We start from the raw sequence: 72,089 nt of genomic DNA on the forward strand, positions 1-72,089 counted from the left end.
ACTCTAATTGCCTTCTGCACTGGGACTGAGGCTTGGTGTCCTTGAAGCACATTCTCTTTTTATTTGATCCCTCCCAGAATTTGATGACTGTTTGAATTCAGACACCCAGAAAGGTGTGAAAGTTAAAGCTGCTTGGGGCACACTGCCCTCCTGAAGGCCAGGCCAGTGTAAAACATTATTTTCCCTGGGTTTATTTTGGTTTTTGGATATTGATTTTTGTTTCTGTTTTTTGCTCTGTTCATCGGTGTGTCTGTCCCTGATGTCTGTGGGTCAGTGATACCAAAGGAAACCACACAGCCATTAAGGGTCATATTTCATTTTACTCAGGGATGCAGCCATTCTCTTTGGTATCCTCAAACTAAGCCTACAGTGTGTATTCTTTTGAGTAACTACTTTCAGTTATTTAGTCTTTTAAGCAAAATATTCTCATCATGCTGCTTCTACTGAAGGAAACTGTAGCAGTCATGAGCCCATCTCTTATTTCAGGCTCCATACCTTGACCAGCCTGCAGTGTCCCCATATTCTGAACTGCTCCCTGTAAATAACTGTCCTACTCCACATCTGTGGTGAGTCCACATGCAGCAGTTGAGATCTGCACCTGAGTGGAGGACATTCAGTCAAAGTGGGCTCTGTAACAGGATGACCTTCTTGAACAGAGGTCCCCTGAGGGAGATAAGGGGCCTCAGGCGTGTAGGGAGGAGCTCTGGCAGCAGGACCGTTCCAGCCATTTCCTGTCCACCCTGAAAGCTGTGCTGCTTTGCTGAGAAGCTGACTCATGGATCAGCAGGATTGAATCTGGGCCTTTCTTGCCATGGTTTCTGCTAGGTGGCATGGTGTCCAGCACCTCTGCCTGGTCCATCTTCCCCGCTTTCAGATCTCAACAGAGATCTGCACAGCTTTGGGCTTCCCCTTCCAGGCTGCAACTCTATGCATAAACGTCAAGTGTGAAATCTATGAGTATGAAACTCAACCTTTATACACTTAACCTGTAAATTCAACATCTAAGGCTTCATTATAAAAATGAGGTTGATGACACCCATATTCTCATCTTATTCAACTTGGCTGTGAATAGTTAGAAACCACTGAATGTACCACAGCAGAGCTGCTGCTTCAATTATAAAATTACAGTCACTGAAAATGCGGCAAGAAGGCCATATCTCAGGCCATGTCCCCGGTGTTACCTGAGATGACAGAGAGTTTATGGCCTGGCCCTCTCTCTACCAAGCAGTGAAGACACAGAGGCCCATGCAGCAGGTGAGGACAGGAGAGAGGGGCTCATCGATGGCAGACCATGATCCTGGGAGGATGCCTATGTCTTTTTTGTCCATTTTCTTATTCCGTTGTATTAATTATAGTGCTCTATTCAATATTACTTCTATTCAGTTTAGTTAACAACAAATAGTGGCTAATTTCTTGAATAGGTAAGTGAAAATGGATGATTTAATTACATTATATGTAATGAAATGCACAGTACATATTTTGAATATCATCTATCTATCTATCTATCTGTCTATCTATGTGTGTGTGTGTGTGTGTGTGTGTGTGTGTGTGTGTGTGTAAAGGAGTCTTGATATTCAGAAAGGCAACACTCTGTTTATCACTATCTCTAACATGTGAGGTCATGCAGAGCCCTTCCATGGTGCAGTGGTGCTAGAGGCGACCCTAGAAGCCACCATGCACATCTGTGCATGCTACTGCCAGAGGACAGCAAGAGATTTGGGTCAGTGTTTATTTTTCGGAAGTCCTGAATCTTCCTGCTGCCAGGCAGCTCAGGGAGTGAGCAGCATGCAGAGGAGCCCAGCACTGCCTGCCTTACACCCATTTCCCCCACCTCATCCATGCTGCAGCCCTGCCAAGGTGCAGCCAAGACTCTGCCTCCTCAGCCCCAGGGTCCTCAGTTCCTGGGTCCTGGCCTCAGCCTCCACCAGCCTTCAGGTGCTGCCATGTGTTCAGCTGGCATAGTGGGTGGGGCACACTCTCAGCCCCACATACACAAAGATCACTGACCACATTGACCTTTCCAGTCTGCAAATTTTACTCCTCTACTTTCTGACTGAGGCTTTGGCATTGGAACAATACACAAAATTGACATTACCTTTTCTTTTTGAGCTTTTTTGTGGTTTCTTTATTTATTTCAACATATATTTAGAATTGCATTTTGGAAAAAACATTTATTTGTCTTTTCATGCCCCAGTTAACTGAAGTTCTTACAAATTTTTACTGCAATTCAAACCCATGTGATTAAATGCTCAATCTGCAGCTTCATAGCATGGGAGAAACAAAGCAGAAACTGAATTTGGGGATATTTCTTTGCCTTATAGCACCTTGAAAAGAAAACCTTGATTCATGTGTTTTTACCTCCAAAATATAGGCTTCAGTACCAACTAAATCTGCCACTAACAAAATGAGTTTGCTGCATTTAGTTCAAACAATCTCATTTCCCCTCAACTGGATAAGCACATTGTCTAAGATTTCTAATGCCCAAACTTGAAAAATAAGTTCCAGTAGAAAAGAGGCTGCTACCCATCCTGAAATCATGATGGGATTTTTATGTAAACACATAGTCCAGCCCACACCCTGGCAGCCATGAGCTGAGAGAGGGGCAGATGGCTTGTGTAGATAGAAACACCTAGAAGTACTCAACCAGCAGCTGCAACAAGCAGGGAGCACAGCTGCTGAGCCTTCACTGTTGGGTAATGTTATGGTGTGGTAGGTTTTACCCTGGGTTTATTGATGTGGCTTGGTAAATCCAGGTTGTTGCAGGGATTATCCTTCCAAAGGAAAATCATGTACATGTATAATTTATTTGCCATTTTTATTTTGCATTTATGATTTTATGCCTCTGCCATTGCAGACCCATTCACGGACATTATTCCCATGTCTTGTCAAGGGTCAGTTTATTTACACAACATGCAGAACACTTTTCTCAGTCTTATTTCTCCAGACCTGTGCATTTTCAATCATTTCTTCAAAGGAAGCTAAACAATTTGTTTGAGAAAACTCAACTGTGTTGCTGTGCTTCTGTGTGACTTCCTGGCTGCCAGACCTGAAAAAGGCAGTGAGTTGGACCTGCTGGAGGGTTATCCCCAGAAGGACATGCTTTGCACAGCTGTGTCAGGAAGGGCTGCACACATTAGTTAACTGCCCACCCTGACATCCAAATGTCCTTGCCCCAAGCTGGTCTTGAATTTGGGAAGCACTGGATTGCAGTAGACACTCCCTGTGCACTGGCTGACCCTTGGAAAGCCTTGTGCTGCCATGAGATTGTTACCTCCAGACCTTCACCTCCTGTGTCCCTGGGACCAGGGCAGACTTTTTTCCAGCAGCCAGGCACAGCATCCTAAAGGTAGCTCTTCTGTGCATCCTCCACATGGAGGCTAGGGAGGGTCCAGTTCCTTCCTGCTTCAAACAGTACTGTGAATCAAACACTTGAACAGAAATCTTGGATCATTGAACACAGCTGTTTGCAGTCTCTCTGTTCGAATGTCCACTTTGTATTCTTTGATACTGTGATTTGAGCAACTATTTCCAAGATGATAATATGTAATCTATTAACCGGTGATTTCTTACTGTTATGTTTTTTTTTGTGGTTCTGTATTATGTGTACCCTTACACTCCTTTGTTTTGTTTTGTGTTTTTCTCTTTTTCCTCTTAAATAAAATTTAAAAAAAAAGAAAAGAAAAGTTGTGCAAGTTTCTCTCGGGGAGAAATCTCTGTTCTTAGCCATGCATGCTCCAGGGGCACCTGTGTGTAGCTGTGATGGGAGCTGAGGGTCAAGGCTCTGCTGGGCATCCCGTAATCTCCCCAATGCTGTTCAGCACCTGCCTTAAAACCAGCCATTGATTGGGGACACAGCACATCTCAGGGATGTGTCCCCTGCATGCATCAGCTTTGGGAGGCTAAGAATTTTCTGTACTTGATGGCCATGTGTGGTGATTGCCTTTGAGTTACAAGAATTTGTCACTTCTCTCACAAAGTGGACTCTTGAGATATCTTTCACACTTGTAATAACAATCATCTATCTGACTATTGGTTGTATGGAAAGATTTCCTGCTCTGGTCTCTACATTAGTCTTGTTTCTGTTTTTCAAATGCGATGTATCAGAACTTTCAATCTCCCTTCTGTCACTGAAATCATGGGAAAGCTTTTCCATCATGAAAAGGTAAGTATATACACAATGGTCTCTACATTTTCCCTGTAGATTTTGTCTGTCTAGGATTTTCTCTTATATCAAAGAGCAATAGCAGCCAGTCTCCTCCAATAATGTTTGGCCAAACCGAATCTGATGCACTGATATGAAAGATTCAGAGTAGCAAATCACATCAAGAGAAATGTTAGAAGCACATGGGAACTAGCAGGAGAGAACAGGGCTGTGGATGGGTCTAAAACTGAGCATAAAGCTGAAACTCGACATATGTGAATATTGTATAAATTGGCAATGTGCTCATGGGCTACTGAGTTTAACATGATGAAACTAATGAAATCTTAACTGTTAATTTAAATTAGCTTAGAATGTAATGTTTAGAAGATTACAGACATAAGAGTAGAAATGAAAACTGAAAGAAATACAAGGGGTACAAGGGAGGGAAGGGAAAGCAAGTACTTCGCAGGACTTGGCCCTAAGTAGAGCTCAGAACATCTACCATGGAGCCAGTAACAGCCCCAGCTCTGAAATTCATGAAGATCTGGTACTGAACTGGGCATAGCTTTCACACTGACCCCAGAGCTGGTGAGGTCACTGGAGGTGGAGCTGGCACATGCTCTTCAAGTAGGACTTGAGCTCAGTCAGGTACCAGCCCTGCCTCAGAGGAGGGAGAAAAATCACCAAATGACTTTGCTCCTTGCAGGACCCAAAGCCTCCAAGGGCTCCTCAGAGACAACTCTGTGCACAAATCATCCCCAGGAAAGTTTCCAGTTCTGCCTCACCCCACTCACTTATGCATGCCTCAGTGTTGCAGAAGGCCCCAAGTCTGAAAGCCTTTCTTTGTGTAATGTGCCATGTGCCCTTCCCAGACAGTGATAGACTGAGGCCAAACCTTGCTCACCATAGTTCTCAGCTTCAGTGAGCTCAGGTTGTTCCAAATATCCCAGGTTATTGTGGACTGGGTGTCCCTACTTGGTAAGCAGCACCTCCCAGGAGACAGTAAGAGAAGCGCTGGCCCTAGGGAGGACAGGTGGAAGCAGCAGTACAGGTCTGGCCTCCCTCCCAAACTGCCCTCCCCAGGCATCCTGTGGCATTTCACATCAGCCTCTTGCTCCAGCTACAGAGAGTCCAGCTCCAGCTACTGTGCCCTGAATGGGGCAGTGCTGATCCAGGCAGCCCTCATATTCTAATGAAGTCCCTGGACAGTGCTGTGACCACATGTCCTCCATACTTCAGGAATCCTGAAATGCATCTCCCTTTCCTGACCTCATGACATGTTGCCTCTGTGAGAAAGGGAGTGGTGTTACTCTTCAGTGTTACTCTACTCATGGGTACTCTAAAGGATGCTGCTCTATAACTATCTGATAAATGAGTGGACGGAGGGAGTGCTTCATGCTTGCCTTTCCATCATCTTCAGTTCATATACTGATGCAACATCCCATTCTGTGTGCCTTCTGGGGATTCCCCTTCCCCTATTTTTTCTCTACATGTACAGAGGCAAGGAACTTAGGCACATTCACCATAATGTGGATAGTACCTGGTCTGCTTTCCAGGGTGACTGTGTGGCCTGAATAACTTGAAGTCACAAGAGAGCTGTGGTTATCTCTGCACTGGTCATTGCATCATGGTCAGTGGCTGCTATACTGATGATTAAAGGCAACAATCAGCTCCTTTCATGATGTCTGTGTGGACCTGAGTCCTCTGGTATCCCCCAGAGATTCCTGCTCTGGGTACCATGGAAGCCCATGGAATGACTCTCCATTGTCTTCACAATAAACAGGACAGCTGCATCCAAGTGAAGGGTCCTTAGCAGGAGGCAAAACTTGCCCTTGGGGAAGGAAAAACAGCAGTTCAGCCAGGGTCCCCGCTCTGAGGAGAAAGACCTGGCTTTAGACCTCACTTTTCACTCTGATTTCCTCTATAATCCTAGACAAAATACCATTCCTCTCAGGGCATTCCAAGGCTCTTCCCTGCACTACAGAGGTCATCCTGGCATCTGCTTGCTAGGGACATTATCAGTGGTATTAGGTGACCTTCATAAAACCTGTGCACTGCTGTCACATAAAGTGTACAGAGTTAGAGGTGAAATGCAGGAAGGGCTGGGATGGAGCTGAGTAAAGTGCACACAGGCCTGGCTCCTGCTGTGTGGTGGTGGAAATGACACTCAACTCCTGGACATGTTTCCCTGGAGGCATCATGAAGGGGTGGAAGTTCTTCAGTTCAGCCATCCTTATGTTCCCTAAGCATCACAATTTCTTTTATGCATTATTGCTGTGGTCTTGACTCAGGACCTCACACAGGCTAAGGAAGCACTATGGATGGAGCTGCACCCCCAAATCTACTGGCATTGTTTCTAGATTCACACATGTGTGAGTCACCACAGCCATGACCTGGGCACCTGCTCAATAGCTGACAGCTCACCTTCTGATGGCCACATCCTGAGTAAAGCATTCCTTGTTCCTTTAAGTATGGATCTCAGTTTTTATTACTGTTGTTAATTAGCATTAGCAGTGCTGAAAGTGAGCCCAGGGACTCATGCATGGTAAGTACTCTACCCCACTCCAAGGTCTCTCCCCAACCCCTCACTCATGCTTCACCAACAGATATAGCAGATGTCATGTGATGTGACTTCTAAAGTCACCATATAAATAACTGTGGTATAGCATGCAAGCTTCTGGGGAGGGGATGGGCCTTGGAATTCAGCAATGTGCCCAGATGCCGGGTGAGCCAGGAGCAAGAGACCCTCAGCAGTCAGTATGGTATGAAGTCTGGGAGGCTTTTCTGGGCTGTGTTGGTGCACATGGCTGCCTCTGACAGACTGTGGTTGAGTTTTTCCCTGAGAAGTCCATGGACAGTTGGTGATCTTTCCTCCTCCAGAAACTACAGGTCCAGTCTCAGCTCATTCAGAAGTTGCACCTGCAGAGCTCCTGCCAGGTCCACCTGCAGCTACCTCACCAGCACTGAACCAGCACCTGGAAACCCTTGTCCACCAGCTGCAGAGCTGGACATCCTGGTGGCTCCCAAGCAGGGCTCATCTCATGAGCTCTACCTGCGGGCGACTCTTGACCCACACCTTCCATTCCCCTCTTCCAGATCTACTTATTATTATATTCACTGCTACCCTTATTTCCCAGAGATACATTAGTGATGGAAACAATATAAATAAAGTTTAAGATTTTGGTCTTGTTTATAAAAATCACCTTTGTTTCATTGTGTGCATTCTCAATGTTGTGCAAGTTTCACTAATGTCCGGTCCACCACAGTTTCCTCAATTTTGTACAAAAAGCAGTGTTATTTTCTTTCCCCTTCCCAGCCACCACTGATCTTATGTCCTCTGAATTTACCTCTGCTACATTTTCCACATCAATGTAATCAAGTTTCTCTTGGACCAGGTGATGCTGGAAGTGACTGTTTAATCTTACTTTATTTTAAAGAGGAAAGCATGTTACATAAATATCCTTGATTCATCTTTCAAATACTCAGTTAATTAACCATGTTTTTTTCTTGGATCAGAAATACATATTATAGTTAAATATGCAATAAAATATCACTGAATAATAAAAGAAATGACATTGTGGCTATTGTTCCATCTAGGAACTGTGACCTCCCTCCCAGGACTTTCTCCTATCTCACCTTAGGGTCAGCCTGAGTGTTTAAGCCTGTGGATGGGGAGTGTGTGCAGAGAACAGCTCATCAGGGATTGCATGTAGGACACAGGGACACAGTCTTGTCATCCTCTATGCCATAAGAAACAGTCACCTTTTTAAATGTCATTTTTTGAGTTAGCATCCTAGCAGTGGAGTTTCTAGGTCTCAGTCATAGGAGTTGGTATAGGACCTGTTCCTGTCCATGGTTCTGAATATACAAAGTGTCTGGGCACAGAGCTCCGTGGCAACCTTTGACTCAGCTGGACAAGCTCCTGTGTCCCCTTAGGCACAGTGCATCCCTATGACATTCCAGCAGACCACTGAAGAGCATGACACTTGCCCGGCTCTGCTTCTTACAGATGAAGGAACATTTTTTACATCTTAATTGAGTTTCTGTTACAAAATACTAGATCTCTGAACATACTAGACACTGGGGAAATTTGGTTCAATATTGCCTCATGGAAGTTGTAGAATCCTTTTGATTCAGCTTCTTTACAAGTGTGTAAATTTCCTATTTTTACAAGAGAGTGCACCTACGGTATTCTCACAGAGCTACATCCCCTGCCCTTTTTATTTTTTGATTTTTAAATTTGACACTGGGTCTCACTGTACAGCTAAATTGCTGAGTCTGAGCTTCAGTGTGTGATCCTCTTGCTCTAGTCCAGTAGAGTATGCAGATTACAGAGACTCTATACCTCAACTGATTTCACTAGGCATTTTTAATAAACTAACTCCAAATCTACTGATATGGTCTGGCTGACCACCTTTAGAACATGGATGGTTGGTGTTTCTCTCCAGGCTGTGCCTAGGGGTCATTTTATGAGATGTTAGTAACTTTCTGTGCTTGTGTCAGTTGAGTGACCTTCTTTCAGGACCACCTAACATGCATTTATGATGTAGGCTCTGCATTGATCTTCCTCACACACTGGACCCTGAGAGTCAGACACCCCACATGCTTTGCCACCTTTCATCAAGGTGAGCTGGGAAGGTGAGGCACAGTAAACCCATCACAGTGAGCCCTGCCCTGTTCCATTCCCAAAAAGCATGCATGAAGGGTAGTGGCTGCAGACTGCCCCTGTGCTGAGTCTGTGCCCATCAACACTGCAGAAACCATCTCATCAGTGTCCATGAGAGCCTGAACTCATGACCTCGACCAGGCTGTCCTAGGATCCTACATGACCCCACACAAACACTCACACCAGGCCAAATGTTGCTAAGCTCGCAAACTGTGCATCACTACCTAGTGCATTGGCCGTAAAGAAAGGACAACCCAGATGGACCAGGGGCTTTTGCTGGCAATGGCTGTGGCAGAAAATAGGTGGTCAGTGCAAGCAAATTTGATAATAGTCACTGGCTCATAGTTTGTACTATATTGCACCATTTAGGGCCTAATTTCTTTTCAGCACATTTAATGTACCATGTGCCCATTATCAATGTAGTCAGCATATAGTATAAACAGCAAAAAAATATATAATAAACTATGAACAAGTACACAGAAAGGAAATCTACATCTGAGATGTCAGGAGAAAAAGAGCAACTAATGAAAAATCTCACACAGGAAGCAGACCCTCTGCATGGCTGGCAAAAAGTCCTTCAAGCAGAAGCAAGCCTGAGAACAAAGTCCCAGCTTTCCTCGGGCTATATCCATGCTAATGGAATTTCTGGGACTAATCTTCCTATCATAGGAGCATGCACTTTTATACTTTGCTCTAGGCACAATCTAACAGAGACACATAGAGATCTCACTGTGTGCTGGCTACCCAAGATCCCCAGAAGCAGCTTACTCTTGGGGAGACAAGTGAAACCTCACTGCCAAAACACAGGCAAATTTTCTGGAGGAGCACTCAGTCTGGCTCCCAAGCCCTGCCTCTGTAGCTCTTCTCAGACCTCTGATTTCTAGCAAAGTGATCAAAACTGCTGTCTCTTCTCTGTAACTGCTGTCTCCAGGAGAAAGTCCCTGGTCCTCCTCCACCTCCCTCCCTAGTTCTCTACTAATGAGCTTCTATGGCTGAACTTTGCCATCTGTGAATTTAGCTCTTCTCCTTTCTGACTCAGACTGTGGCATAGGAACAAAACAGAGCACTATCATTAGTTTTGTTTTTCTTTCTTTTTTCTTTGTGTTTTGTTGTTTATATAAGCATATATTTAGAACTATGTCTTGAAAAACATATTTACTTCTCTTTTTACTCCCCAGATAACTGAGGTTTTACAGATTTCTGCTGCAATTCAAACCCTATGTGCTTGAATGCTGGGAATGCACTCCACAGCTTGGTAGAACGAGGGAAGCAAAGCGGGAACTGAACATGGGAACATTTCTGTGCCTTCCAGCATCTTGTACAGCAACCCCTGACTCATGTCTTTTTATGCCCAAAATACAGGCTCTAGTAGCAACTGAATCTGCCACTGACAAAATCAGTTTCCTGCATTTATTTCAAACAACCTCATTTCCCTTCAACAAACTAAGCACATTGTATAAGGTTTCTCATGCCCAAACTTGAAAAATAATTTCCACCAGACAAGAGGCTGCCACCCATCCTGAAATCATGATGTGATTCTAAGTAAATACATAGTCTGATCCATACTGTGAGAGCCACAAGCTGAGAGAGGCAGAGATGGCTTGTGCAGATAAAATCACCTCAAAATTGTCAAACAGCAGCAGCCACAAGCAGGGATGAGAGCCGCTGAACCCTCCCATTTGGGTGATGGAATCCTGTGGTGGGTTTTGTCCTGGGTTTACAGAGGCAGCTCCATAAATCTAGGTTGTTGCCTGGATATCCCTTCCTGCAGTATAATACAAACAGCAAGTTGTATACATGCAGCATTTATTTGGAATCTTTCTTTTGCAGGTATAAAACCTGCATGCGCATGATTTCATGCATTATAGACCCACCCACGGACACTGTTTCCATGTCCTGTAAAGGGTCAGTTTATTTATACAACATGCAGAGCACAGTTCTCAACCTTGTTTTTCCCAGACTTGGGCATTTTTGATCCTTTCTTCCAGGGAAGCTAAATTATTTATTTTGAGCAAAGCTTCAAGTGTGTTGCCATGCTCCTGTGTGACATCCTTGCTGCCAGACCTGAAGAAGGCAGTGAGTTGGACCCGCTGGAGGTTTAGCCCCAGAGGGACATGGTTTGCTCACCTGTGTCAGGTAGGGCTGCCCATCACCTAAGTGGTCACCCTGGCCTCCAGGTGTCCTTGCCTGATTCTGTCCCAAGTGTTGGGGAGCACTGAATTGAAGTGGAGACTCCCAGTGCCCCGCCTGTTCCTAGGAAAGACTTTCTATGGCACTAGTTTGCCCTTCCTGGGCCTGCACCTCTGTGGCCCTGAGGCCAGGGCAGGTTCCCTCCAGCAGCCATCCACAGCATCTCCAGACAGCTTTACTACTTCCACCTCACCCCATAATCTTTCTTCAGAGAAGGCTGGCACAGTTCTAGGTCACCCAGTACACTTCTTTGTACAGTTGCTAAGGATATGCCTAGAGCCACCAGGGCATGGCTCCACCAGTGATAGAAGCCTGGAGTTCTGTCTCTTTGCAGGAGGAGAAGAGAGATAATCTTTCTTCTTGTGTCAACTCCATTACCTCAGTGACTGTGTATTCAGCTTAAGTCCTAACTGTATCTATAGTGAAGGCTTTTTCATGAGGGGATACAACAGCATGAGCTTTCATATCTGTGCAGCAGCTGAGTGGTACAGGATGTCCTGCCTTTCCTACAGAACTAGCAAATGTATCCCCAGCTAATATGTAAATTCTTTTAATAAATTTTACATGGCTGTATTATATGTATCTATGGTGGATCCTTTTTTCAGAAACTCTTCTCACCTGATAGTTGTTTGATTGTCTGGGTTGTTTTTATCTGCAGATGAAAAGCAGAGACCTAGTGGCCCTGGTCCGGATCCTGTGACCCTCTCTCCCACAGCTGAGCCCTGGTCCTCTTCCAACCCAGCCTGGTACTCTGTGCTGCCTCCCTGCCCTCCCCCCACATCCTGGGAAGATGGATAAGAAAAGGGAAAACAGATAGAGGAGACATCAGGTTTTTGTCCTGAGTCCTGCCTTTAAGCAAGGGACAGAGCCTGAGAACAGATTCTGCCACAGTGGCATCTCCACTGAGTCTGCACATTCATTAACTGAGTTGTTACTGTAACAGTCACAGCAAAGCCTCTTGGATCCTGATACATAGCAATTCTGAGAGAACAGAGTTGATGACTTGTATCAGATAAGTAAGTACTGACCTGCCTTCTATCTCACATGTGTGTTGATGTATTTTGCAAATGTATGTAATGACTGGATACCATTTGGCCTCTCTGGCTTCTGTCACCAAGCATAATCATTCTTAGATTATTACACAGTATTTTCCTGTGCACAGGATTGTATGCACAGAATCCTAAGATAGTCAGATGTGTTACTCTTAAATTAACTACCAAAATTATTTGTGAAGTGAATGTACCCCTAGCAAGGTAGAAGGAGTCTCCTTCCTGCACTTCTTCACCAATACCAGTGTGTTATGACCTAAAAGATAAAGTCTGCTATTCAGTGCTCTTCAAAAGATAATCACTGATATCTCCTTGTGGGATGAACATTCACTCACCTGATTACTAATAATAATAAGAGACATGCGGAGACTGGAAGCATCCATCTGACTCACAAGGACATGTTGCAGGGAAAAAGAGGGAAGGGAGGCAGGACACATACACCAGCACCTCCCCTCACCAGGACAGATGATCTTCATGGGTGCATCATCAGTAGCCCATCAGCAGTAGCCAGGGAAACAGTCTTGAAAATAAAGAAAGATGGCCTGTATTAGTCAGGGTTCTCCTGAGAGACAGAGCCCATAGCTTCCAATAGACATAGACACAGAGAGATGTAGATAGAGACTTAGATGATATAGATAAATATAAATATAGACAAAAATGATATAGATGGTATTGGTGATGTAGATATAGATATGGGTGTAGATACAGATATAAACTGAGGCAGCAGGATCATAGCAAGTCTAAGGCCAGCCTCGGCTATATAGTGAGTTGAAAGGCAGCCTGAACCCTGTCCCAGAGAAAAGAAAAAAAAATGATTCCTGGGATGGCCTTTCCTGACCCCTTCCTCATGTTATAATCAAGTGTAAAATCTTGGCCTGTCAGCCTGACACAGTCTTGGCTTGACCTTGCCCGCTGCTCTCCTGCAGTGTGTCAGTACACTTAATTTTTCTGAGTGTTTTGACCATGGGTGGATTCTTTGCACCACCTGTGGCTTGTTACCTCCTATGCCTCACTCAGCACTTTGTGGCCTCAAAGGGAAGGACTTTGTTTTTAAAGGTGACCAATACTCACCTGCGTGCAGGGGCCATATATTCCCCTCCGTTCTTCCACTAATGGGCACTAAAGTGCCTCCCTGTCATGGCTGTGGAACTTGAAATCATTCTTGTCACACTTGTGTGTGCAGAATGCTCACCACAATTTTTTTTTGTGTCTTTTGGTTTTGCTGTGTGTTTTGTTTAGACTCTGTGGGCAAGTTCATTAACCACTTCCTTGAAGGTATCTCTGCTCCATGCCTTAGAAACCCTGTTTCCATGCTGAAAGGACAGAAAGAAAATTACCTGCAAGTGTTTTGTAGGTGTCTTTCACGATTCACAGTTGCATTCTTGGAACCTTTCAGAGTTTTTCAAGTCCCAAGGGCTTGTCGCTGCTCTGGAGGCTACACAGCAGCCAGCTTCTCCAGGCAGTTTCCTGAGTCCCTTTCCGAGCTTAATCCGCTTTCTTGCAGCTGTCCCTAGAAATGGTCACAGACACACCTGGGAAACTTGTCTAAATCCCCTTCTTCAGCTTGGTTGCACCATGCAGGCCCGTGTTGGTCAGGGGCTCTGACGCAGACACCTCTGGGTGGCATCCAAGGTGATCCACCGCTCAGGGATGAGAAACTCAAAGCAATCTGGCCAGAGAGACGAGCTGGAAGCCCAGACCCCTGCAGATCCCTAGACAGCAGGAAGAGGGGCTAGGTCCTCAGGTTCAAGCTGGTTGCTTAGCGCCGCCTGGCACGCGCCTTGGTGCTGTCCTGGAAGATTACCAGATTGGCTGGACAGGGAGCTGCATAATTTGGAGGTCAGAATTGAGGTTTAGCAGCAGGTTACAGTTCCTGAGAATTTCAGCAACCATATCGTTATGCAATCGTATAATTGGTGCTGTTCAACACTCTTAACATTGTCACCGTTATTTGGAGTGGGGACACATCCAGTTACCTGTGGCTTCTGTGAGGCCAAATCTCTGTTTCCTAGAGATGCGGTCTTGGGATGGGAGCTGGTGTCCACACAACAAGCACACTGACCTGGCCCCACGCAGGATATGAAAAAACCCAGGTAACTGAAAGTCTGACCGCAGGCCACACAAGGATCGCCTTCCTTTGACTCCTTGTTCTTGACTCCCACAAATCACTCTAGAAAATACTTCTGGCAGTTTCTAAAATACGAGCTGCATTTAGGCTGAGCCGGATCTAATGTGCCTCTATAAAATTTTTAAGTGCTACTGGAGATTGAACCTAAGGCTTTGCACTGGGGTCCACACCAGCCCTGTTTTAATTTTCAGAGTTCCAACAGGATCTTGCTGAGCCACTGTCTCCCCAGGCTGGGCTCGCACTTGAGATCCTTCAGCCTCAGCCTCCCAAAATTCTCAGATCACAGTGTATTTCACAGGAAATGGCTTAGGCCATTTTCCAAAAGTTTATAAAATTCATTTCAGAATTTATTTATTTGCAATGGTGGGAATAGGACCCAGGACCTCACACGTGTGAGGGACACTCTCTAGGTCTGAAATACATCCCCAGCTCTAGATCTAATCGTTGGTCTCATCTTTTCTTTTAACTCTGTGTGGTTTCTTCACATTTGGGCTCTTTTCTTTCTTAATATAGATATTCTTATGGCTCTGTTCCATTATCTATCAGTGCACAGAGGTTCAAAAATGTGTTATTTTCACTTTTCCTGTGTAACAAATGACCTCAAGTATGGCAGGAATCATTTAAGTTCCCTCTCTACTGGTAGCATGTCGATTTTGTTATGTTCTGAGGACTTTTAAAATTTTTTCTTCTTCCTTTCGTTCTTTGTCTATCTCCCAGTCACTCCATCTGTCTGTCTCTTTTTGTCTCGCTGTTTCTGTCTCTCTATCTCAGTCTTGCTGTCTCTGAATTTAGAGGTCAGAACATACGCCCCTCATTTAGGAATTTGTCTCTGAGTGCTGAATGTCACAGCTGTTGCCCCCAGATTTAGGTAATGTTATGATTTAAATAGGATGTGTCCCCAAAGTCTCATGTATTGGGAGATTTATCCCCACTGCAGCAGAGGGCAGAGGTGGGCCTAGAGAGCTGATAGAATCATGAGAGCGCTCATCTCCTGCAGGGGCTGATCCACAGAGGACATAGCAGAATGGGCTGTTGGGAAGGGAACCTGGCTGGAAGGAGGAAGTCACTGGGCTGTGAGTGTGAAGGTGCATCTCTGCTTGGACTTTTTCCCTTTCTATCTTCATCCATGCTGCGCTGGGTGAATAGTTTTTCCCCTACTACAGCCTTCTCTAAAGATGTTTCTACCCTGGAGCAAGATGGTCATGGTCTGAAATATGTGGAACCTTTTCTCCTTTAGTTGTGTGTGTCAGGTATTTTAACAGAGCAAGAGAAAAGTGACCAATTCATGCAACTTCAAAGAACCATAGCTGTTTATTTCTTCAGGATGTTAGCGCTCCAGTCATCTTTCTCCTGAAAATTCCCAGTGTACTGATCCTACAATAGCTCTAGGAAGTCTTGCAGGAGACATAGATACCATAACCAAAATTACAGATCAGTTTACTTTCAGAAAACAGAAGCAGCCCTTAAATGCAGGCATAAAGGCCTTCAATGAGAGTATCCCTGAAGAGGTGAGATCAACATTATAGAACACAAACTTCTACTCTTTTATCTGAATTCACTAAAGAGAAAAATTTATAATGGTATTGCTACAGGGAAAAGAAACTCCTCATCTACTATGTCTGGTATGAGTTTGTGCTCTCTAAAATTAAAGCATAACTTTAGGAACAACAGAATTTAAGAGTAGAACATATTTATTGGGAGAAAGAAAGCTATCTGAGTGAGAGAAAGCATCCTGAGTGGGTTGCCAAAGACTGTCTTTTCTAGGGACTTTTATAGAGTAAAATCATTTGGTGAGATGGATTTAAGGTGGGAATACTCAGAACTCACAATGCAGATGTGCACAATAAGTGTGTGGTCATAAGTTCGATCCCTGGTACCGAGAAAAATGAGAGGTTTGTCAAGGCACATGAGAAGACAACTCTGTGGAGGTATGTGTTCCTGATTATTACATTTGAATTTGCCTCAGGTTTTCTCACTGTTGTTTGTGGGAGGTGTACCAGATGACTACTTTAAGATATGGAGTTATAAAGCATTCTTTTTTTTTTTTGTACAGAGGATCAAACTCATGACCTTGATCTTGCTAAGCAGATGCGTATACCACTGAGATCAATCCTCGGCACTTACAAAGTCTGTTTTGGAATTTAAGTATCTGAAGAACTGCGTTGGTGGTGTGGCCCAATTAGTAATGTCAACTTGGATCACCCAGTGAACTGAGGCACCATTGTTTTGGGCATAGAGCATCCATTGAAGGATTGTTGCAAACACCATCAAAGGAGAAATGGAGGGGAAGGTGCTGGGCTGTTGATTCTCATGGAGAAGCTGGTATCACAGTTTTCCAGATATGAGCACAGACATCATCATCATCAGAGGAGGAGGAGTAGCTCAGGACCTCATTAGTACTGTGTATGGCTACTGTTTTCTTTTGCAGATCTCTGGCCCTCATCCTGAGCTTTTTGTCTTGGCTCCTGTATTGATCACTCAGCCTGGTGGCACACATGCTGTGCCCAAGTGCACTGACTTTGTAGGTTCCAACAATGAACTTTGACTCTTCCTCATACAAAACTTTGATAGAGACTTGTATGAGACACCGGGAGTGCCTCTAGGTCTCCAAGTAAACTTGTGTTGGTCCTTGCCATGGGATCTAAGTGTTCAGCAGGACTTAAGAAGTATATTGTCATAGGATTCAGATTGTCTGGAGGATTCTTTAGGATCTAGTATGTGGACAGATCTACACCTCTCTAAATATGACTTTTGGGGAGTGAATATTTTAATATAATCTTATCAATTAAATCTCTTTCCTTGCAAACCCTGACTACAATAGATGTGAAAGGGTAAGAGGTGCCATTTGTCAGACATGACAAAGTTCTTTAGTTAGCTAATGTTCCATGACACTTCTCTCATGTGGAGAAGCCCAGCTATATCAATAGCTTGGCTTTGAAGACTGTTGATAGATTGTCTACAGATATTAAGGCATTACATTCTGTGTTGCATGATCAAGAAGCACATGGGTTAGGAACCTCCATGGTGCTTCCTGTCACCTGAATCTAGCCTTGTAGCCTATGCTGTCTGGCCTCTGTGTACCTGAATTGCCAATAAAGGAGGCAATCACAGATGCAGTCATTTTATATTGACAAATAATTTGCAAGTCTATTGGCATGTTATTTCCTGCTGTTGCATCTTTCACTTTCATGACAAAGAACATCTAAAGAAATTTATGACCATCAAGCCAACCCTGCAAAGAATACTGAAAGATGGCATAGGTACTCATAGAATAAAACTACTAAGCAAGGCAGACATTTAACCAGAATGGAAAGATAACATGTCAACAGTAAACTAATATATAACAGTTATAAAAATTAATGTTAATGAGCTCAATTCACCAATTAAAAGAAACAGACTGGTAGAATGGATCAAGAAACAATGTCCAATCACATGCTGTCTACAAGGAACCCATCTAACCCAAGATAAAACTCACAGACTAAAAGTCGAAGGATGGAAAACAATACATCATGCAACATGAAGTAAAAAAAAAAAAAACAAAAACAAAAAAAACACAAAAAAACAAGGGTAGTTATTTTGTTTGCATACAATGTGAAATTCAAACCAGGAATGATTCTAAGAAATAAAGAATGTCACTACATACTGGTTAGAAGAAAACTTCAAGAGGAAGAGATAACTATCTCAAATATATATGCACCAAATTCCAGAACACAAAGTTATCCAAATCAAGTATATATTGAAATGAAAAATCAAATAAGCAATAACACAATTCTATCAGGAGAAATTAACACACCATGGACACCAAGAGACAGATCAACCAGACAAAAATCAGCAAAGAAATAACAGAACTGAATCACACTTGGAAACTAATGAACCTGATGGACATATACAGAGTGTTCCACACAACAAAATCAGAATATATATTCTTCTTAGCATTACGTGGGATATTCTCTAAAATAGCCCATATACTAGGCCACAGAACATTTTTAAATAAATGCAAAATGGTTTAAATTATCTCATGCATGTTATAGGATCATAGAACCATGAATCTAGTAACTAATGATAAAAGAAACTGCAAAAATCACACAAACATATGGAAATTAAATGACACACTCTTGAGCAATCTGAGGGTCACAGGGGAAATTAAAGAACAAATTAAATGATACCAAAAAGCAAACAAAAAAGCATACAATTTACTGGAATTTGTAGGATGCAATAAAGCAGCCCTCAGAGGAAAATTTATTGCACTGACTTCCCACATCAGGAAAATAGAATGAATACAAAGAAAGAACCTGATGCTACACCTCAATATCTAGAAAGACAAGAGCAAATGAAGCTCAAAGTCAAAAGAGGGGAGGGAATTATAAAAATCAGAGCAGAAATTAATGCAATAGAGACTAAGAACACAATCCAAAGTATCAATGAATGAAAGAGTTGGTTCTGTGAAAGAATAAATAAAATTGATAAGCACCTAACCTACCCTATTTTAAAAAGGGAAGAGAAAGCTCAAATTCATGAAATAAGGAATGCAAATGACAAAATCACGACAGATTTTTGGGAAATTCAGAAGATTATCAACACCTATTTTAAAATAATCTACTTTCTTTGGTTTAATAACACAGAAGAAATGGACAGATGGATAGAAACATATGAATTACCAAAGCTCAATAAAGAAGATGTAAAACTATTGAATAACTCAGTCTCTATTAATGAAATTGATAATATAATAATTCTCCTTACATACAAAGAAGAGCCCAGTCCCAGATGGATTCACTGTGGAATTCTTCAAGAAATACAAAGAAATTTAATGCCAGCACTCCTCAAACACTTCAGTGAAATCAAAAGGAAAGCAATGCTTCCTTAGTCATTCCTGGAAGAAATATTATTATAGTTGCAAAACCTGAGAAAACACAACTAAAAAAGAGAACTATAGGCCAATCTCCCTAATGAGCTCAGATACAAAAATCCTCAATAAAATATTGGCAAACAGGAAGCAGCAAATCATCAGGATGATACACCACAACCAAGTGTGATTCATCCCAGGCATGCAATGATGTTTCACCATATGTAAATCAATCAATGGAATCCACCATATCAATAAAACCAAAGGTAAGAATCACGTGAGCATTTCTATTGATGTAGAAGAAGCCTTTCATAAGGTACATCTTCCATTCATGAAAAGAACCTTACAGAAAATTGGAATAGATGATCTTTACCTCAATATGATAAAGGTCATCTATGACAAACCAATAGCCAGCATCATATTAAATGGTCAAAAGATTAAGGCCTTTACCTTAAAATAAGGCAAAAGACAAGGATGTCCCTCATCACTGTTCCTATTCAAAATAGTACTGGAAATACTAGCCAGAGCAATGAGATAACAGACAGAAATTAAAGGGGTAAAGATAGGAAGGGAGGAAGTTAAATTATTATTATTATTTGCAGATGACATGATACTCTATGTAGAAGACCCTCAAAATTTCATTGGAATTCTCCTAGATACAATAAATTCACCGAAGAAGCTGGATACAAAGTCAAAACTCAAAAATCAATAGCATTCCTATACGCTAACAACAAAATCATTGAGAGAGAAATAGAAGCCACACCCTTCACACTACCACCCCCAAAAATGAAATACTTCGGAATTAATCTCTCAAAAGAAGTAAAAAATATCTATATAAGGAAAATTATAATATCCTGAAAAAGAAATTGGAGAGAATCTCAGAAAATGTAAAGACATCACTTGTTCATGCATAGGAAGACTAAATATTGTGAAAATGCCCTTTCCCTCAAAACTGTTATACAGGTTCACTGCAATCCCAATGAATATAGCATCAACATACCTCATAGATCTAGAGAAATCACTCATAAAATTAATCTGCAACCAGAAGAGACCTAGAATAGCAAGACAATTCTAAGCAGCAAAGGAAAGGCAAGAGGCATCACAATCCCTGAGTCGAACTTATACTACTAAGCAATTATAATAAAATCAACATGGTATTGAAATAAAAACAGATCTAAAGATCAGTGGAATAAATTAGAAGATACGACCACAACTACAAACAAACTCAACCATCTTATCTTTGATAAAGTGGCCAAACATGTTCACTGGAAGAACCACAGTCTCTTTAATGAATTGTGCTTGAAAAACTGGCTCACTATAGGCCAAAAACTAAATCTAGATTGATGCCTATCAAGATGTACTAAACTAAAATGTAATTGAATTAAAGATATGAATATTATAACAGAAACACTAAATCTGTTGGAAGATAAATAGGGTACAATTCTTGAAGACATAGGAGTAGGTAGAGAATTCATGAACAGGAATCAAACCACATGGGAAATACTTCCCAGAATCAATAACTGGGATCACATCTTATTAAAAAGTTTGTGCATGTCAAAAGAAATCTCCAGCATAGTGAAAAAAAAACAGAAACTGGGAAAAAAATCTTAGTGAACCATTCCTAAGACAAAGGATTTCTGTCTAAAACATATAAAAAATTTAAAAAATATCAGACCCCCAAAATTCAAAATTCTAATCCAAAAATAGCATTTGAGATGAATGCGTAATTCTCAGATGAAGAAATACAAATGGCAAATAAGTATATGAAAAAAAATGTTCCTCATCATTACTCATTAGAGAAATTCAAATTAAAACCACACTGAGATTCCATCTCACTCCAGAAAGAATGGCCAGGATCCAGAAAACTACAAACAACAAATGCTGGAGAGGCTGTGGGGAAAATGGAACTCTCCTGCACTGTTCTTGGGAGTTTAGACTGGTGAAACCATTATGGAGGTCAGTATGGAGATTTCTCAAAGAGATGGGATAGGAAGTCCCACTTGATCCAGCTATTCCACTTCTAGGTATATTCCCAGAAGAAATGAAAGCATCATACCTCAGTGATATATGTGCATCCATTTTTATAGCAGCACAATTTGTAATAGCTGGATCTTGGAAACAGCCTAAGTGTCCGTAAACTGAGGAATGGATAAAAATCTGTGGTATTTTAATTCAATGAAGTACTACTCAGCTATAAAAAATGATCACATTGAGATATTTATAAATAAATGGATGCAACTTGAAACCTTACTCATACGTGAAATAAATCAAACTCACATGTATAAATACTGTATACTCTCCCTAGTGTAAGAGCCAGTTAAGAGTACACAAGAGTTTATGGTAATCATGATTCCCCATTACCTTGCTTTGGAGACTTATAATGTTCCCATTCATTAGTTGGAATGGTTTTATCCTGGGTTGTTTGATTTTATTATCTGTGATGGTATGAGCAGCTATTTTTAAGAAAATAAGACATAATAGCCACTGCTAATTTAATATCATCTTGCTTTGAAGTGCTGCCATGCTTTTGTTCTTCTGTTTCCATTGGTTACATCATGTTTTATCTTATTGGATTTTATTATGTGTGATAGTATAAACAAATCTTTTATGAATAATGAGATAATATGATAACAATTTTCCATTTTCTGTTATTTGGTTTTGAATGTCCTGTAATTATTTTATTCTCTCTAGTGGTTTTATAGTATTTTATTATGTTTGATACTATTGTATATGAAAGTATACTCAACTATTTCAAGGAAAGAGAAATTATCGCAGCTACTGATGTATTGGGTTGTCTTGTGGTGAAATACTGTGTTGCTTAAAATTGTTCTGTTCTGAAAAAATATAATTTGCAAGTCTCCCAATCTTTTACTGATTTTGCTGATGTGAAAAAAATGTAGGATGCACAATCTGAGTCCCCAATAATCAATTATTACAACTCTATAGACCTATCTGAACTCATTAAATTCAACTATAGGCTCCTACTATTCCATCCAGAATTGGCCTTGAACCTAAGTGGTTCTGCAACATTTTACTAGACTTCTACAAGCACAAGAGGGATAAGAGCCTCCCTTCTTTTTAGTTTACATTTACACAGTGTGTAACAATGCCATGTCTCTATGGTCAGCAGACCCTCATGTCTTTGCTTCAAATTACTGTTTCTGCCATCAATACTATATTAACATTGTCTCATTAACCTATTTGTGCTATTCAAACAACTCTAGGTAAAATGCAATTTTATTCTTCAGTTGAGCTAATGAGTTTCACACTGCCTTTTCTCATTTTCTTACAGCATCTTGCACTTTTAATTTTTCCTTATTATCACCACTATGAGTTTCATACTCACTTGGTCTAAAAATATTATGCATGCTGAGAAACAGTATTGATGAAAAAAAAGTGTTAGTCTGTCCTCAGCATCTCATGGCTCAGACTGACAAATTCTCTTCTGTTGAGCATGGTGACTAAGCATAAATGGGATGAGATAGGGCAAATGTCTATCAGTATTTAGTAAAATTGAAAGGCCATGTCTGGAGTGAGAGAAAGTGTCAGTGATGAATGAGACCTGAGTGATGTGCATTTGTGATTGATATAATTATATGCAAAAATGTTGGAGCCATTGAAACTGAATATACATGCAAGCCTATGGTATGGCCTGGGCATGATTGAACTGAGAATGAGGAGACATCACAGGGGGCAAGATAGGGCAAAATAGTTTTCCTAAATTAGAATCATTTGTTGCTCTGAGGGATCCTTGAACCCCTACCAATATCCTGTTCAGGTTTCCTCCATTGTCCAGTAAAATCTTTTCTGGTTCTGATTAAATACTTGCTACCCAGCATCATTCAGCCAGGTGGCTAGCAGACTTATGAGCTCTGCCAAGACTTTTACTTCTCCTGCAGTCCTAAAGATTGTGTCACTTGTTTCCTTGTATTGGGCCTCTCCCATGAATCTGTTTGAGGGGCTGTGGATCCAGGAATGGAACCCAAAATCTTGATGCCTGAACAGGGACTCTACAGTGGAGATGTCTGATGTAGAGTGTAACTTACTTTTGCTGAGTTCATGGGGTGGAATATAGCCAACAAAGCATGTCTATTCCACTATTTTTGGAAAATCCTTTCATTTTCTTTGAAAACAATCCCTTGACCCATTAAATCATGGAGAATTCTGTGTCTGAAGTGCAACAGAAATATAATGCAAAGTGCATTCCCTTAGGAAGGTGGGCCATGTTACTTCCAAGGATAGTTTGGTGCACCTCTTGTAGGAAATTCATGATCATTCTCCTTGTTATTCTGAGGTTGGTGTGGTCATTGTGGCAGATTGGGAAAAACATATGTAAACTGCAGCATTGAGGAACCTTGAGCTCTGATCTCTGTCTTGTAAAGTTGGTATCTTTGCGGGGATGCTGTGACATTTGGCAGGCAGACACATGGAACAACACATAGTTGGCTTCCCAGTTTTCCTGGATGCCTCACTTGTGCTGCTTCTCATGTCCTCTTGCTGCTGCCTCCAAAATATGCAAACCCCGTAAGACCTCTGGGCAACTCTTCACCTCTTGAACCTCCCAGGCAAAAGATGGCGCAAGTAGGTAAACACCATGGCAAATTAATTTCTTGACCTGTTTTGTATCAACAGGAAAAGAGCCCCACTTTGAAACTTTGCAGTACTCTATTTAAAGAGTTAAAAGGTGCACGGGGTAATCTCAGTGGCCTAAGTGGCTGCCTGACACCCACAAGGTTGTGAGTTCCATCCCATGTTCCAACAACAAAAACAAGAAAGATAGAGTTTAAAAAGGGCTGTCAAGGAATATGGATTTAAAAGTACTTTTGTAATTGGCATTGCTGAGGGTATCCTTCATGATTTTGAAATGATCCTTTTGGAGTGGAAAGTCTCAGTGTGTACTATTATCACTCCAGCCCAACATCAGGTGTGGCTTAAAAATGTACTGGTGCTGAGGACATGCAAGACATAAATAATACGGATTGCTATATTCCTATAGGAGCTGCTGAATTATGAGGGGCAAGAGATTTTTCACATATTTTTCAACATGTTCATTGCCACCCTCAGGCTATTATCCTCAAATTGCTTTAAAAGCTTGAAAAAGAATCCCTGAAGCAGTGGACACACAAGGTTTTTTAGTACTATTAAACAGGAGGATACTAAATCTTGCCTTGCTTTTATATAAGATTAAATAAAGCTATTGAATGCCAGGTGGAAAACAAGGCAGAAGCCTCTATCTTGTTAAAGCAATTAACATACAAAAATGCAAACCAAGGCTACAAAAATGCATTAAAAGGTGTTTCTTTGATACCTGACACTAGCTTGTAATTCCCTGGTATGTTTTAGAAGGTTCCTACTACTTTTCATGATCCTTTACCTCCTTGGAGAGTTGGCCAGTTCTTTCCTCTTCACCTGCATCAAAAAAGAGGCACTTTTGTTATCCTTGGCATCATTGATGCGGGCTATACAGGCATATTGTTGCTTCAATTGTGATCTCTCTTACCCATTCAACTAATTTTTTTAAATCTGTAGCCCAACTAATTGTCTTGCCTTGTCTCCTCTAAAACTTGTTATGTTACTCATGGAAATCAAGCATTTGGCTCTACTGGGGTGGCTACTGCTTTTCCCCTGGGAGATGAATGCTGAAGCCTCTCTGTAACTATTGATAACCTTTCCTTTTCAGGTTTGCTGCACACTGGAGCTGATGGTTTTGTTTTACTCCACTCACCTGGAGATACTTTATTTCCCAATGTCAATGCTATTCCCTCTTATCTCTTGAGGATGTACTGAAACACCTATAGTCCTTGGAATTATTTAATCAGTATTGTCTTACCACTTACCAAGGCTGACTTTTCCTTTTTGCTGTCCTCTGCTGTTCCCTCTGCAAGACTCAGGTCTGGGAATTTAGCTCAGTGGTATGAGTGCCTGCCTTACAAGTGCACAGTTATGAGTTTGATCCCTGAGACGAAAAAAAAAAATCAAGGCCTCTGCAAGTGGCTTTGGCTTTCTATGTTAGTTCCATTTTTTTGGATATGCTCCATGATCATTGTTTGTCTTTATTTACCCTACTTCCCTTTTCTCTTCAAACTTATTTGGTTAGTAGCCCTTTAAATAGTGCCCTCATTGTCTTCACTGATGGAACCCCCCTTCATGAAGCTGTAACATATGTTTTTATAATACTTGGAAATGCCTGTATTCACCATCACAAACCTCTTTTCAATGCAGTGAGAGCTCTGTATTATCCTTGCTTTGCAAAGTTTTTTCATCCCAAGTCCTTAACTTAGTTACTGCCTCTTTATCTGTACATAATGCTATCCCACACTTATCTTCTCTTGTTATCTCTCCTTTAGCAATGTCCCTGTTTTGCATCTACAGGCTCCTCTTTGACTTCACCATGCCCCTCTTTTTCTTTAACATAGGAGTAGTCATTAAGCCCTACCTGTTGTGTGATATGATAATTACTGATCAAGCACTGAATATTCTGTTCCCTCTTTTTTTGGGCAGGGTCTTTATTATTTATTTATTTATTTATTTATTTATTATTTAAGGAGAAAAGAAAAAAAACAGTGAAGGGGTACAAGTTATACAGATTTACAGAAGAAAAAAATGCGCAGTAGGAAATCACTAGTTAATTGATTACATATTGCCATCTTAGAAATAATTGTTCAAGTCACAAAATTAAAGCTTGTAGAGTGGACATTCCAACAATGATACTGCAAACAGTTCTGTTCAATGATCCAATAAAACTCTGTGATATCATTTTCTATCTTATACACTTAAATATACATGCAGTTATATAGTTTAGAGCACTTTCTTTTCCTCTCTTTTGTACAATGACTATTACACATTTTGGGTTTCATTGCTCCCACAGTTCTTATTGCTTTTTTGGAAGAGAGTAAAACCAAATGTGACATAACAGAACAGAATCGGTCAACTCAAAAGGGTGGACATAATAGATAATATAAAAACATAATACAAGGTGATCAACAATGGTTAGCATAATGCCTCCCGCTATGTCTAATAGAATTGCCTATATCATTAGTTGTAATACAATTGAACAAAACAGTAAAGAATAAAACCGACAAAACCAAAACATTGGAGACATTGTAGGTCTTCAAAAGTAGATAAAAGTCAACGAGAATGGGCGTTATAATGAATCTCATTATCTTCTCAGCTGATGCCTAAACTTTCGAACCTGATACTATCCAGCAAAACAGAATAGAGGAACCTTAGTCAAAAACAAGATGGTGAGAGTAATACAGGGCTTCAAATCGAGATAATAGAAAGTCAAAGTGGGTTACTATATTATATCCTGCTATTTTTCCCTTTAATTAAATGGATAAAAATAAAAAAGTAAATAATGGAGTGGAGATTGAGAAAAAAGAGGGCATAACAGTGAAACAGGGCAGATCAAAACATAACCATTTAAGCAGAATAATGTTTCACCACCAGATAAGTCCGACCCAAAAATAATTACCATATAGACTCTTTCCTTGAAGTCCTTGAGTACAACTTCGTATACTGTAGCATTAAGTATATCAAAACAATGTAAAACCATTTAAGAGAATGACAGCATTATAGAGTATTTAGAATCGACTAACAGAAAATGAACAATGGTTTCTGTATAATCTCCTTGTCTTTAAAAGGTTTTTGCTTATACTATCGTACATAACAAAATCCAATAAGATACAACCTGTTTAGACCATTGGAGACAGAAGAACAAAGGCTAGATGAGACTTCAAAACAAGATGGTACTAAATCAGCATTACCTATTAAGATGTCATTTTCTCCAAAATAGCTGTTCCTATCATCCAATCTTCTCTGTCTCATTTCTGTTGAGCTCTTTTTCTGTCAGTAGCTGTCAGTTTGTCTTCTTCATTTTGTTCTCTGCTCCATTCATTGTGGCCTCCCCACCACTATTTCTGGGTTCTTTGTATTTTTCTTTTTTTAGAATATCCTGCAATACTTTCTGTAGGGTTGAATTGGTGGTTGCAAATTCCCCCAGTTCCTCTTTATCCTGGAAGCACCTCGTTTTTCCATCAATTTCCAGGGACAGTTGTGCAGGATATCTCAATCTTGGCTGGAGATTATTATCTTTCAAAGCTTGAATTATTTCCCCCCATGCTCTTCCTGATTTGATGGTTTGTGCAGAGAAATCTGCTGTAATTCTGATGGGTGTTCCCTTGTAAGTGGTCTGTGTCTTGTCTCTTACAGCTTTTAATATTCTGTTCTTGTATTGAATTTCTGGAATTTTTATTATTATATGCCTGGGTGTTTCTCTGTTAGGGTTGTAGGTAGCTGGGGTCCTGTATGCCTCATACATCTGAGTATCTTTACCTTTTGCTAAATTAGGAAAATTCTCCTGGATTATTTCTGTGAGTAGCTTTTGTAATTCACTTGTTTGTGTCCCTACTTCTTCTTTTATGTTCTTAATCCTTAAGTTATGGCTCCTCTTATCAACTTCTTGTCTTTGTATTATTGCTGTTTGTTTCTTTGTTATTTTTAAGAAGTTTTTCATTTCATTCTCCCATATTACAAGTCTGCCCTCCAGTTCAGATAGTCTGTCCTTAGTTTCTTTCAAGCTGTTATGCCAGTCTTGGATAGACTTCTTAATTTCTTGATAGTCCCTTTGAACCGGCTTCACATACTCAATGCTTTCTCTGTTTTCTCCATCAAGCAATTCTCCCCTCTTTTTCTGTTCTTGCATTCCACCATCTGTTTTTTCCTGGGTGGTGCTTAGCATTTCTCTAACTATTCTGCATACTTCTAGCTTCAGGTCGTTGATAACTTCATTCCTGAATAGGTCTATGAGGCTTTCTATATGGTGCTTAATGTATATTGGTGCGGTGTCCGCTATTGCCTGTTTCTCAGAATTGGGGGCCGAGGAGCCTTTCTTGTTGCTTCCCTTCCCCATATTTTCTGTTCCTTATAAAATGCAAGCTTACATAGGAGGCCCGGCTTCCCTGCCTGTCAGCCACAGCCTGATCAAATTGCACTGGCTAGGCCTTCCCGCCCACCACTGCGCACCAGGGAGTTGCGGAGGAGGCAGCCTACGTGGGAGTCAGTCGCCCCTCCGGGCCACCGTCAGGCTCTGGGATCTGGGTTAGGCCAGCCTACTGAGTCTGCCCGCAACATCACGCAGGCCAGGCACTTTTCACCAATCCCGTCCAAGAGGGGAATGTGTGGCTGGAGTCGCCACCGCGCCCTGCTCTTACAGGACTGCACGAGCCCAGAAACTCCTCCGCTGGAGTCAAACTGTGGTAGGGGGTCAGTTTCTCTCACTCACCTCGCCACCAGTCAGTTTTCGTGTACGCCTCCTTGTCCGTCCTGTTTTCAACTCCGTTCACAGAATCCCATTCCCAGAGCTTCTGCGCATCTCTCCTTGCAGAGCCGCTGTGGAGGCATCCAGCCGCCGGGCGGCGGGAAACCCAAATCGCGGTTCCCAATGGTGCAGGGTCGAGCCTCCACACCGAGTCTTTTCTGTTCCTATTTTAGCTCCAGGACTGTATTCTAAGTTCGTTTCTCTCAGCGCAGTTCGTTCCTGAGTCAGCAGAGCATATCTCTACCGATTCATGTCTCCTTAGTCTGCATCATTCCTGGCCTCTGAGCCGAGCCTTTCATAGAGCCTCCGGTAGTTGCTGTTGTTTGTCCACCATGTTCTCCCTGCTACTTTGGGCTGGGTCTTTTCATCACAGTTTCTATATGCAGTTCAGGCTGCTCTGAAGAATAATTGTAGTCCACCCTCATTTGATAACACTAAAGAAAGCCGCGCCTTTTTTCAACAATCAGTGTGTTCCTTGCACAAATTGTTTAACATTCCAACTTCTGCAGCTAGAGCTTTCATTTACACTGATTTCCATTGCACTGCCATACCTCACCCTTTTCCCTGTGATGCTGTCAACTCTCATGGCCTCTGCTCCAAGGAACCTTGGTAAACATGCCACACACTGTTCCTTGATTCCTTTTTCACTTCTTCATGTTTCTGTTGATACATTTTCTAGTTTTATTTGTGCTTCACCACTGCATGCTGAATCTGCCCAACATGTAATTCAACATCTCTTGGCTGCATTTGCACTCATGGTTGTATCTTCCTTCCTTAAAACTCACAATGGTCCAGCCTATACCTCACTGGGTTTGCTTTCTTTTGTTCCACATGGAACGTTTCTCATGTAACTTGTACTCCCTATAATGCCACTGGCCAAGCAATCATTGAACAAGCTCATTATACCCTCAAATCTCTTCTCTTGAAACAATTAAAGAAGAATAATGCACTTCCTGCTCAGGTTCTTACTATTCTGTCAATGGTGCTATTTACTTTAAGTCACTTCTCTTTCCCAACAAAGCATTCATCTTTCCCAGTTCAAATATGTTTTTACCAGAATATACCTCTGACAAAGCCTTTTGTATTATACAAAACACCCCCAGACCCTTGTGGGCAGAGGCTCTTGCCCCTGCTGATCTGGGGAAGAGGGGATGTTTCTATGTTATTGCAAAGGTGTTGTGTGGATTTCTGCTTATTATGTTTGCCCTACATGAATGCATTGGCACCACAGACTCCACATCATAATTCCACCACTTTAGCTCTCCCTGATTGAAGCCTCAATTCCTTTTATACAGGATCTCAACTAGTTGGACAAAAAAAATTCAAATTACTGGTCAAGAAATTGGTCATTAATACATCAGTCAGTTGAATTCAAGTTGTAGACTCTAACTTTGTGAGAAGGTATTGTAATTTGGCTTCAGGATATGCTCAAGTTCACTCTGATATTATAAGATGTTTGTCAGTCTGTCCATATATCAGTTGTCTGTTTGTTCAGTCAGTTTGTAAGCAGTTTCTGGGAGTTGCTGAGCTAGTGGTTGTTCAAACCTGTAAAGCAGAAACCAATTATGCCCATACAGGAGCGCTCAAGTTTCCCAGAACATCTGGGAACACCCTGAGTGCTGGAGGTGTACAGGTTTTGCATCACTGGGAGCATGGGGTGTAAGAGATGAGCTAGTTTAACAAAAGGGTATGGTACAAGTACATAAATGGCCTCTGAAGAACTTAAAGTGTTCTCATGGACACCCACAAGCTCTGTGCTTGTTTCTGTGTTTGTTTGAATCCGCAGAGATTGTCTGTCTACCTTTATCCACTTGTCCACTCTGTGAACAACTGTTCCTTTCATTTTGAGCTCAGTAATCTTTCTCTTTTTCCATACCTGGATCACATAATCAAAGATATCTTTTGGCAGTGAATTTGTAAAGTATGTTTTTATCTTGGTTGCCAGCTGTTCCGAATGTCACAAAGACTGGGTATATTAATGGAATGTGTTGTTATTTATCCTTGACTTGATAGTCTCATTATTTAGAAATGATATTATTAGAATGAATAAACAAAGTCCCTTAGAACTGAGATTGCTGGACAAAGCTCTCTGATTGATAAATCATAAACTAGTTCCCGGGTAACATTTTTAACCAGTGCTTGTTTATTGATCAAAGACCTCAATGACCTCCATAGTCTTATAGGAAACACCTTAACTAAAGTTATGAAGTGTACTCCAAAATGTTCACATTGGTCACTATCAAAAGAATTAATACATTTTTTTGGATTGAAGATGCCTGTGTAAAGGTTTCACATGGTTATGACAGTTTATTGTTGTCAAATTGATGATGTATTTGATATATTCATATTTCTGGAGGCATAGGCCTCCAAGATTGTAAAATTGGGATTGCTTATGGTAGCAGATTTTTTTCCATGTTCATACCTCTCCTAATAACAAAGACTTGTGAGATTCACATTCCACTAATGGTCAATAAATTGGTCAATGATACATAAGAGACTTTATGGGTATTTGATAAGCGTGCTTGACTAAAATGGATATTTTATGTCACAACAGAAATTCAGACTATTGCAAGATGTCATATTACAATAATATGTACAGTTCTGATTTCTGATTTACCATGTAAAATATGTCACTGTTAACATGGTAGGTATTCAAATGTTAAAAATATCCATGGAGACTAGAAAACACATTTCACTTAATGTTCTAAGGTGTTTCATGTTTAGATAAAATAGTAATGTTACGCTTACTGCCTCTAATGTATTGTATTGTGATCATTCTTTTCTTCTGGATGTCCAACAGCTAAGGTTTAGGACCAAAAATGAGAGACACAGATGGGCTAAATGGATAGCCAATATTTTGTCCACAATACGTCAAGCTTGGAGGAGACTCAGGATGTAAAAGAAAACCTGCTTTCATCATCAGAAGATAACCAGTGAGTACCTAATATTCTGATCAGGAAGATGATGAGACCACAGAGGAAAGTGACCTTTGATGCAAGGTGTGCCTAAGGAGAGTCACAAGTCACCAGAAAAATCTCCTAAGTTTTCACAGAAATCAACATGGTCAAGCAATGGCCATGACTCTTCCAGGTGGCAGACACTGACAGAAGAGATATGAGGAGCTATGCATGGTTATAAGAACTGGGCTTGATAGGAAGTAACCAACCAATTGTCCTTAGTGTAATCCTTATGTTAGCTTGATCTTGAACCTTCTGCAGAAAAGTCTGGATTTGGGAGGTACTGCGCAATTATAAAATGTTGTCTGTGGTTGAATCTCATATCACTAACATCATCTGACAATTGCTATCTATGCTGGTAACTGACTACCATTATGGATGGATGGACTGTGCAGTGGTGGGAGCTCTAACACAACTTCTACATCTTCAGCTGGTCACCCATCTGTGTATCAACCAAACAAAAAGGAGGAATATATTGGAGCCATTGAAGCTGAATACTCATGCAGGGCTGTGATGTGGCACAGGCATTATTGAACTGAGAATCAAGAGATGCCTCAAGTGGCAAGATAGGCCCCAGCTGAGGCCACCTAGACACTTTCTGTGGGATAGTTCTCTGCAGTTACCATCATCTGTTGCTTGGAGTGGGTCTTGAACCTCTCCCAAGATCCTGTTCAGGTTTCCTCCATTGTGCACTTAACTCCTGCCTGAATGAGGTTGGCCAGCTGGCTAGCAGAGTGATGAGCTCTGCCAAGGATCTCTCTCCTCCTGCAGCCCTGAAGACCATGCTGTGTTTCTCATTTCTTAGAGCCTTTTTGATACACCTTTTTGGCATCTTGGTTTCTAGGAAAAGACCCCAACATGAAACATAAAATGTATCTGTTTTAAAGACTTAGCACTGAAATCTGGTATTGTTGGATGATGACAGGAACAAGTATCAAACCTGTTTAAGACAATTCACATATGCAAAGCTGTTATATTCCCCTGTATTTTTTTGGTTCACCAATACCAAATCCTCTTACATGACACAACTTTCCTCAAGACAATTATTTCCACTCCAATCAATGACCTACATATGAATTAATTTCTGTAGGACACAAACACAGATATGCAGGTTTTATTATATGTCTCCACTAAGACATCCTGAAGAAAAAATTATCTATCCAGAGCCATCCCAGGCTTGAGAGGAGAAATAGAAAGCTAATATGCCCTTGCTGTGAGCTGGTGGATGTCATATGGGGAATGCTAGGGGAAACTAGCCAATGTGCCCATGTTGTGATTCTATGGTTGGAAGCTATTCTGGTTCTCTGAAGAAAAACAAGAAAGTAACTTACACTTCCTGTGAGCTAGCCATTGCATTGGCTGGGAGATGAGCACCACAGTCACATCTTCCCACCAACATCAGTCTGAATGCTTTAGAGCACGTGCTGAGTTGATAGCAATGGAGGTATAGAAAACTTAATCCTTCTATTACTTGATTGGCTTTTCAGCCTAAGGCTAGTATTCTTAAGCATGTATTCAAATTGGGAAATAATGGTAAAAGAAGTTGCCAAAACTGAGTAACTATATGGAAATTAAATAACACTCTTCTAGACAACCAATGGGTGACAGATTAAATAAAGGAAGAAACTTAAATATACCTACAACCTAACAAGAACATAGATGCAAAGTCCTGTATCCTATGGGATTCAATGAAAGAAATCCAAACAGGGAAATTTATAGTAGTCAAATCTCACATCAGGGAATAGAAAGAACACAAACAAATAATGCAATGTTGCATCTCATTCTTCCAAAAGAAGAATGACAAGACAAACACAAATCCCATACAAGGGAGGAAATTATAAGACCAGGCAAGAAATTCATGCAATGCGGAACAAGAAAATGATACAAATAATTAATGAATCAAAGAGGTGGTTCACTGAAAGAATAAACAAAATTGATAAAACCTTGGACAACCATACCATAAAAGAAAAAAATAAAGACTGAAAACCATGCACTAAGGAATCAGAAGAATAAAATAATTACAGATCCTGTGAAAATTCAGAAGATCATAAATATCTACTTGAAAAGCTTATACTTTCATAAGTTAGAAAATATAGAAATGCACTGATTCCTAGAAACATATAAAATGCCAAATATGATCCAAGTAGATATAAAAATTCTAGAAAATACAGTATCAGTAAATGAGAATGAAGATCTAATTTAAAATGTATCAGCTGCTGGGCATGGTGTTGCATTCCTGTAATCCCAGTACTTGGGAGGCTGAGGTACAAGGATTGTTGTGAGTTCGAGAATAACAACACTACAAAGTGAGTTCAAGACCAACCTGAACTGAATAATGAAAACCTGTCTCATGTGCACATTAAACAAAAGATAAACAATGACAACAGAAGAGCAAATGACCAACATAAAAAAGTCTAGCTCCTGATGGATTTACTGCTGAATTCTACAATAAATGTAGAAAAAAATTTAAGGCCACTGCTGTTTAATGACATTGAAAGAGAAGCTGTTCTCCCTAACTCATTCCTGGAGGCAAGTATTACCATGATACTAACACCAGAAAAAGACCCAACCAGAAAAAGTAAACTACAGGACAGTTTTCCTAATGAACAAGAAGCAAAAATCCTTAACAATATACTGGCAAAGTGAATGTAGCAAATCACCAAGAAGATTTTAAACCCTGATCAACTTGGATTCATCCTAGGAAGTCAGGGATGTTTCAGTACATGCAAATCAACAAATTTAAATGTCATATCAACACAGTCAAAAACAAAAGGCACATGGTAATCATCTCAATAAATGCACAAGAAGCTTTTTATAAAATCAAGCACTGATTTGTGATTTTAAAAAACCCTACAGTAAATAACAACAGATGACCTTTACCTCAAGCTGATAAAATCAAACAATGACAGGGTTGGGGATTTACCCAGTGGCATAAGCATCTGCCTTGCATTTGTGTGGTCGTGAGTTCGATCACCAGTACTGATAAAAAAGAAAAAGACAAAACAATCAGACAATGATGAAGAAAATTCCAGCATCATACTAAATAGAGAATAACTGAAAACTTTCATTTTACAGTTATCAAAAGGACATGGATCACTACTATGACCACTCCCATTCATTATAGCTCTGGAAACATTAGGCAGACCAATTAGACAAAAGAGAGAAATAAGAATAAATATATAATAGTAATTAAACTATCATTATTCACAGACGATATGATATTCTAAATACAAGATACCAAAGACTCCACCAAAACAGTCCTAGAATTAATAACCAAATTCAATAATGTAGCAGGAGACATAGTTGACAACCAAAAATCAATAGCATTCCTGTACACAATCAACAAACTCACCAAGAGAGAAGTTACAGAAACCACAGCCTTTACAATAGCCTCCCAGAAAACAAAGTACTTGGAAAGAACCTAATGAAGTAAGTAAAGGACTTACATATTGAAAATTATAGTACTTTGTAAAAGGATATTGAAGATTATCATAAATAGAAAGATATTCCTTGCCCATTCTCTGCATTGTCTTTTCACTCTGTTAGTGATTTCTTTTGATGTAGAAAAAATTTTTAATAAGATGGGGTCCCAGTGGTTGATTCTTTAAAATTTGTATTTTGTTTATGAAGCCTCATTAGTGTTTCTGTTTTAATATTTAGATCTTTAATCTAGTTTGACTTTTGTTTGTTTCATAGTGATAGACATGTCTCCAGTTTAAGTCTTCAGTATGAGAAAAGTCATTTTCTTCAGCACCATTTATTGAAGAGGCTATCTCTCTTCCAGTGAACATGTTTGGCTCCTTTGTCAAACACAAAGTAGCAGAGTGTGTTTGTAGTACTATTTGCATCTTCTAGTCTTTTTGGTTGATTCTCATGTCTGTTTTTCTGCCAGATCTATGCTGATTTTCTAATCGTAGCTTTCTAGTATAATAGCAAGTCAGGAATTGTGATGCTTCCTGACTTACCTTTGTTGCCCAGCAATGTCTTTGGTGATCTAGAGCATTTCTGTTTCCAGATGAATTTTAGAAATGTTTCCTCTACATTATGAGCTATCCTAGTGATATTTTGTTGGGCAATGCATTACATCTATATGACAGTTTGCAATAAGATTTTTTGAGTTTTCTCCATATCCTTGAAGGTAGTTTTACTGGTCTCTTATACTCACCAGATGAAACATATAGGTATGATCTTAAGAGTTTCAAATTTTGAGTTCTTCTTCCCAAGGATGTCCACAATAATAGGATATTTTTTCTGTTTCTTTGACAAATGATTTCCCCATGCAGTTCAGGCTGAATGCGGACTCACGTCTTAGTCCAGTCAATTCACACTGATTTTCCTACTTCAGCCCCGCAGTTCTGGGATTACAGGTGTGCACATAAAACTTGAAAGAATTCCTGGTGTTATTTGAAACCTGAATAAACAGTCATGAGATACACATGTATTCATTAACTGCCATTCCCTTAAAGGAAAGTGTCCAATATAACACATAACATCATTGGAGTGTAGGGAATCAGAAGATGTGTTTCTTTTTCTTATGAGCCTGGGATGCCAGGATAGACTACTGCAGAAAAAGGAGATGTCACAGGTAGGAATATGAATCAAATGTGAGCATTAGTATTAAGAATTCAGAGAGTATTTTATTTAAGGATGATGAGAAAAAAAACAGTGGAAAGCAATGAGAGTCTCACTATCTTCACAGCTGTTGCCTAAACTTTCGAACCTGGTACTATCAAGCAAAACAGAATAGGGGGACATCAGTCAAAAACAAGATGGTGAGAGTAATACTGGACTTTAAATCAAGATAATGGAAAGTCAAAGTGGGTTACTATAATATATCCTGCTATTTTTTATTTATTTTTCCTTTAAATAAAATGATAAAAATAAAAAAGTAAATAATGAAGTGGAGATTGAGATAAAAGAGGGCATAACAGCAAAACAGCGCAGATCAAAACATAACCATTTAAGCAGAATAGTTTTCACCACAAGATTATCCTGACATAAAAGTAGTTATCATATTGTCTCTTTCCTTGAAATCTTTGAGTATAACTTCATATACTATAGCATCAAATATATCAAAACAATGTAAAACCATTTTAGAGAATGACAGCATTACAGGGTATTTAGAATCAACTAACAGAAAATGAACAATGGTTTCTGTATAATCTCCTTGTCTTTAAAAGTTTTTGCTTATACTACCGTACATAATAAAATCCAATAAGAGAGACTCCGGGAGAACATGGTGGACAGACAACAACAACTACCGGAGGCTCTCTGAAACGCTTGGCTCAGAGGCCAGGAATGATGCAGACTAAGGAGACACGAACCAGTAGAGATATGCTCTGCTTACTCAGGAACGAACTGGGCTGAGAGAAACCAACTTAGAATACAGTCCTGGAGCTAAAATAGGAACAGAAAAGACTCAGTGTGGAGGCTCGACCCTGCACCATTGGGAACCGCGATTTGGGTTTCCCGCCGCTCGGCAGCTGGCTGCCTCCACAGCAGCTCGGCAAGGAGAGATGCGCAGAAGCTCTGGGAATGGGATTCTGGGAACGGAGTTGAAAACAGGACGGACAAGGAGGCGTACACGAAAACTGACTGGTGGCGAGGTGAGTGAGAGAAACTGAGCCCCAACCACAGTTCGACTCCAGCAGAGGACTTTCTGGGCTCATGCAGTCCTGTAAGAGCAGGGCGCGGTGGCGACTCCAGCCACACATTCCCCTCTTGGACGGGATTGGTGAAAAGTGCCTGGCCTGCGTGATGCTGCGGGCGGACTCAGTAGGCTGGCCTAACCCAGAACCCAGAGCCTGATGGTGGCCCGGAGGGGCGACTGACTCCCACGTAGACTGCCTCCTCCGCAACTCCCTGGTGCGCAGTGGTGGGCGGGAAGACCTAGCCAGCGCAATTTGATCAGGCTGTGGCTGACAGGCAGGGAAGCCGGGCCTCCTATGTAAGCTTGCATTTTATAAGGAACAGAAAATATGGGGAAGGGAAGCAACAAGAAAGGCTCCTCGGCCCCCAATTCTGAGAAACAGGCAATAGCGGACACCGCACCAATATACATTAAGCGCCATATAGAGAGCCTCATAGACCAATTCAGGAATGAAGTTATCAACGACCTGAAGCTAGAAGTATGCAGAATAGTTAGAGAAATGCTAAGCACCACCCAGGAAAAAACAGATGGTGGAATGCAAGAACAGAAAAAGAGGGGAGCATTGCTTGATGGAGAAAACAGAGAAAGCATTGAGTATGTGAAGCAGGTTCAAAGGGACTATCAAGAAATTAAGAAGTCTATCCAAGACTGGCATAACAGCTTGAAAGAAACTAAGGACAGACTATCTGAACTGGAGGGCAGACTTGTAATATGGGAGAATGAAATGAATAACTTCTTAAAAATAACAAAGAAACAAACAGCAATAATACAAAGACAAGAAGATGATAAGAGGAGCCATAACTTAAGGATTAAGAACATAAAAGAAGAAGTAGGGACACAAACAAGTGAACTACAAAAGCTACTCACAGAAATAATCAAGGAGAATTTTCCTAATTTAGCAAAAGCTAAAGATACTCAGATGTATGAGGCATACAGGACCCCAGCTACCTACAACCCTAACAGAGAAACACCCAGGCATATAATAATAAAAATTCCAGAAATTCAATACAAGAACAGAATATTAAAAGCTGTAAGAGACAAGACACAGACCACTTACAAGGGAACACCCATCAGAATTACAGCAGATTTCTCTGCACAAACCATCAAATCAGGAAGAGCATGGGGGGAAATAATTCAAGCTTTGAAAGATAATAATCTCCAGCCAAGATTGAGATATCCTGCACAACTGTCCCTGGAAATTGATGGAAAAACGAGGTGCTTCCAGGATAAAGAGGAACTGGGGGAATTTGCAACCACCAATTCAACCCTACAGAAAGTATTGCAGGATATTCTAAAAAAAGAAAAATACAAAGAACCCAGAAATAGTGGCGGGGAGGCCACAATGAATGGAGCAGAGAATAAAATGAAGAAGACAAACTGACAGCTACTGACAGAAGAAGAGCTCAACAGAAATGAGACAGAGAAGATTGGATGATAGGAACAGCTATTTTGGAGAAAACAATCTTAATAGGTAATGCTGATTTAGTACCATCTTGTTTTGAAGTCTCATCTAGCTTTTGTTCTGTCTCCAATGGTCTAAACAGGTTGTATCTTATTGGATTTTGTTATGTACGATAGTATAAGCAAAAACCTTTTAAAGACAAGGAGATTATACAGAAACCATTGTTCATTTTCTGTTAGTCGATTCTAAATACTCTATAATGCTGTCATTCTCTTAAGTGGTTTACATTGTTTTGATATACTTACTGCTACAGTATATGAAGTCGTACTCAAGGACTTCAGGGAGGGAGTCAATATGGTAACTACTTTTGGGTCGGAAATATCTGGTGGTGAAACACTATTCTGCTTAAATGGTTATGTTTTGATCTGCCCTGTTTCACTGTTATGCCCTCTTTTTTCTCAATCTCCACTCCATTATTTACTTTTTTATTTTTATCCATTTAATTAAAGGGAAAAATAGCAGGATATAATATAGTAACCCACTTTGACTTTCTATTATCTCAATTTGAAGCCCTGTATTACTCTCACCATCTTGTTTTTTGACTGAGGTTCCTCTATTCTGTTTTGCTGGATAGTATCAGGTTCGAAAGTTTAGGCATCAGCTGAGAAGATAATGAGATTCATTATAACGCCCATTCTCGTTGACTTTTATCTACTTTTGAAGACCTACAATGTCTCCAATGTTTTGGTTTTGTCGGTTTTATTCTTTACTGTTTTGTTCAATTGTATTACAACTAATGATATAGGCAATTCTATTAGACATAGCGGGAGGCATTATGCTAACCATTGTTGATCACCTTGTATTATGTTTTTATATTATCTATTATATCCACCCTTTTGACTTGACCAATTCTGTTCTGTTATGTCACATTTGGTTTTATTCTTTTCCAAAAAAGCAATAAGAACCGTGGGAGCAATGAAACCCATAATGTGTAATAGTCACTGTACAAAAGAGAGGAAAAGAAAGTGCTCTAAACTATATAACTGCATGTATATTTAAATGTATAAGATAGAAAATGATATCACAGAGTTTTATTGGATCATTGAACAGAACTGTTTGCAGTATCATTGTTGGAATGTCCACTCTACAAGCTTTAATTTTGTGACTTGAACAATTATTTCTAAGATGGCAATATGTAATCTATTAACTAGTGATTTCCTACTGCGCATTTTTTTCTTCTGTAAATCTGTATAACTTGTACCCCTTCACTGTTTTTTTTTTCTTTCTTTTCTTTTCTCTTTAAATAAAAAAAAATCCAATAAGATACAACCTTTTTAGACCAATGGAGACAGAAGAACAAAAGCTTGGTGAGACTTCAAAACAAGATGATACTAAATCAGTATAAAATGGCAATTATTGAATGATGCTGCAGAGGAAAGAAATCCATGTATTGGCATCCAGGAGGTTGTGACAAACACAGACTTAGGAATGGCACCTATTGTGCTACAGTACAACAGTGATTCCTTCCTGCAATTCACTAGACTGAGGACTTGTAAAAGCTCATGGAAATGTTAAACCCATGGCAAACAAGTAGCTTGAAATCCAGGCTTTGGAACATGGCCTTTAGCAGACATTTCATATTCAAATTGAAGTAAGAGAAATATAATCCTGCCCTGTTTGATGTCAAATGCACCAAGTTTAATGGCTCATAACATTGAGAAAGAAAGTCACAAACCAAAAGAAGTTTAAAAATTTTCTTAGATAAAAAGAGAGAAGTATAGCCCTGAATTTTCAGGAGTAGTCTTCAGTGTTTTGACCACAGACCTATTGTCAGGGGTCATTTGTACAGGAAAGTCACAATGTGGGTACAGTGTGGGTCTCAAACTACAATCAAAATACAATCAAACTATAATCAAAATAGAAGCTTACAGCTACTTAACTAATATTATTCAGCAGGGGAACAAGTCATCCAGAAAATGTATGTGGAAAGAGCCAAGTCATTTTGTGGAAACAATAGTCCAGTTGTTCACGTCATTGAGTATGGTTATTGATGCCTATCAGGCCTTCCTGGAGGAGGTGGTGGTAACTGTAGTACATTTCAAGCTGTTGTTTTTCTCTTCAGGACCATGTAGATATGGTCACTGCATCTTCTTCTTCAGGTCTGGCTCTCTTCAGCTGTGCCTGTAGCAGTGATTGTTGTATTTAGTTTTTTGCATTGACTCTTTGAGGCTGCATTTCCTCTTTGATTGCATATCAATTTCTGTCTACATTAACATCCTTTGCTAAAATCACAATACTATTTGAATGAATAAAGTGATGTTTATACATTTAAAAATATTCATTAATACAACCCAGGGATTTAGCTCAGTAGGCAGAAACACCTGCCTGGAAAGTGCTAGGTTGTAACTTTGACCCCTGGTAACTAAAAAAAAGTAATTTAAACTACAAGGAAAGAGAATAATTTCATTTATGAAATGGTAGGTTTAAAACATTCATAACTAAATATGTAAATGGCAAATTAAGCATTGTTAACAGTCATATTTAGTATCTAAAGTACTTGGGGCTGGGTATTGAGCTCAGTGATATAATAAGCTGCCTGGAGAGCACAAGGTCATGAGTTCAATCCCTCACAGAAAAAGTAATTCACAGTTGTCAATGATGCAGTGCTATGAGCACATTTATTGAGACTGATACTTATTAATTAATAGGCTCAATGTTTCTTTTGTGGTCTACGAAATACCTGCAGATTACATGGCAATTACAGTGAATGATATACTGTCCCCTATAGGATTGCTATTTTCTGAGTTGTTTTTATTTTTTGTTTTCCCACATACTTGAAAGTTGAAAATGTTGGCTGGGGCTAGGCAGAAAAACTGTGATAATCATTTTTTCAATTTAATGATATATTTCCCTATATTCATTAAGAACATTTTATTTGCCACAATTATTCCAAGTGAAATGGATAAACAATTCTTAAAGTTACAGCCAGCTGGGTTAGTTAGAAATACAGGCAGCCATACCGTGTTATAGTAGAATGAAATTCCTGATCTTCTATGTCTGGTATTAGTTTGTGTTCTCTAAAATGGAAGAATGAATTTTAGGAACAACAAAGGCGAAAAGCAAAATATATATATTGAGAGAAAGAAGGTGAAAGTATTTTGCCCTAAATTGGATATTTTGGCAGTGGAATGAGGGGCCAGGAAACTTTTATCTTGAGATCACTTTCTCCTCCCCTTTGCAACTTACCTGTGTCCAGAAAAGAGTCTCAATCAGGCACATGCGTACAACAATGCCACCTTTAAGCACCACCCAAATCAAAAACTATATGTGTGCCCCACACATTTCCAGAAGAAAAAGCCAGAACCCCAGTGGTCATGGGGTTCTCTCCCTGATTTTAGAATAAAGGCCTTTTTGACTTTATATTCTCTTCTTTACTACACCAAAAATCCTATTGGAAAGCTTCTGTCTGAGAGAAAGAGGAGTGGTTCTGAGCAAGTAGGAAAGGGCTCTGTCTTTTCTAGGGACTTTATAGAATAAAATCATGTGGTGAGATAGGTATAAAGTGGGTTAGATTACTGAGGTTAGTGAGGAGGTAAATTAGCACAATAGAGAAGCAGAATATAAGAAATGGAAAAGTGACCTTTTATTTAAAGAATGTGGAGAGGTTCCCACAGCCACCAAGGGTTTGGCTTTTTTTTTTTCTGACTCACTATGGGGTTATGGGGTATATGTGACTTTTGACTGGATGTGGTGCTTGGAGGGGACATTGATGTCATGCAACGAACTGATAGAAATTTTCTTTAGGCCACTGGGAAAGAAAAAGGAAGTTTTAATCAAGGAGAAAAGAGGAAGTGGCCATATGACTAAGCATCCCTGATTTCACCTTGCACATTGGACTACAACCATGAGGTCCTGTAATTGTTTCTAGGGCAAAATTCTTTCAAGTATATCCTTCGGTTTGAATGAAGAAATCAAAACAAAGAATTTTTGCTATCTGTCTTCCTCCATGGCTGGTGGTAAACCATTCATAAGAAATATTTTGATTCATTTCCTTAATGCATTGTTGATGCCATAACCAAAATTACAGATCAGTTCACTTTCAGAAAACAGAAGCAGCACTTGAGGCAAGGCTAAAGCCCTTCAATGCAGGTATCACTGGAATGGTGACTTCAACATTGTAGAATACAAACTACGGCTGATTTCTCTGACTTTGAGAAAGAGAAAAAATTTATTCTGATATTGCTATAGGGGAATGAATCTCCCAGCCTACAATGTCTGATATGAGTTTGTGTTCTCCAAGGTCAAAGAATGAATTTTAGGAACAAAAGATATTAAGGGAAAAATACACTTATTGAGAGAAATAAAGCTGCTTGAGAGAGAGAAGGGTTTCTGAGCAGGTTGCCAAACACTGTTCTTTCTACAGACTTTATAGAGTAAAATCATGTGGGGAAATGAGTTTAAGGTGGGGAAAACTAAGAACTCACAGTGCAGATGGGCATAAGATGGGACAGAGTTATGGTAGCCAATAAGATTATAAGTTCAGGTAAAGTTGATTAAATTGGGAACAAAGGGTGAAGAGAGTCACATAGAAAGCAGGCATTCTTAACCAGCTGTGACTCTTCCCTTAGGGGTTTGGGAAGGTGACTACTGAGTTGATCAGGATGATAGGAACTATTTAGAATGTCAGTCTTTAAGATAAGCATACATTTCTTTGAATGATGACTCCTGACTTCCTCAGAGGGCTATGGAACTATTTAGAATATCAATCCTTAGGATAGGCATTAATTTGCTTATTATTTGTCTTGAAACAAAATTTATATTTCAAAATACTACTTAATTATATTAAGAACAAAGTACTCAAATGAGATTTGAAGAGACATCATCTGTAGTCTATCAAAGGGATTGATGAGATATTTTTATTTTTTTTTAATTTTTAAAGTGGTAAAATACAACAGAACAAGACAGAGTAAGGCCACCTAAGATTGTACAGTAAAATTGGTACGGAACTTCGCAGCAGGTTAGTGGGATAATAATAATAGGTATCACAGTATATTTCATTATCTTTATAATAGTTGTTCTTTCAATCACATATATACAACTGAGATGAAATACAGAGCATTATAGAACTTATCAAAACAAAATATTGAATAGAGCAGTACCATTAATCAGAATAGAGCAAAACCGTAATAAAAACATTTGCCTTCCAAGAGATAGAGGAAGGAAGTCCCCCTTGTTTGCTTTGGTTAACTTCCCAGGAGACGCTCAGTTTTCTGGTTCCCATTTGCTAACAGGAGGATGATAGGAGAAGAGGGGTAGGGGAAGTGGGATGTTTGATTCTATGCTGTGAATCAGTAGGTTCACTGTTGCTTAGCAGGGAGGTACCCTGGTTGTTTGGTTTCAAAGCATCCTAAGTTCCAAAATGGCGTGAATCTCAGGAGCTGCTGTTGGTTCTCCCCCTGAAGGGCCACAGTCTGCCAAACCACCACTGCTTACCAGGGATGGCAGGGGCTTGCTTGGCTTCCCAGTGTCCTAAGTTTCAATATGGCATGGATCTCAGGAGCTGCTGATGGTTCTCCCCCTGGAAGGGCTGCAGTCTGCCACACTGCCACCACATACCAGGGAGGGGATGTGCTTGCTTGGTTTCCCAGTTGATTGATGAGATATTTATCTGCCTCTGTACTTTGTGGATGCTGGCCTTCAGGTTTTTCACTGTGAGCTCTGCTTTAGAAACAGTACACAGGGAAGCTTGCAGTGACTGAGCACAAGAATCAGTGCTCCTATTTGGCTGTTAAATTAGCAGTGAGTTGCAATCTAGCATCAAACTTGCTGTCTCCAAAAGTGTGTATATACACACAATTAATGACCCAGACATGGAATTATGGTTTGAATGCATCAGTCTCCATTCAGCTGTTCTGTTTGGTGTTATTTGTTTAGGTTAGTTTTGTTTATAGAGACAAGCATTCTGTATGTATATCAGCTGGATTTTTATCCTGTATGGAGCCTGGAATTCTCCTGACCTCACCAAAGCCCTCCTGTCTCAGCCTTGTGAGTGCTGGGATTATAGATATACACCACCACACTTTGCTTTTGATTCAGATTTGTAGGAGAGAATCTAAGATATCCTAAACCTGGGGTCTCAACCTTCTTTGAGGAAGATATGTATGATCGTTTAGGAGGTGGTGCCCTTGGAGGATGTGGCTGTAAACTTCAGCAATGAGGAGTGGACTTTGTCTAAAGACTAAACAAAACAAAATAAGTAGAAATAATGCAGAGCACATCCCAAAAGAACAGAGATGTGATGGGTAAAATCTTTAGGAACTTGACTGCGATAGGTAAACATGACATCTTTTTGTCACTCAGGCTGTTAGAATGTTTGTTGCTCATCAGTGTTGTTCCATTAAAAAGAATGTGAAAATATTTTTAAAAATAACTCAGACCTGGACACATTATATCATAAATCTAAACAAAATCTATTAATTTGTGTGTATTACTCTAATGAGTCCTGGTATTTCTATGTCTACAATTCAGGACATTTGGGGATATCCAGGAAGCTGAAAACAAATGCAAAATTTACTGGAGATACTTTAAGTAATTCACACTCTCAAGGAGAAGGAATGTTCCTGAGTAATTAGTTTGTGAACAGAAAAATGACAACCGAAGAAATGAGGCACCATTCCATTTAATGTCAGTAATATTCTCCCAAGATGTATAAGCCAGGGTATGTATAATGAGGGAATTAAATCATAAAAATGTATGACATAGCATATAGATGTGTACAAAAGGCATACACTTTGATTTATGACATTCTGCCTCCAGTTTTTCTATCCATATATACTTACAAATACAACACATTCATTATCTAACAATTGCTAAGATTGCAATAGAATTTGAAATAAAACTGAATGCTCGTGTTTCCAAGCCATGCTATGGAGAATCAGCCATTCTGATTAAAATTCTTAGTAGGCTGGTGGAATGTTAAGTGCATTCATTCTGAATATCAGTATGCAGTTATCTCTAAAAGTTGATCCCCTCATACTTGTCCTGGATATATTTTTAAAAACTCAAAATCCACATAAAATACAGATACATGCATACTCATATACAAAGCATATCAAGTTATAAGAGATCAGGCCTTGAAGCAGCTTAGCAATCTATAACTGTATTTGTGGAGAAGGAAAATGTTAATAGTCCCTCTGTGATGGTACATTTTTATAAACCCAGCACCCTAGGAATCAGATTTTGCAGAATGGCAAATTCAAGTTCAAACTTCACAGCTTAATAATCAGTGAAAATCTCTTAAAATAAATATAAAAGCTAGAGATTTTATGTTAATACCTGTTATTCATTCCCAGCATGGAAAATAAAAACGTGTTATATAATGTCACAAAATAAATACTATAATGTCATTTATGATAAGAAATGCGCGAGTCTTTCTCCCATCAATTCAGTGAAATAGCTCAGATATAAAGCCTAAAAGGTCACAGGGTTTCTTTTAGATGAGAAACCAAACTATTAATTGTGGAATGAAATGAAAGAAGGTTGATAGAGAAAGGTAACACTGACTGAATGGAAACGGGAATTACAGGTTAAGGACAGAAGGGAGACTGGAATTGAGAAATGTATCAGAATGATTTGTCTGTGATACATATGTATACTCATGCCCAAAGTAAAGCTAAATATTCTGCATTTCAAAAGGTACCAACTTTTAAGATTTCCAAATGTGCACTAGTGTTTTGGGAATGGTTGTTTTCAACATATCTTACAAGGCCATTCTGTTGCTTCATTGTCACAATTTCTTAGCAGGCATTAAAAGCAGAACTTGATGTTAATGGAGTCATTAACACAGAGACCCATTTCACTGTGATTTTTAAAAAATTTTATGTAAGGAAACACTAAACAAAACAAAATAAGTAGAAATAATGCTATTTTCAAAGTGAAAATAAATGGTAAGAAATAACTACTCAATGATTTCATATGGTGCTCATAGAAATAGTTAATCAAGATACAAAAGTGAAACATATAAAGTGGGGATTCAAACAGAGACTACAAACAATTTTGATCAACTCTCCAACAAAAACTTAGTAATATGGTTATCAATCCTATATGTGATTTTTTTCTTTACAGAAATGACAAGCTAGGGAAATCCTATGGACATACATCTTGGAATCAGTGTAAAGAAGTGTTCTTTTGTACTGCAGAAGGTACTTTGAATGTGAAAGAAACACAAACACACCACAATGTTCAGATCCATAAAAAATATTGCAGTGGAGGGAAACCCTATGTATGCAAGCAATGCGGGAAAGGTTTTACCACACATGGAATTTGTAAGAAACATGAACGAATTCACAGAAGAGAGAGACCCTACATATGTAAACAGTGTGGGAAAGCTTTTACAACATGTACATATTGTTAAGTACATGAAAGTCTTCACTCTGGAGAAAAACGTTATAAAAGCAAGCACTGTGACAAAGCTTTCAGCACACGTACTTATTGTGTAATCCATGAAAAACTTCACATTAGGCAGAATTCTTATATATGGAAGAAATGTTGGAAAGCTTTTAGCAGTAACATTCATTGTCAAATACATGAAAGAATTCACACTGGAGAGAAACCTTATGTATGTAAGCAATGTGGAAGAGGTTTCACCCAACCTGCAAATTGTAAGCAACATGATAGAATTCACACGGGAGAGAAACCCTATGTATGTAAGCAATGTGGGAAACCTTTTACCAAACACGGACTTTGCAAGGAACATGAAAGAATTCACACTGGAGAGAAACCCTACATGTGTAAGCAATGTGGGAAAGTTTTTACCCAACATGGACATTGTAAGCAACATGAAAGTTCACACTCAAGATAAATCCAGTGTATATAAGCATCGTGAGAATGGTTTGAGCACATGTACATATTGCATAATGCATGAAATATTCACACTGGGCAGAAAAGTTGTATATGTAAGGAATGTGGGAAAGGTTTCAGCAGAAACACTCATTGTCCAATACATGAAAAAATTTACATTGTTGAGAACCCTATGCATGTAAAGAATGTGAGAAAGCTTTCACCACACATGGATATTTTAAAAGACATCAATGACTTCACACTGGTGAGAAACCCTATGTATACAACAATGTGGCAAGCTTTTAATGCATACAGTCATTGCAAAACGTGAAAGAATTCACACTGGGAAGAACCACTGGCTATGTAAGCAAGTGGAGCCACTTTCAGCAGCCAGAGCCATGTATTTCACTTACATGAAGAAACTCACACAAGAGATAAATCCTATGTGTTACGGGAATCCTCTCAGCATACATGATCATTGTTTCATATCTGAAAGAGCTCACTGGGCTGAGATCCTATGTGGATTAAAAATGTGTGATATATTAGCAATCCATATTTGTTGTTAAATACCTATTAAAAGCATCACTGGTCAGACAGTTTAGATCTAAGTTTACTTTATAAATCTCTAGGAGACCTGAAGAAATAATCACAAATTTTCCAGAAATGACAAATCTGAGGTGGAGCTCTGCTCAAGTGCACATGTTGTATGGTTTTCAGTTAATCACTTGTACCTCTCTAGATATTTTAAAGAGTCTTTGTGGTTCAACATGGCATCTTGTAATTAAACATGTTAAACTGAAATGTGCTTTTCACTTTCAAGTATGGATAGTGGCTGTTGTAGTCAGGGGTGTGTACAGAGAACAATTGGATCACGACAAATGTTTATAATATTATTTTTATAATAGTCACCGGGAGTTAACACAGTAAACTGCAGGAAGTCTATCCACAACACTAAAGACATAGATTATTTAGTCAAGAGCCTAAACCCACAGCAATGTCCCACATGAGTCCAGATAAAAATCCAGAGCTCAGGACAATGCCTACTATTAGTCCAACTGGAGGTCCAGAGCACACAAGAAGGACTCGTGGAGTCTCTTTTATGGATCCATGCTGGAAAGACTCAAGGGTCAGCGGTGGAAGCTAGAAAGTCTATGCCAGCTGGATGATGGAGCTGTGCTAGTGGGATGAGTGTTCTATGCTGGAGCTGAGAAGTCACAATCACAACAAAGAACAGGTCTATCCTGAAAGGCACCACAGCTGTCTGCAGTGACACAGAGGCCTGGAGCTCCTCCGATGAGAAGCACAGTCAAGTACATGCCCATAAACAGCGTGATGAGCTCTGGAGAACAAGCAGCACAAGTCTTCCCATCCAAGCCCTTCCCAGCCAAGAAGCAATGCTCGATGTGAGGACCAAGGCTTCTTCAGGAGAACCAACAGCATAGACACCACCCATTTGGACAACCCACAATGCTTTCTTAATGCCTCAACCCTCATCACCTCCCTTCTTCTCCACCTATTTGTCTTGGAAACTTACCTCAGGTGGAACATCTTTGCTCAATGCCATGCTGATGTAATCCAGCTGATGTTAAGTTGACCACCAGTTCTTAATGTAAAACAGTATCTATGTACTTAATGTTTTGTCTTTAAAACTTAATTTTCATATTTTTTGGTGAATTGTAATGTTTTTTATTTAAAGAAAAAAAAACAGAAAAAAGGTAGAAATAACACAGAATTTAAAAAAATAAACAATAACAAATCACTAGTTGGTAAGTTACATATTGTCATCTTAGAAATAGTTGCTCAAGTTAAAAAATTAAAGCGTACAAAGTGGCATTCAAATAATGACACTGTGAACAGTTCTGCACAATGATCCAATAAAAGCTTAGTAATATGCTTATCTGTCCTACATACTAATTTTTTAATCTTAAAAAGAGGGTAAGATTAAACATGACAAAACAGTACAGAACAGTTCATAAGAAAACAAGTTAAAGAAACACAGATTTCAAAGCAAGTCCCCTGGAGATGTTCACTGTTTATCTTACTGTCTCTAGTTTTCTTTTAAATAGTTGTCCTCATCTTCACATGCATTGAATATATACTGAACAGGGCTGGGGATTTAGCTCAGCAGCATAAGCGCCTGCCTTGCAAGCAGGCAGTCGTGAGTTCAATCCCTGGTACTGATAAAAACAAAAAAGACAAAAAAAAGTGGAGAATACATACTGAACATTATAGAACTAATCAAATAATTACAGCGTGATGCACGCTTTTTCGGTCTTCAAGACTGATTTTTGGGAAGTCGATAATGACTACCATAATGTCTCTCTTTCTCTTTGTCGTAGCTGTCTTTATCTTTATGTATGATGAAATTCAACATACGAGACTAGACTACTGACTTAGTTACTTTTTACTCGTCACTGAGACAAAATACCTGAAGCCCAAAGTTGGGAAAGGAAAGGTTTATTTCATACAGTTCTTTGAGGTTTCAGTCCACTCTTAGTTGGCTCCAAGACAGGCGGGCATGGCTGGACCGCAGTTCATGGCAGCTGCCAACAGCAAGCTCAAACCAGAAAAGAGAAAGAGACACCTTCCTGACATTACATCACATCCTGGCTCCACCCTTTTGTGCGTGGAGCACTGACACCATCAATCCAAGCACTAGACACTGAACGGATAACAAATGCACAATTCAAATTTATGAGGCCTGGGGGACACAGACATTAACCATGACAACTATTATCACTCTGAACAGTGAATAATAGTATCCTGAGAAGAGAAAGGTGAGGAATTGCCTAAAAAAAGAAGGCAGAGGACATTGTTAAAAGTCTATCAGGATTTAAAAGCTACAGTAGTTTTATTGGTATGTTTAGTGTGATTATATTTAGTTCTTGTCTGTCTACTCGTATTAGATTTGAGGGCACAGACATATAACCCAAAAATATCAGGTTATACCATGGTAACTATCCTTAATTTCCTATTAAGTTAAACTGAAACCCTATATTACTTACGTTGTCTTACAATGGCTGATCTTATTTGAAGCTGGTTTGTCTGAATGCTATTTGGCCTTGACTGATTTTATTCACATTTGGTATGCTTGCTGGTATCAAGTCTAAGAGTAGAGGCTACTACTCTGAAGATGACAAGATGTAAAGATATGCATTGGGGGGGGGATAGGGATTTAGATCATTGGCTTAAGCACCTGCCTGGCAAGTGTGAGATCATGAGTTTGATCCCCACTACCAAAAATAAATAAAATATATCCATTCCAGGTTTGATTATTAACTGCTTTCACATCCTACAATGTCTTCTAAGTTGTTTTTATAAAAATAGCTATGCAATGTTATGCTTAACTATATAATGCTTGATAGTGTGGACAATTCTGTTGATAACAACAAGAGAAAGCATAGTACATACTGTACATCACCTAATATTTTGGTGTTATATGTCTTTTTCATATCATGATTTTATACAAATTTGTTTTGTTGTCTTGTTTTGATCTGTTTTTTCCAATAATACAGAAAGGATTGATATACACATAGAGAATCATACCCGGGAAGAATTTCTAACCTATTTATGGGAACAAATTATATAATACACGATGTAATGAATAGATACTCTGAAGAAGAGACACTAAGAAACCCAATGCTAATTCTGTAGCATTGTGATATAAAATTGAGCAATACTATTAATTAGTCTATTCACTTATTTTTTGGTGAATTGTAATTTTAACACTGCATTTGCTTTAATCTTTTGTTGCACATGCTTCGTTTTCTCTTTCAAAAATGATGTTTCTGAAGTGGATGCAATATTTGGCATTAAGATATACATTTATAAGGCTCGGAGCATATGGTTTTGACAAAGTTGTGTTCTTTTCACATAACTTGCACATTAATGAATGTTATGTTTTCCATGTTGTGACAAGACAAGATATCTGCTGATTCCCTAACATCACTGGACATCATACAATATAGATTATGTTGCCTGATTTTCTTTCTCAGTGGTGCCAATATTCATCATTTAACTAAACTGTTGTTTTTCTAACCATCAGAATTTTACCTGTTATGTTTATATTGCATCTTTACTTTGCTAGTAATGTTTCCCCACATGTACCAACGTAAACCATACTACTGTGAATTTCTGATTGACCCATACTGACAGAATCATAACTTGTCTCCAATGGCACATCACAAAATATATTAATATCTCCAGAAATTATAAAATTTGGCATGATTTATGAGTAACCATACTTTGAAATTAATTTTTCTTAAATGTGGAGTTGTTTTGGGGGAAAACGTTGCTATTGGATGTATCATGCAAGTGCCTTTTATTCCTTGTTGCTGTTGAATGTATTATATATTTTGTAATTATTACAGCTTTTTCCTAAAACACTGAAGTAATGGCACAAAGGGAAACCTAAATTTTGAGCTGTCAACACAGTAAAAAGTAAATTTGCTAAATTAAGATTCAGATTTTTTTTACTGTTTTACTGAATTGTGAATTTATACAATGACATATCTCTTTATTTATAAGGACTAGTGCCTGATGTTTGTGGTGCATGCCAATTATCTCTAAACACATACACTGGGCCATGAGTCCCAGTTGGTTTTCTGTGGCCTGTGGTTTTCACTTCCATTTTAACATTCATGTAATTTGTAAAGTGTTTAATGCAGTGTTGTTGAATTCAAAATCTGATTAGATTCCAATGGAATTATGTTTTTAACAAATGTGGTGTCATGAAAACACAAGTGAGCATTTCATTAAATACCCCTAATCCAGTGAAGATAGCTTGCTCAAGTCTCTTTTTCCTTTTTATTGGTACCGGGGATTGAACTCACGACTGCCTGCTTGCAAGGCAGGTGCTTATGCCGCTGAGCTAAATCCCCAGCCCCTCAAGTCTCAATTATCCTTGGGAGAATACATTACTCACCTGTTGTGTAATCACCACTAAAACTATATCTATTTTGTACCTGAAGTACCTGACATACTTCATAAAGTAAAAGACACTGCAAAGTACATCGTCAGCCTGTATGTACAACAGCATGTGGCCAAATTCCCTGAAGCACATTTCTGCTTACCATTAATGGGAAAATTTGGAGTTTGTATTACAGCTAATAATAGAAGACTGAATCTATAATACATATATCCTGAGTACATGCACTTTCTCATTTCATCATGAAAGTAAATCTTGCTGGTCTTGTTGATGCATGCTTGTAATCCTAGTACCTAACAGAGCTTAAATTAATGGAAGAGGAATTTGAGTCTAACCTACACAATTAGTGTGACCCTGTCTCAAAATATATCTTCAAGTTCTGCAGATGTAGCTTAATGCTTTAGATCTCTTCCCTTTCCTCCCCAGCGTCAACATTTTTAATACTCACAATTACACATCAATAGTTGTCCTTTTATCACTTGGCTGCCTAGAAGTTATCCCCAAGAATCACTTGGGAAGCCCATTTGTTTATGGAGTAACCATCCTGAGCATAATGGGGCAGTTGTCAATTTAACCCATTCATTCTTGTATTGAGTATAGTAGAATTGTCACTTTTATATTACTTGTTATTTTATAAAAACTAAGAAAAAGTATGCAATTTTTGATCATTTTGTATATAAATAATTGCATTGGTAAGGAGTTACCTATAAAGATTGGCTAATGGTGATTTCTTTAGTCCCAGCATCAGGAGAGAAAGAGATGGGATGATCATGGCTGTGAAGCTGACTTTGGGTGGCAACTGCTAGATGATTTAGCAGAGTCTGAAGCAGATGTTGTTATCCCTGCATTTGAAGTTTAAGGAAACGAGTAAGTTGAGGTCAAGAATAAAAATGTATGATAGAACAAAAGAATCACTACTGCAAATTGTGATTTTTCTTTCACTCAGGAAATGTACTTTTTATCATAATTTGTGCAGCACTTTCAAATATGCCGCTATTAGAGCAATACATAGTGAAATATGAAAGAGCCAGACATTCCATGTTCTGAATGTAGAGGTATTAAAAACATTTTTTCTTAATGCTATTGCTGCTGTTTTGTGTAGAAAATAAGATACGGTGACAAAACAAACAAAAAGGACTTTGTAAGATTTTCATCCTCCTGCATAAACATAGAAGCCACAAAAAAGTCAAACAAAATGACAAAATAAACTACAGAATGAGAGAAATTTTACCTGTTCCTCCCTGATAGCTAACATGTAAATCCAATAGATCCGTGAAAGGAACACACATTTTTCAGCATATGTACAACTTGCCAAGAAATACCTGAAGAACTATTGAGCATTTTTGCCCAATAGAGAAATTCAAATAGGGACATCATCTCATTGCAGAGAAAACAAATCACCACAAGATCTAAGGAACATACATGAGACTGCAGGAGTAAAGAAACTATTTAACCTTGTTGGTGGAAATGTAGGTAAGTAGTTCACCTACTACCGAAGTCAGTTTTTAAAGTATTCAAAAGACTAAAATTAGTAATTCTCATTAGTGCAGTGCTTCCTTTAGTGGGTCTCTTCCTCAAAGAGTTAAGGACATATTGCAGTGATGCATGCAGATTCCTGTTACTGCAGCAATAGTCATTTTTCTGTGGAGATCAGCAGCAAGCACTGCTCCATCACCACCAAATATCAATGATGAACAATAAATACTCACCAGTGCACTCCATTTGGTAAATGGTGTGATATTTTATTGTGAAATGGGCTGTAAGTTAGGTTTTCCTAAAGGTCAGTATCAACATGAAAGTCATGCTAATGTCACAAGGCAATCACTAGTACACTATTATGTTCATTAGATTGGATGTATTTATCTTTTTGAGTAAGCATGTTGCTATGAAGTCCAGGCCAGCTTTGAGATCACTTTATAAACCAGAGTGGTCTCAACAAGTCTCCTTCCTAGGTGTCTTAAGTAATGGGCTCCATGCACGAGCCACCAGGCCTAGTGTAGATTTGGTATAGTCAGTGTATTCAGTATATTTTACTTCAACTGCTTTTGTTGTTAAAGTATTTCCACTATTTTACCTCCAGCATCTGGAGAACCCTCAGCCTTGTTGAGGTGATGATATGCCTACCACCAGCCTTGTGACATTCTCTCCTGGGTTCAGTGCTGTCAGGGTACTGCAGTGAAACATAGGTGTACATAACTGCTTCTTTTTATACATTCCTTAGAAAAGATTTTTAAAATTTCCATGGATAATCAGAGGGTCAATTACCCTGACTATAATTTCACTGAAATGCCCACAGTTATGTAGAGTGTAGGACTCACAGATAGAAACATATCACATAGTTCCAGTGAGAGGTTTGTCAAAGCAGATGTGAAGACTACTTTGTGAAGGTTTGTGTTCCTGATTATTTCATTAGAGTGAGCCTCAGGTTTTCTCACTTTTGTTTATGTGAAGCAGACCAGATGACCCCTTTAATATATGAAGTGATATAAAGCCTGTTTGGATTTTAAGTATCTAAAGAACTGCTCTGGTGCTGTGGCCCCTTAGTAATGGTCAACTTGGATTACCCAGTGAATGAGGTCATCATGGTTTTGGGACAGAATATCCATTGATGGATTGTTTAAAATAGCATTAAAGGAGAATTAGAGGGAAAGGAGCTGAGATGTTGATTCTCATGGAGAAGCTGATAGCACTGGTTTTCCAGATATGATCTCAGCCATCATCATCATCATCATCATCAAAGAAGCTCAAGTCCTCATTATTGCTGTGCATGGCTACTGTTGTCTTTTGCAGATCTCTGGCTCTTGTCTTGAGCTTCATGCCTTGGCTCCAATAATGATAACTCAACTTTGTGGCCTAGATTCTATGACCAAAGGAACAGAGTTTCTAGCTTCCAGTACTGAACTTTGAGCTTTCCTAGGGTACTATCTTAACAGAGAGTTTCATGAAACATTGTAAGTCCTCTAAGTCTCCACGTAAACTTTTGATTGTCCTTGCCATGGGCTCGAATTCTTCAGCTGTACTTGTGCTGGATATTTTCATAGCATTCAACTATTCAGTTGGATTTTTTGGTCTCTAGCATCTGAAAAGCTCTACATCTCTCTAAATCTGACATTCTGGGATAAATATTTTTAAATTATCTTATCAATTATAAGTTCCATGTTAAGTCTCTTTCCTCGCAAACCCTGACTATAACAGATGGGAAAGGATAAGATGTGACATTTTTGAGACAGGAGAAATTTCTTTAGTTACCTAATGTTATATGCCATTTTTCTCTTGGAGAGAAACCCAGCTATATCAATAGCTTGATTTTTAGGACTGTTGATAGCTTCTCCAGCACTATCAAGCCATTACATTGTGTGTTGCATGGGCAAGAAGTAGGTATGTTAGGAACCCGCATGGTGTTGCCAGTCACCTGAACATGAGCCTTTGCAACCTATGCTGTCTGGCCTCTGTGTACCTAAATTGTCACTAAAGAATGCACTCACAGAGGCAGTAATTTTTCATTGGAAAATAATTTGCAAGTCTCTCAAGTCTTTTGCTGATATTCTGATGTGAAGAAAAATGTAGGATGCACAACCTGAGTTCCCAAAAATAATTATGATAGCAGTATATACCTATCTGAACTCAATTAACATACAAAAATGCAAACCCAGACTACAAAAATGCTTTGAAAGATGTTTCTATGAAATCTGACACTACTTTGGAAATCCCTGGTAAGTTTTATAAGGTCCCTACTACTTTTCATGATCCCCTACCTCCTGGACAGCTGGCCTGGTTCTTTCCTGTTCACATGCATGAAAAATAGCCACTTTTGTGATTCCTGATGTCATTGATGGTGCTTATACAGGCATATTGTTGATTCAATTGTGATCTCTCTTACCCATTCAACTAAATGTTTCTGAATCTGAAGGTCAACTAACTGTCTTGTCTTATTTCTCCTCTGAAGCTTGTCATGTTATTTGTGGAAATCAAGAATTTGACTGCAATTTGTTGTCTGTTGCTATTCCCATAGGAGATGCATGCCGAAGCCTCTCTTTAACTATTGACAACCTTTCCTTTTCATGTTTGCTACTGGAGCTGATGTTTCTCTTTTACTTCACTAACTTGGTGATATTTTATTTCCATGGTCAATGCTATTCCCTCTCATCTCTTGAGATGTACACCTATAGTCACCTATAGTCCTTAGAATTGATTTAATCACTACTATCTTGCCACTTACCAAGGCTTACTTTTCCTTTTTGCTGTCCTCTGCTGTTCCCTCTGCAAACACAGGTCTGTAGAATTAGCTCAGTGGCATGAATGCCTGCCTTGCAAGTGCACACTCATAATTTTGAACTTTGAATCCCCACTTTTTAAAACAAATTATTTAAAAGGAAAAAGAGAAAAAAAAACAAAACAAGTGGTGTAAGGGTACAAGTAATACAGACTACAAAAAAACAGTAAGAAATCACCAGTTAATAGATTACACATTATCATCTTAGAGATAGTTGTGTCAGTCAGAGTATCAAAGCATACAAAGTTGACATTCAAACAGTGAGACTGTAAAACAGTTGTTTTCAATGATCCAACCAAAAACATTAATATGGTCATCTATTTAACACCCCTAAACACACTTGCAGTTGTATCTTTTAGAGCACTTTTTTCCCTCTCTTTTTTACAACACAGTTTACACATTTTGGGTTTTATTACTCCTTAGTTCTTATTACTATTTTTTGGAAGAATATAAAGTCAAATATGGCAAAACAAAGCTGTCAGTCAAAACCAAGGATAGACATAGCACAGGATGTAAAAACATAGTACAAGGTTATCAACAATTGTTACCATAATGCCTCTTGCTTCCTTGAAAAGAATTTTCTATCTCATTAGGTATTATAAAGTTGAACTAAACAGTAGAGAATAAGACCAATAAATCCTAAACATTGTAAACATTACAGGACTTCCAAAGGAGATACTACTCAAGTCAAAATGGGCATTTTAGTGAATTTTTTGCCTTCTAAGTAGTTGCCTATACCCTCAAACTTCATACTATCATACAGAATGGAACAGAATCTAATCAGTCAAAACAAGATAGTGGCAGTATTACAGGACTTCAAATCAAGTTAATAGGAAATCGAAAAAGTTACTATAATATATCCTGCTAATTTCTTTTAATTTTTCCCCTTAATCAAAAAAATAACTAATTTTTTAGTGAATAAGGGAGAGATTGAGATAAAAGAGAACATAACAACATAACAATATAGGTCAAAGCATGACAGTTTCGGCAACCTAGTGCTTCAGCACAAATAACCTGACTTAATAGTAGTTACCATAGTGTCTGTCTTTTTCCTTGAAATATTTGACTATAACTTCATATACCATAGCTTCAAATATTTCCATATCAAGCATCACAGAATAAAGCCATTCCAAGTAATAAGTGAAAACTTTGTATGGCTTCAAGGCCACGTAATGGGGAATCATGTGAATCCTGACTTTGTATAATCCACTCTTGTGTCTTGAACACTTATTTGTAAGAGGACAATATGTAAACAACCAGTGATTTCTTATAGTTTAGTTTGTTTTGAAAGCATATATCTTTTCTACCTGTTTTCTATTTTGTTTAGTCTATTTTAAATAAAAAATAAGAAAAGAATATCTCTTCTCTTTAAACAGTTAAAAAGAACAATGCACTTCCTGCACAGGTTTTACTATTCTTTTCATGGTGCTATTTACTTTAGGTCAGTTGTCTGTCCCAATGAGGCTGTATTCTTCCCTGATTCAAATACATTCTTGCCAGTATATACCTCGACAAACCCTTTTGTATAATACAAAACTCCCCAAGACCCATGTGGGCCAGGGATGATGCCTCTGTTGATCTGGGGAAGGGGCATCCTCTGTGTTTTTGCTAAGGTCTTGTGTGGATTTCTGCTAACTGTGTTTGCCCTGTATGGAATGAGTTGGCATCACAGGCTACAAAATGCAATTCCACCATTTCAACTCTCCCTGAATCAGGCCTTTGATCCTTTTTATAAGATCTCTGCTTGTTGGCCTAAAGCAAATCCAACTGGTTGATTCATAGTTGTAGATTTGAAATTTGTAAGAAAGTTTTGTAATTTGGCTTGATTAAGGATATGCTTGAGTGCACTCCAATTTTGTAAGATGTTTATCAATCTGTCCATATATCAGTTGCCTGTTTGTCCAGTCCATTTTTAAGCAGTTGCTGGGAGTTGCTGAGCTAGTGATTGTTCATACCTGTAAAGCAGAAAGCAAAAATACCCATACAGGCATGCTCAAGTGGCACAGAACATCTGGGAAACACGCTGAGGGCATGGAATGCTTGAGCTGAACAGGTGTTCCAGCACTGGGAGTATGGGGTTTAAGAGGGCAGCTAGTTTAACAAAGAGGCATGGTACAAGTACATAAATGGCCTTTCAGGAACTTAAATATTCTCACAGAGCCCGACAAGTTGTGTGCTGATTTCTGTGTTTGTTTGAATCCACACTGATCATCTGTCTGTTTGTCCATTTGTCCACTCTGTGAACAGCTGTTCCTTTCATTTAAAACAGTAACTTTTCTGTTTTTCCAAGTTTGCATTGTTTTATCAAAGTTATGTTTGGGTTGTGAATTTATGAAGCATGGTTTCACATTTGTTGCCAGCTGCTTGAAATGTCACAAAGACTGGGTATATGAATACAATATGTTGTTATTCATCACTGATTTATAGTCTCATTATTTAGAAATTATATTATTAGGATGAATAAATAAAGTCCTGGAGGAGAAAAGATGGTGGATAGGTAACAGCAGGTACAGAGATTCGCTGAGATGTCAACTTGGAGTCCAAAAATAATACAGCATTGTGAGACCCAGGCAGAGGAAGACAGCCTCTCCTAAGCCTGGAAAAAATTAAGCTGAGAGAAACGATTGAAAAATACAGTCCCAGTGCTTCTACTGAAACAACTACAGTCTCAGTGCTGCCACTTGAAGTTGCTGCCACTCCTACACTTGATCTCATGCAGCCAAGATTTATGGAACTACATAAAAGCTCATCAGTTTCATCTCACTGGAGATGCATTCGCACTGAGAATGGGAGTCAGTGATCTTAACTGACACCTGAGCTGGCAGGCAACTCTGCATTGACCTGTGGTGAGTGACAGGAATAAACCCCTTCCATAGAATTCCAAGAGATGACATTCTGGGACGGGGAAAATTGGCCAGAACAAGGGGCTGTAGTGACTTCAGTCAGCTCCCTTCTCAAGTGGAATTGATGGGGAGCACCTGACCTGTGTCATGCCTCAGGCTGAGACCAATAGAATAGCCCATAACAGTCCCGATGCCTGTCAGTTCATGCTGATGCAGGGAAGCCTTCAGTAGGCTGATTAATCTAGAGGGGCAGACCTAGCATAGGCTTCCCTGGCCTGTATCTACATAGTACACTGCACTGGGTGGGAACATACAATCAGCATTTCAGACAAACTGTAACCAATAAAGAAAGTACCTGGACCTCCCATATACACCTGTATGGAAGGAACAAAAAATAATAAGAGAAAGCAACAAGAAAGGGTTCCCATTCCCCAATCATGATAACATAGATCAAGGAAAGGTAAATGCAAAGGAGAATGAGGACAGCAAAGATGCAATGTTTGACATGGCCCCAGTAGACATAAAGCAATATTTTCAGGAATGCATAGATAATTTGAAAGGTGAAGTGTTTAACTGAGTAAAGCAAGATATAAATAGAATAATTTAAGAAATGCTAAGTACCTCTCAAGGAAAAACATGGAAAAAGGAAAGAAAACAAAAAAAAAGGGGAGAATTGTTTCATGAGGAAAATAGAGAAAAGATAGAAGAAAGGAAGCTGGTTCAAAGAGACAACCATGGATTTAAAAACTCCTTGGAAAGCTGGTAAAATTGATTGCAAGAAACTAAGGATAGATTATCCAAACTAGAGGATAGGTTTGCACTGTGGGATCATGAAAGGAAAAATTTCTTAAAAATAACAAGGAAACAAGTTGTAACAAGACAAAGGCTAGATGATGACAAAAGGATGTATAACTTAAGGATAACAAATGTGAATGAAGAAGCAGGAGTACAAACAAAGGAACTACAAAGGCTATTCACAAAAATAAGGAAAACATCCCAAGCATATGAAAAGGAAAATATACTCAGGTGTATGAGGCATACAGAACTCCAGCCACCTAAACCAAAACAGAACTACACATAGGCATATAATAATCAAGATCCCAGAAATCCAATACAAGAACAGAATATTAAAAGCTGTCAGAGACAAGCAACAGATCATTTATAAGGGAAAGTCCATGAGAATTACATCAGACTTCTTGGCACAAACCATCAAATCGAGAAGAAAATGGAGTGAATCATTCCAAGTCCTGAAAGAAAATAACCTACAGCCAGATTGATATATCCTGAAAATTTTTCCTAGAGATTAATGGAGAAACAAGATGCTTCCAAGATAAAGAGGAACTGGGAGAATTCACAGCCATCAACCCAACCTTACAGAGAATACTATAGGACATTCGAAAGAGAGAGAAAATCACCAGTATTTCAGGAACAGTGGTAGAGAGGCCACAATGAATGGAGCAAAAAACAAAGTGAAGAAGACAAATAGTCAACTGATGACAGAAGAAGAGAACAACAGAAATGAGACAGAGAAGGCTGGATATAATTTTAATGCATATGTCCTATATATATATTAAATTAAGGGGAAAAAAGCGAGAATCACAGGCAGAGTGGATCAAGAAATAGGGTCAACCGAGATGCTCTTTATAGGAACTATTATTGACCTGAAGAAGGGTATTTGGACTAAAATTGAATATGAGAAAATAGAACTCGATGTGATAGGGAATGAGAGAGTAATAGGGGCAACTGGACCAGTATTTATGGGTAGATTGGAAAGACAGGCTTTAATAAGTAAAGAAATACAACTACAGATCAAGTCCAGGAGTGAGAAAGTTCAGAAACACTTAGATAAATAGCAGGTTGCCCCCTGCAATATAAAACCAAGGGTGTTGGGGAGACCCAAAAATACACAGTGCACCCTGGGGGGAGTGAAAGGGGAAGAATAGTCTTTAAAAAGAAAGAAGAAGACATTTCTATAAGTGTATCAGGAATTAAAACCCATATTACTTGTACTACTCTGCTTAGATAGAACTTATTCCATCCCAGCTTTTATACAAGCACTAGATCTGAGGGCACAGACAGCTATCCCCAAAATATCAGGATATAGCACAGTAATCATCTTTAATTTCCTGTTAACTTAAACCAGATCCCTCTATAACTTATACTGTGATATCTTTACTGATTTTAGTTAAATCTGGTTTGTTTGATTGCTTCTTGTTATTGACTATTTTATTCAAAACCGTTAGGTTGATAATATCATGAGTGTAGACAACTATACTGAAAATAGCAATAATTCACTATAGTACCCATTCTGACTTGATTAATATCTGCTTTTGTAGCTCTACACTATCTACAAAGTTCTATTTCTGTTAATACTGTTATGCACTGATATATTCAATTATACTTTATCTGATGATATAGGGATTTTTATTGATGATAACAAGAGACAACACAGTAACCAAGGTAGAACTCATTGTACAGCAGTTTTATATGTCTTTTTAGTTTTATGTATCTCTAGTACTATGTTTCACTTTGTACTGCTTTGTTTGTTTCTCCCTCTAATATAGAAAGGATAGTAACACATGTCAAGATGCATGCTTCCATAAAACCTATCAACAATTTACAAGAACTGATCTAATGACACATGATGAAATGAACAAATACTTTGAAGGAGAAAAAAAAGAGACTATAAGATCCAGTGCTGATTCCATAGTGTCATGATGTGAAATCAAGCAATGCTATTTATCTACAATTAGAGTGATTTTAATCTGCTTTGGTTTGTTTAAACTCAACATAAATGAAGATATGGATAAATAAATACATACATGTTTAAGTGTATAGGATTGATTGCCATATTACTTAGTTTTTATTAGACAGTTGAATGGAACTATTTGCAGTCTCCCTGTTTGAATTCCCATTTATATGTTCCACTTTTGTATCTTGAACAATTATTTGTAAGAGAACAATATGTAAACACAAACTAATGATTTATTATTGTTTATTCTTTTCTTTGAATGTATGTACTATTTATGACTGCTTTCTATTTTTTTATTTCTTTATTTAAATAAAAATAAATTTAAAAAGATAAATAAATAAATAAATAAACAAAGTCCCTTAGCAGTGAGATTGGTGGACCAAGCTCTGATTGATAAATAAGAAAGCAGCTGTCTGGTAACATTTTAAAACAGTTTTTGTCCATTGATTAGAGATCTGAATGATCTCCAGAGAATTATAGGGAGACACCTCAAATAAATTTATGAAATGTATTCTTAAATGTTCACATTGGTCATTATCAAATAAAGTAATATATATTTTTGGTTTGATGATGCCTGTATAAACGTTTCACATGGTTATGACTGTTGATTGTAAAAAAACTATATGATGTATTACATATATTTGTAATTCTGGATGCATAAGACTCCGTGATTGTAAAATTGGGATTACTTATGGTAACGGAGTTTTGTTTCATGTGCACACCTTTGCTGATAACAAAGACTTGTGAGATTCACATTCAGCTAAAGATCAATAAGGTGATAGGTCTGCAGAGGAGGAGCTGGGCAGATCTGGGGTGCCCTCACCGGCCTTCCTGCGTGTCTGGAGGACTCTGGATATCTCCGCCCAGACTGCTGGAGTTCCCCCAGGCTTCCAGGTGCAGTGAAGGGGAGAGGTGGGTTTGAGGCTTCCACATCAGCCTCCCCATTCCGGTTACACTTGGAGAATTGCTGAGCTACCGATGGGTGGGCAAGCCCACACTATCAGCCTAGCCCAGTCTGTTTAGCTGCCGCGCCTGGCCACTGGTCTGCAGAGGAGGAGCTGGGCAGATTTGGAGTGCCTGCATCGGCCTCTCTGCCTGTCCGGAGGACTGTGGATATCTCTGCAACCAGGGAGGGTCCACAGGTTCCTGAAGCACTGCGGCCTGTGGTGAGTACCCTAACCCAGCTGTGATTGAAGAACTGTGGAGCTTCCAAGGGGCAGGTGGGAGCACAGTGTCCCTGAGGCCCAGCTTGTCTGGAACTGCGGAGCTCTGAGCAGGCAGAGGAGGGCCACTGGTTCTGTAGGCCCAATGGCTTGGGGTAGCGCAGTGCCAGAGTCTCAGTAGCTCCAAACATAGAAGGGGATTTTCAACAGATCCTGAGGAAGCTTTTAAATAACACTTGAAACACAGAAATATAGGAAAATGACAAAAAGAAAGACCAAATTACAACCTCAAACCTCCAGCCCATCTCAAGAAACCCTAGGAGCGATGTATATAGAAGAAAATATATCCCATCAACCTCATATATCGGACACAATAGCCACTGAAATTGACAAGCAACTCCAGGAAGCTTTAAAGAAATTCAAACTCGAAATAATCTCCCAGATAAAAGAAGAAATGATAAAAGAAATGAAAGCGATTCTAAATATATCTAAAGAAAACACAGATAAAAAATTGGAGGAACTAAACAAAAAGATAGAATCCCTAGACGAGCAATATAAGAAACAAACAGAATACATAATGCAGATGCACAGAGATATACAGGAAATAAAAAACTCCACTGAAAGTTGTAAAAACCGCCTTAATGAAAGTGAAGATAGAATTTCAGACCTTGAAGACAGGATTGCAGCTAGTGAACAGGAAAGGAAAGATCTTTTGAAAATAACAAGTAATCAGGAAACAACAATTCAACAACTGCAAGACGATGCAAAGAAGAATAACATAAGAATGATAGGGATTAATGAAAGAGAGGGAGACAACATGAAGGATGTCAGGAGGATATTTAGAGAAGTAATAGCTGAAAATTTCCCAAGCATGAGATCAGAAACTGACATCAGGATCAGTGAAGCATATAGAACTCCAAACAGTCATAACCAAAATAAAACTACACCCAGACATATAATAGTCACCATCCCAGAAATCCAACACAAGAATAGATTATTAAAAGCTGTCAGAGAGAAAAGACAGATCACTTATAAAGGAAAACCTATCAGAATCACAGCAGACTTCTCAGCACAAACGATAAAGTCAAGAAGAGCATGGAGTGAAGTATTCCAGATCCTAAAGCAAAATGATTTCCAACCAAGACTGATATATCCTGCAAAACTATCATTCAAAATAGATGGTGCAATAAGATACTTCCATGACAAAGAACAGCTGAAGAACTTCATGAACACCAAACCAACCCTGCAAAAAATATTGAAAGACAGTTTAGATACACAAAGGAAAAAACCACTAAGCAAAGCAAATAATTAAATAGAACAGAAAGATAAAGATGCAACAGCAGAGAGATAACATTCCTACAATTAACCAGCATTTAACAGTAATAACCATTAATGTAAATGGTCTCAATGCACCAATCAAAAGAAACAGACTAGCAGAATGGATCAAGAAACAAAATCCAACCATATGCTGTTTACAGGAAACCCATCTAACCCAGAAGGATACTCACAGACTGAAAGTCAAAGGATGGAAAACAATTCTTCATGCAGCAGGAATCCAAAAAAAGGCAGGAGTAGCCATTCTGTTTGCAGACAACGTGAACTTTAAACCAACAATGACCATAAAGGACAAAGAAGGTCACTACATACTCGTAAGGGGAAAACTCCAAGAGGAAGTGATAACTATCTTAAATATATACCCACCAAACTCCAGAGCACCCAGCTATATAAAACAATTATTAACAGAAATGAAAACTCAAATTATCAGTAACACAATTGTAACAGGAGACCTTAATACACCACTGACATCAAGGGACAGATCAACCAGACAGAAAATGAGCAAAGAAATAATAGAACTGAATCGCACCTGTGAACAAATGGGTTTGATAGACGTATACAGAATGTTCCACCCAACAACATCAGAATACACATTCTTCTCAGCAGTACATGGATCATTTTCTAAAATAGACCATATATTAGTTCACAGAACATATTTAAGCAAATGCAAAAGAGTTGAAATCATCCCTTGCATATTATCGGATCATAGCGCTCTGAAATTAGAAATTAATGACAAAGGATACTGCAAAAATTCCGCAAACACATGGAAACTAAATAACACACTCTTGAGTAATCAGTGGGTCACAGAAGAAATTAAAGAAGAAATTAAACAATACCTAAAAAAAAATGAAAATGCAGATACAACTTACCGGAATCTGTGGGATGCAATGAAAGCCGTTCTGAGAGGAAAATTTATTGCACTGAGTTCCCACATCAGGAAAACAGAACGAATACAAGTAAATAACTTGATGCTACACCTCAAACAGCTAGAAAAAGAAGAGCAAGTCAAGCCCAAAGCGAAAAGAAGAGAGGAAATTATAAAAATCAGAGCAGAAATCAATGCAATAGAGACTAAGAAAACAATCCAAAGAATCAATGAATCAAAGAGTTGGTTCTTTGAAAGAATAAATAAAATCGATAAGCCCCTAGCCAACCTTATTAAAAAAAGGGAAGAAAAAGCTCAAATTCATGCAATAAGAAATGAAAAAGGAGAAATCACTACAGACCCAATAGAAATACAGAGGATCATCAACACCTATTTTGAAAACCTCTACTCTCAAAAGTTTGATAACACAGAAGAAATAGACAGATTCTTAGAAGCATATGAAGTACCAAAGCTAGATCAAGAGGATATAAAGCTGTTGAATAACCCAATCTCTGCTAATGAAATTGAAAATGTAATTAAGTCCTTACCCACCAAGAAGAGCCCAGGCCCAGATGGATTCACTGCAGAATTCTACAAGAAATATAAAGAAGACCTAATGCCGACACTCCTCAAACTATTCAATGAAATCGAAAGGGAAGCAATCCTTCCTAAGTCATTCCTGGAAGCAAATATTACTCTAGTACCAAAACCTGAGAAAGACCCAACTATAAAAGAGAACTATAGACCGATCTCCCTAATGAACACAGATGCAAAAATCCTCAATAAAATATTGGCAAATAGGATCCAGCAAATCATCAAGAAGATTATCCACCATGACCAAGTGGGATTCATCCCAGGAATGCAAGGATAGTTCAACATACGCAAATCAATAAATGTAATCCACCATATCAATAAAGCCAAAAATAAGAATCACATGATCATTTCTATAGATGCAGAAAAAGCCTTCGATAAGGTCCAACACTTATTCATGATAAGAACTTTACAGAAAATTGGAATAAATGGTCTTTACCTCAATATAATAAAGGCCATTTATGACAAACCAACAGACAGCATCATACTGATATATCCTGCAAAACTATCATTCAAAATAGATGGTGCAATAAGATACTTTTATTGCATGCCCAGTCTGTTTAGCTGCCGTGCCTGGCCACTGGTCTGCAGAGGAGGAGCTGGGCAGATTTGGAGTGCCTGCATCGGCCTCTCTGCCTGTCCGGAGGACTGTGGATATCTCTGCAACCAGGGAGGGTCCACAGGTTCCTGAAGCACTGTGGCCTGTGGTGAGTACCCTGCATCGGCCAAATGGCCGATGGCCAAATGGCCAAAAATTGAAATCCTTTACTTTAAAATCGGGCACAAGACAAGGATGTCCTCTATCACCACTCCTATTTAATATAGTACTGGAAGTACTAGCCAGAGCAATTAGACAAGAGAGAAAAATAAAAGGGGTAAAGATCGGAAAAGAAGAAGTTAAATTATCATTGTTTGCAGATGACATGATACTCTACATAGAAGACCCCCTAAACTCTATTGAAATACTCTTAGATACAATAAATAAATTCAGTAATGTGGCTGGATACAAAATCAATACTCAGAAATCAATAGCATTCCTATACACGAACAACAAAATCACAGAGAGGGAAATAAGAGAAACTGGACTATTTACATTAGCAAGCAAAAAAATGAAATATTTAGGAATTACTCTTACGAAAGAAGTGAAAGACTTATACGGTGAAAATTATAATACACTGAAAAAGGAAATTGAAGATGATCTCAGAAAATGGAAAGACATCCCTTGCTCATGGATAGGAAGAACAAACATTGTGAAAATGGCCATTCTCCCAAAACTGTTATACAGATTCAATGCAAACCCAATAGAAATACCATCAACATACCTTATAGATCTAGAGAAATCACTCCTAAATTTCATCTGGAACCAGAAGAGACCTAGAATCGCAAAGGCAATTCTAAGCAGCAAAGACAAAACATGAGGCATCACAATCCCTGACTTGAAGTTATACTACAAAGCAACAGTAGTAAAATCAACATGGTATTGGAATCAAAACAGAGCCGAAGATCAGTGGAATAGATTAGAAGATACAACCACAACTACGAACACACTCAACCACCTTATTTTTGATAAAGGAGCCAAGAAGGTTCACTGGAAGAATGACAGTCTCTTTAATAAATGGTGCTGGAAAAACTGGCTCTCCATTTGCCGAAAACTAAAGCTAGACCCATGTCTATCACCATGTACTAAATTAAAATCAAAATGGGTCAAAGATCTGAATATTAAAACAGAAACACTAAATCTATTGGAAGACAAATTGGGTAGAAACCTTGGAGACATAGGAGTAGGTAGAGAATTCATGAACAGGACTCAAACCGCAAGGGAAATACTTCCCAGAATCAATAACTGGGACCACTTCTTATTAAAAAGTTTCTGCATGTCAAAAGAAATCTCCAGCATAGTGAAAAGAAAACCCACAAACTGGGAAAAGATTTTAGTGAACTCTCTCTCAGACAAGTGACTCTTGTCTAAAACATATAAAGAATTAAAAAAACTCAGACCTCCAAAATTCAAAGATCCAATCCAAAAATGGGCATCTGAGATGAATACGCAATTCTCAGATGAAGAAATGCAAATGGCAAATAAATACATGAAAAAATGCTCATCATCATTGGTCATTAGAGAAATGCAAATTAAAACCACACTGAGATACCATCTCACTCCTGAAAGAATGGCCAGGATCAAGAAAACCGACAACAAATGCTGGAGAGGCTGTGGGGAAAAAGGAACTCTCCTGCACTGCTGGTGGGAGTGTAGACTGGTACAGCCTTTGTGGAGATCTGTCTGGAGATTTCTCAAAAAGTTGGGATTGGAAATCCCATTTATTCCAGCTATTCCACTTCTAGGCATATTCCCAGAAGAACTGAAAGCATCATATCACAGTGATATATGTGCACCTATGTTTATAGCAGCACGATTTGTAATCGCCAGATCTTGGAAACAACCCAAGTGTCCATCAACTGAGGAATGGATAAAAAAGTTGTGGTATTTCTATACAATGGAGTATTATTCAGCTATAAAGAAGGATCACATTGAGATATTTATCAATAAATGGGCGCAGCTTGAGACCATACTCATAAGTGAAATAAATCAATCTCACATGTGTGAATACCGAATAGTTTCCCTAATGTAAGTAATGATTCAAATATATAAAAATATGTGGTAATCATGATTCCCCATTAGGTGGCCTTGAAGCCTTATAAAGTTTTCACTCATTAATTAGAAAGACTTTATTCTGGCCTTCTTGATATGAAAATATTTGAAGCTAGAGTATATGAAATTTTATCCAAATATTTCAAGGAAAAAGACACTATGGTAACTACTATTAAGTCAGGTTATATGGTGGTGAAGTACTAGGTTGTTGAAACAGTCATGCTGTGACCTCTATTGTTATATTGTTATGTCCTGTTTTATCTCAATCTCCCCCTTATTGTTTTAAAAAATTATTTAGTCATTTCTTATGTTTGTCTTAATTAAAGAAAAAATTTAAAAAATTAGGATATATAAATAGTAACTCTTTTTGATTTCCTATTAACTTGTTTTGAAGTCCTGTAGTACTCCCATGATCTTGTTTTGACTGATTAGACTCTGTTCCATTCAATATGATAGTATCAAGTTTGAAGACATAAGCAACTACTTTGAAGACAATAAGATTCACTAAGATACCCATTCTGGTTTGACTATTGTCTTCTTTGGAAGTCCTGTAATGTTTACAATGCCTAAGTTTTATTGGTCTTGTTCTCTACTGTTTTGTCCAACTTTATAATATCTAATGAGATAGACAATTCTTTTTAAGGAAACAAGGGACAACGTTGATAACCACTGTTGATAAACTTGTACTCTGTTCTACACCATGTGCTATGTCTATCCTTGGTATTGACTGACAGCTTTGTTTTGCCATATTTGACTGTATTCTCTCCCCCCCAAAAAAGTAATAAGCACTAAGGAGTAATAAAATCCAAAATGTGTAAATTTTGTTGTAAAAAAGAGAGGGAAAAAAAAAAAGAAAAAGAGCTCTAACGGATATAACAGCAAGTGTGTTTAGGGGTATTAAATAGCTGACTATATCAATGTTTTTGGATCATTGAACACAGCTGTTTGCAGTCTCCCTATTTGAATGTCCACCTTGTATTCTTTGATACTGTGATTTGAGGAACTATTTTCAAGATGATAATATGTAATCTACTAACAGGTGATTTCTTACTGTTATGTTTTTTTTGTTGTTGTTGTTGTTTTGTTTTGTTTTTTTTTTTTTTTGTAGTTCTGTATTACGTGTACCCTTACACCGCTTTGGTTTGTTTTGTGTTTTTCTCTTTTTCCTCTTAAATAAAAAAAAAAGATCAATAAGTTGTTCAATAATACACAAAATACTTCTTGTGTATTAGATAAGGGTGATTGACTAAAAGGGATATTTTATATCAAAACAGGAATTTAGATTATTACAAGAATCTCATGATTGTCATGATGCAATACTATGTATGGTTCTGATTCCTGATATATTATGTAAAACATGCAACTGTTAATACTGTAGGTATTCAAATGCTAAAATCCCCATGAATAAAAGAAAATAGGATTCATTTAATGTTCTAAGTTGTTTCATGTTTAGATAAAATAGTAATGTTAAACTTACTGCCTCTAATATACTCTATTGTTACCAAAACCTTCTTTTGGATGTTTGACAGCTAAGGTTTGGAAGCCAAAACTTAGAGAAACAGATGGGCTAAATGGATAGCCAATATTTTGCAGCAGCCCTTCAAGGGTGGTGGAGACCCAGGATATAAAATAACCTCTGATTACATCATCCTAAGATATTCAGTGAGTCCCTGGTTGTCTCATCAAGAAGATGATGAGACCCCAGAGGAAAGTCACCTTCAATGCAAGGTGTACCTAAGAAGATTCACCAGGAGAAAAATCTCCCAAGCTTTCACAGAGAGCAATGAGGTCAAGCAATGATTGTGACTCTTCTAAGTGGCTGACACTGACAGAAGAGCCATGAGGTGTTATGCATGGTTCTAAGATAACTCCTAAGAAGACCTAAGTGACCTTGACAGGAAGTAAGTAATTGACTGTAGTTGTCATGGTTTATGCATGTGTCCCGCAGACCTCATAAGGTTGCATTGTGCATTTGTGAGGGTTCATTGTCTAGTGCTTGGATTGATGGTGTCAGTGCTAAACCCACATTGGGAGTGGAGCCAGGATGTAATTCAATGGGAGGAAGAAGGTGTGTCTTGCTTTTTGCTGGTTCTTGCTCGCTGTTTGCAGCCTCCATGAACTGTAGCCCAGCCATACCTGCCTGCCTTGGAGCCAACTGAGTGTGAACTGAAACCTGCAAAAACTGTAAGAAATAAACCTTTCCTTTCTCAAATTGGGCTTCAGGTATTTTGTCTCAGCAACAAATAAAAAGTAATTAAGACAGAATTTGGTACCTAGGAATGGGGTCATTTGCTGTGACTATACTTGATGATGTTTTTCAAGAGGCTTTGGAAATGGCTTCTGGGTAGAGTTTAGAAAGGTTTGCACATGTCGCCTGGATGCAAAGAGCTGGAGGAGCTTAGGCTGTTCTGTAGAGGGGATTCTGGTCAGACTTCAGGAAACCAGAAGTCTGATTGAGGGCCTGATGGTAAAGACCAGGCTTGGGAAGTTTCTGTTGAGAAGAAGGACTGCATTGGTTGTTGGACTCCATATGATGTGTGTTATGGCTTGGCAGAAGGTTTGTCAGCATTTTGCTCCTGCCCAGAGACTTTGCTGAGACTGAGACAAAGGGCAATGGACTGATTAATCTTGAAAAAGACATTAAAAAGCAATCAAACCTTGAGGCTGTGGCATGGCTATTGTTGGGGGCTTTTAGCCAGATTTATGTTGCATATCAAAAGCAAAGAGATCAGCAGGATAGTGTACAATGCTGTGAGTTTGGCCAGAAGGAAAATTCCAGGAAGACTGTGGATTGCAAAGACAGAGTTGAGATTTTGATTCCTGAGGAGAAACAGAGAGATAAGAAAGATGGCCCCAGGGCATCATAGGAAGGGGGTCCCCACCCTGTGCAGCCTCACTGCAAAAGTGAAAGAATTTTCTCAGAGGGAAAAACTGCCATGTTCCAGAATGGTGACAGAGGCCACTTGAGGTTCCAGAATGGTGGCAACTTAGAGACGCCTTTCCTCACAATCAGGTAAACAGAGCCCTACAATCCAGGCTACTGTACCCTATAGCCAAAAGTCAGAAAAGCCTAGGTACTACTCTAGTCAGCAGCAAACCTTGGTGGCATCCACAAGGTGCTGATATTAGGTGCAAAGAAAACGCACAAATTCTGAGGCAAGATGGCATCCACCTCAATTGCAAAGCACCTGGGAGGCCAAAAAGTGTGCCCCTGAGAGGGCAATTTGTGAAGACGTAAGGGTGAAGCCAAAAGTGTGGTAGAGAATGCAGCAGTTTGGAAAAGGCAGGAATGTGGATGATTCAAGGGAAGCTGCAAAAAGAGAGCAGAGAAGATTTAAGACAAAAGCTGCGGGAGTTAGAATCACTGGAAGTGCCATGGGGTTGGATTTACCCAAGGCTTTTGGAGTTTGCAACCAGATTGCTTCTGATGCTGAACATGGAAATCTAGGACTTAATGTTCACCCTGCTGGACTTCTTTTGTTTCCAATGCTTTATATTCTCCTTCTT

The sequence above is a fragment of the Cavia porcellus genome, unplaced genomic scaffold, assembly GCF_034190915.1.
Source record: "Cavia porcellus strain 051 isolate PalLab524CR breed Dunkin Hartley unplaced genomic scaffold, mCavPor4.1 scaffold_32, whole genome shotgun sequence".
Lineage (NCBI taxonomy): Eukaryota > Metazoa > Chordata > Mammalia > Rodentia > Caviidae > Cavia > Cavia porcellus.